Source organism: Ambystoma mexicanum, chromosome 4p, assembly GCF_040938575.1.
Source record: "Ambystoma mexicanum isolate Mex_15411 chromosome 4p, UKY_AmexF1_1, whole genome shotgun sequence".
Taxonomy (NCBI): Eukaryota; Metazoa; Chordata; class Amphibia; order Caudata; family Ambystomatidae; genus Ambystoma; species Ambystoma mexicanum.
This window is the reverse complement of record NC_090927.1, coordinates 837150307-837222395: the sequence shown is the minus strand read 5'-3', so window position 1 is coordinate 837222395 and position 72089 is coordinate 837150307.

Genomic DNA, 72089 nt, shown 5'->3' with positions numbered 1-72089 from the left:
ATAATCAAACAAAGAGCATCCATAAAGAATCTGGCCAACCAGCATGATCCGAGGGGTCTTAACCATAGTTCAGGAAAGAGACATCACAAAACACTAGGCCAAATTAACCCTCAAGCATCTTGCCTTCAACTGAAACATGTAGAGATTTCATAGTTCCGGCCAGGTGAACAGCATCATCATTATAACTGATAGCTGGCAGTCTCCTGGCCCCACATCGAGGATCACCTGAATTCAAAGATTCCAACTGAGATGCCAAAGAATACACATCAAGGTTAAACAGAATAGGTGCCAAAAAACACAGCCTCCACAGACACCCTTATTGGCTCTGATTGACTAACTTATTTCCTCATCACGGTCATGCTGGACATACACCCCTCAGTTAATATGCAAAGTTTCCAACATTCATATTAAGGGTTTAGAGAGCCCCATCAAATCAAGTTTTGCCCAGAGAAGTTGCCTGTCTACGTGGTCAAAAGCGGAGCTGAGATCCATAAATGCCACATTGACAGGAAACATCAAAACCAATGCATAGTTCGCTAAAATCAAATATAGATTGAGACACTGATCTGTCCCCCTGTTAAAATCCAGCTCGGCATCACAAAGAATATTATTGTCCTCCACCCATTCCACCAAACATTTCAGGATACGACATAAAAAATCCTCTGAGGTCCCATTCAACAAAGTTATAGGGTGAAAGGAGGTTGGAGAGGACTTGCAACCCTTTTTGTAAACTGGAACAGCCAGACCCATTTTCCAGCTAGACAGAATGTTAAAATTGGAAAGAATTGCATAAAGAAACTGTAATAAGAATGGACCCTATAGCTCACCAAAGGAATCAATAGGGTCAATGGAAACACCATCTAGGCCAGGAGCCTTGCAAGGTTTCTGACTAGTTAGAATAGCTGCCATCTCTTCCAGCAAAATAGGAGAAAGGCTTGCTCCCTCATCCACATAGGGGATATACAGCCCTCTGCAGTTAAGCAATCATTAGAATTATATAAGACCTCAAAGTGATTAACTGTCATGCTCTCATCCGAGTCACGGTTCCGGAGTTGGCTTACCCACTTATATGCCGCAACTTGCCAACTCCATGCTCATGTTGGCCCCACTCCCTTCCCCTCCGCCATGACGATTCCTTCCAAGTACCAGAGACCGTCGCGCTTGCGGTTCAAGCCGCGTTTTCAATGGAGGTTGCCCTGGTGACTGCAGGACGCTTGGAGAGCGCCTGCTTTCATGCTCAGAGAATGTGGGATGTCATGTGAGCCATAACCCCAGTAACCAGTATAAATATGCTCACAGTGCATTACACACTGCTTTACAGCTGTGCTTTTTCCCGCCGTGTGGCGTACTGGTTCCCTCGTTTTGCTGCCTTTTGGAATTTCTGTTTTTTGGACCCTTGGACCATTGGCTCTGCACCTGGATCACATTTTTCAGACGTTCCCATGGACTTGGTTTCTTGGATTGACCTCCTGTTGATGACTTAGGACTGCTCAATGGACTGCTATCGAACTATGCAACTATCTACAGTAACTGGAACTGCTACATCCTTGAGGGACTAGTTTCCTCGATTTGCTGGGGGGGTTGCCCTTCGGCCTCCACCTGAGTGGGCCCACTAGCCGCTGGAACCTTCCTTCTTCCCTGCACCACCTTGGGTGGGTTATGGACTCCTGCACTGCGGGTACCTTGGTTTCTCCTCCCACCTCAGCGCCAACCACAGTCTCTCCTTAGGTAGGTGGCCATTGATAACTTGTATTGTATGACTTGCCACGTCTGTTCACATACTCACTGGTGTTGTTTCCTTTTCAGCCTTGGAGACTCGGTGCCATTGTTCCAGCGACCTGTGGCCCCAAAGATCGGTTACTGAGTGCTTTCACTCTCCCTGACTGGTACTTGGGAACAGAGGTATTCATACTCCACGCAACAGTCACACCTTATCATGAACCCAGACTTCCTCTGAGATATAGGCTACAAAGGCATGCTCAGACCCGGTGTATAAGCCTGCACTATATCCTAGACACAAAATTCCAAAAGGTTCAGGAATCTGATAGAGCTACGTCTTCACATAGAGTATACCAATTCTTATTGGCAAGCTTCATTCTCCTAACAGACAGAGCCATTTTGAAGTTAAGACACCTCATCTGAATGTTGTCCAAAACCACCACAGACATTTTAATGACTCAAAGAGACGTTTTCCCTTTGCCTTACAATTGGCAGATAACCAAGACAGGGGCTTCTGATGGTTCATACTTACCAAAGGCAGAGCAAGTCTAAAAATATGTTTGCAGATTGTTGAAAATTCCTCAAAAATAGATACACTAGTCAAAGAATATGTCTCTGGATCCAAGCTGGTCAGCAGTTTATGAAGCGTGGCCACTACCACCTTGGCGTTGAGAACACTGCGATTGCAGGAGTTCCAGCAGAGCAGTCTCTCACGTGAACCTCTAATTGAAGGTATAGAATAGGCAGTAAAAGTCTTACCTATATAAGAAGAAGCCGAAAAAGCGATAGAGGATTATGGTTGCTTTCAGCCCTCCTTACTTCAAAGCCTAAAATAGAGCTGCAACATCTCATTGCTACTAACACATAATCAATGATGCTTTGTAAACTTACCAACTGTGCCAGAGCCAAGACACTCATTAACTGTTCTATACCCTGTTTCCTTAAGTAGCAGCCACGGAAGTAAAGCTATCAGAAGTATTCAGATCTGCCATCAAAGACTGAGAGACAGAGAAGGCATCTTCTTCGTCCAAAATGAAGAACAACTATTCCTCAGACCCTAGGCGGGTATTAAAATCCCCGCAAAAACAACTCAAAACTTTCCCATGACTACCCTCCATCAGAATCTCCTTTAGTATATTTTACCAAGTTCATTGAGTTACTGCAAATTATTGCAACGGTTAATCAACCCAAGGCATCCGGTCCCCCCACCCATTAACTGCAAATTCCCATTAGATATATTGGAAAGTTTAGCATGTCAGGGAAAATTAACTGAGATGAAAATCGAAAGCCCTCCAAGGGAACGGCCCCTAGAGCAGTTTTTACCCACCACTTTAAAGTCGAGACAATATCCATGTATGTGAACTGGGTTCAGTGTCCATGTTTCCAGAAAATAAAACTGAAAATCTGTAATATATGACACCCATTCCTTCTTCAGAAGCTTGGTTATGTTCCCCCCCTCACTCCATACAAGGATGCTTAGGGTATGGCCAGAGATACAAATATAGATCTGATTAGACGAGCCCCTTCGCAAACTAGCATATTCCGGCTTCACAGGTTCTCTATCGCGTTGAACCACAGGGAATGGCGAAAAGTTGTCTTGCTGCAATTGAGGCCTAACGGTTAGGATGGATCCACTAACTGTCTCAAAGGTCCGACCCCTATATGTAACTACCCCCTCTGTAAGTCAATTGGTCCCTTCGAGGGATTCCAGACATGAAAAATGATTCATAAGAGGCAGGTTGGGATTCGAAACCAGCCTCAAAAAGGAGCTTCCTCCATGCCCCTCATGAGTATTTGAGACCTCCTACCGCATGGGTAGGCGGACAGTCTGATTCGGCAAAGACCAGGAGATGGCATCTGAGTCTAAAAGGAAATAAACAATTGTAGAAAGTGGAGCACTCCCTTGTGAGCCACCCCAGAAAATATCTAACACCTTGCCAGGATCATTTAAAGTATTTGTGACATAATCACCCTGATAATATTTGGGGCCATAGCCAACTCACGATGAACATTTGGCCATCAATAAGTCTCAACCTCTTATTAGAGTAGTGTTACAGGGATGCTCATGAAAGTTGATAACCTTATTCAGGAGACTCACTGTGTCCTCAGTTGGATGAGAGTTAAAGACAGGTGCATTAGTTAAGACTAGCACCACGGGAGCAGCCTGTGGAGGGAGATCTTAACCTAACACCAGAAGTAAAGACCTCCAAAATACTCTTCTCTGATCTAAAGGAGGAGTAAAGGGATTAAGTAAAGATACCCTCGCCCTCTCACGATCGCCTGAGCTAGATAAGTCTGTAAGATCCTTTTGCTTAGTAACCTCTACATGGTCCTTACTTTTAGAGGGTTCCTCCAAACTTGGATTGTTTGTATGATAGTCAATAGGTTTAGACATAATAGATTATAATTGACTGGGCATTCCATGACGATTTATTACAGGAACAGTTCTCACCACTGATGGCTACCTTAGCTAACGGGGCTTTCAGAACCCCAAATAATTGACAAATGCCTTTCCCATAGTCCTTAAAAGCCACTACTTTGTAAGTGCAAACACGTGTTGGGTTAATGATAAAACTGCGCAAGGAAGATATTGATGCATCTAATGTTTGTCTTACACACAAGGGTAATACGAATTGATACATAGATTCATCCAGAAGGTAGACCCACACCAATATTGTTGTACTACATTAAGCCTGTCGGGTGCTCAGGGTTTGTAATTTGTTTTCGCAAAAAAGCACAGAGACACAACTTTCTAGATAGCCTTGCTTCGGGTACAGCACTATTCTCTGCCACAAAATGTGCCTCAGCACCAGATGGGCATTTAAACAGCCTTTGGAGTGGAGGATAGGCTCTGGCATCATGCAGTTTATGATGTACATTATGACAATCTGACTCTATATGAAGCAGTTTCCTTAGCTTTGGGGATCCTTTTGGAGCATCATTTTGCCAAGGAGCTCATTAGGTTTGTGAGTACCTATGTCACCATGGGCAAAGCCCAAACATCATTTTCAGATGGTGTTTCCATCCTAGATTTTGGGCAGTTGGCCCAGGCAGGGATCAAGCATGCATCAGCTTTGTTAATAACTTCACACGTCCCCAAGAAAGTGGTCAGTCAGGATTCTGGGAGTCGGTGGCAACCATGGCTGTAGAGTGATGAACTTACATTAAGCAGTGATTTCTACAAGTAAGCGTTTCACTAATCATTTAAGGCTGTTAGGGGTTGTACGGCAGAGTGTGTAGCTCATATCAGATGATGCCTGGGTTTTTTCAAATTGTTCAAGGTTTTCATTTAGAGCTATTCAATTTCCCAATAAAGGTGAAATCCCTGGTCCCATTAATTTCTCAAAAGAGAATATTCTCATGGATCTCACCCACAAGACTCACATTCTGCAGATCATCCCCCATTCCAGACACTTCCTTAGAAACCTATTTTTAGAGTATCATCTTTTAAAGAAGGAAGCTTGCCTCGCTTGACTGATGGTGGCAATTATCTGCCGACATAGACTTTATCGTGCATTCAAGTGAAAAAAAAAACAGGTTACCAACCTTACCATTCGGACAGTCTCCAGGTTCATGGTGCTTCATAAAACTGATGTGGCCAGTAGCAGTCAGATTCCCAACTTGGAGAGTATGGTTAACCATTAATCTGCCTGCCATGATTCCCAAGTTTCAGGATCAAACACAGTTGCAAGCTTCCTACATAGCTTTTTTCCTAATAATTTGGAAAAAAGTATATCTGATTCCAATACTATCTCTAGAATTACTCAGTTTCCAAGCAGATTCCACACTGGCTATGGTGTGGCTCCCATGCAGGAAGCTACATGACATAAACATGGAACTGCGTGCTATCATCACCACCTGTGAGGTGTCCCTCAGAGTGCTAGCCATTTTGGTAGGCCAATTGGTTACCTCTTTCCAAGAAAATGTTCCATGTCACCTGCATAACAGGGCCCTAAAGAGACTGAAAATAAGGCATCTCCACAAGGTGTGCTCATCCGCCCACCTAGTGCCCGTAGAACAGGAAGTTCTTTGAGAATGGTATTGGTAGCTGGAAGTGTGCAACTGTCATGCTCACTTTCGTTCATCTCGAGACCTGATTATCGAATCAGAGGACAGCAGACTGTCCTGCGATATCTATAGAAGAAAAGTGGTCCCTGTACCGAAGGATGGAAGGTACATAAAGGACGCTGTAAGACGAAACAGTGAATCAGCCAGTGCAGTGTAATTAATTACAAGTTCGAGAAGTGTGCCCTTAGATTCAGAGGAGAAGCTGTAGTCTACAGCCCAGCTAGAGGCAGGGAATAACACCCGGTCTGGGAACTGCTAAAAGACAATAAAGTACTGCTGCTGATCATCCAAAACAGATGAGTCAGTAACGACATAGAGATTTGCGCCCTCTAATTTAGAGGAAGAATTACAGTTTATAGCCCTGCGAAACGAAGGGGAGATCACCCAGTCTTGGAACAGTCCAAAGACGCCCCCAGAAGACTGGGAAAGGTGTAATAACTGGAAGAAGAGGAGAGCTCCTGAGAATGAATAATTTGAGAAAGTAGTAAAGCTGCAACCACGCGACTGAAATTTGGACATCTGGATATCCATTCGGTGTCTTAGCTTGAAGATAGGAACAAAAGAAGGGACTAGGTGTGGATCCCTCGATGGTTCCAAGAAGACAACAGACTATTGTATATCACAAATTAATGTGGTTTTTACCCCTGATGAATTTCTGATAAAAAATTATTAACAGTCAAAGGAAAGAAACATGTTGGGATTATGGTTGAATGTAGTGTGAATGATTGGAATGAGTGGAGTAAGCACTGATAAGTTCTAAGCTGTATGGACTAAGGTGGGCCGTCTCATTTAGAGGGGGGTTCTAATCTTTGATCCGTGTTGTGAATTCATTTAATAAGAGAATTGAAACATTGATGAATTAAGATACCACATAAAATTGTGATAGTACAGTGCTTAAATGCGGAAAGTATAATGTCTGTTTTAGATTGTTGTATACACATTCAGAGAGAAATTAGGAGTGTATATACTTTTTTATGATTCTATGGTTTAGAGAGAAACAAATAAAAAGATATTTTTGATACATAAAAAAAAGTATGTGATGATTTAATGTAAAATATACACATGCAAGCGAATAGACACGAATGGTTCAGGGGAAACAAGTGACCCTGTGAATATAATGTATTGTACCAAAGTGTAGAGGGCTGTTCACACGTGGTCTAGAGAAACATTTCCTCTAGTCTTTCGGATGTTGTAAGCCCTGGGACAAGTAAAATCCACATCAGGTGCCTGAAACCATGGTGGGGTTGTTTGCAAAGTGAGTGAAGACAAGAAAATGCTTGCATTCTACTTAGGATGAACAATGTATCTGCAGTGCTTTAAATCAACCCTCTTTGTGAAATGAGGTTCAGTTTGTTGGCTGAGCTTTTTGGCTAAGTAACCATATATTTGGAGCAGCTGCCTAAAAGAATTACTGGTGATGACTGTGGTGTGCCTGCCTGGTCTTTTCAATGCTGTGGGAGGCTTGAGCTCTCAGACACTTGTGGATCTCAGTGACTCAAAACTGGAGCAATTGGGGTTTCAGGTATTTTAGGAGTCCTTCGGGTCCCTTTAATTCTGTCATTTTCACCTCTAGGCTCAGTGTGCAACTACCCTGCTTATTCAGCTGGTAGACATACTTCTCAGCATTGACCTCAAATGCCTTCCAGCACTGAGTGCACCTTTGTCCTGTGTTAGGGAGAATTCTCTGTTTAGGCTGAATTTCCTAACCTAGTGAGTCCCCCAGCAGCATTGCTGGATTTCTGGAGTTTGTTTTTGTCCATCCTGCCAAGAGTGAGACTCTTTTTCTCCCACTCTTGGACATGAATGTGGTTAATTCCTGTGAATGTCAATGTGTTCTATGGGCTATGGGGTCTTTTACTCCATAGGGTCTCATGTATTTTACTATGTGTGTTACACAGCACCCTCCGTGCCGTAACACTGGGGCGTCCTAGAGGATCCCCACCATAGACTCCATACCCTGGGACTGACTACTGTCTCCCAGGGCATGTAAAGTCACCATTGGCTTTACTAGACCTAAATTTACTAACAGAACTAGTACAAACCATCCTATTGTGGACGTACTAGTAGGGGTAATTCGATTACCCCTGGGTCTGTTATTCGAGGGGGCACTGTCCCGTCCCCCCTCGTCGAGTTTTGGCTGGTGGCAGTGGAAACTACTTGTTATATTCGACCCCGAATATAACTCTATGGGATTCTTCCCATTGTTGGAGGCTAATACTTTTCTCCGTTAGTCGCTAACATACCGCCGGTTTATTTGTCTTAAATAAATCTACCGGTCGGTATTTTCTGCCAGAACTCAGTTTTTAAAATGGCGTCTGTGTTCACCTCTGTAACTCCGAACCAAAGGTTGAGCCCTTTGTTCCACTTTTGGCGGGCTTCTGCACAGAAGCTCTCCAAAGTGGTGCTATTCTGTCTGGGTACCACAGGGGGTGTGGGAGGGGGTTTAGGCACCCTGGACTGAGTTGCCTTGCCAACTCAAGTTGCACTCTGGTGTGATTGGCCCAAGTGGTGAGCCACCCCGCTCACCACTTAGTGTGTTTTGATTGACAGCTAGGCTGAATGAATGGGGTTTCCTGCATAAAAGCAGGGCTTTTGGGACTGGATCTTCAGAAGTCGCCACAGGACCTAAGAATCCGACGAGGGTAAAGCTTAGCCGACCTGCAACGATGACACCTCCGGTGGAGCCCTGCTGAACCGACTCACCACTTCCCAACGACAGAGGAGATCTCCCCGCCGGTTAGTTTTCTTCCCCTGACTGGTGGGCACAACCAGTCCCCTTTGCTTTTTCTCCGTTCCAGGGCGTAGTGGTCGAATTGCTCATGCTGAGCACCCCGGCAACCGGATAGCCACTAGCCCGTACCACGACCAAAAGGTGGTGCCTTGTGATGGAGCACTCCGCGGCTGGTCTCTTCCCTGGTGGTGCAACGATCTTCAACTTTCCTTCGACGACGAGATCATCTCATCTCTTGGCAAAGCTCCGACTTGCATCCACCATCAGGAACAACTGCCCCCGCCAGAGCTGTCTCTCCACATACAAGGTACCGTGTCCGCCTGGCTTCCCTTGTGACGGTTAGTGTGAGGTGTCTTAATTCTTGCCTCTCCATCGGGTAGCCTCCAGACCTTCTTAACTTTTTGTTCTAAACTGGTCCAACCTTTCTGTGACAATTTGCTACCAAAACTCGAAGTGCATTTCCACTGTGATACTTTTTGGGACATATCGCCTTGCCTCTCTCCGAGTGGGCCTGGCCTCTGAACTTTGTGATCCACAGTAGACCCTGCCTTACTTGCCTTGCATTTGCTTCGTAACAGAGTTGGTACCGAGTTGGTTTCATACCCTGCCTGTTCTCTCCCGTTCTAACGAATATTAGAGTGCCATCTAGGTTAAAGCATTCACCTCTGTCTGCAAATAAGTGGTGCCGTTGAACCTAGACTTGTCGAACTATTATTAGAGGAGTGAGATACTTATAGTGATTGTAATTGAAGTTGTTTGCCCTATTAGTGCCAGTGTGTTTTTCATAGATGTGTTTTTATAAATAAATAACTATATATCTTTACACCCAAGCTCTGTTCCGTGTCTGCTTGTTCTACTGTGTAAATTGCCCTATTTTGTATACGCCACATACTGCCTAACTCTTCCTGAGGGAAGTCTGACTGCTCAGCCACAGCTACCAAGTGAACCTGTGTGGTACAGACTGCTACCAAGTGGGTTTACTGCCAAATACCTGTAGGCCTAAATCTTTTGCAGTGGTCCCAGAGGGAACTGCACATGTTTCCGCTTAACATCCTGCTAGAACATGCTCTCGTCAAGATGAGGAGGGAGGGTCTGAAGTTACCTTTGGTGATGTCCTTTGTCTCAATGCCAGTAAAACTGAGATTGTTTGCATTGGGACACCTGCTCCCGCTTTCCCCCTCTGACTCTGGCCGGCCTCCCTTTCGCCATGCGCCTACTCCCACCTGTGAGGCCAAAAACCTTGGGGTCATTTTGGACTCCACTCTCTCCTTCTCCTCTCACATTTCTGACATTTCAAACAAGTCTAACTATCAACTACACCTCCTTAGAGGCACTCTACCTTTTCTCACTTTCCCTCAGTGGCTCACTGTCTCCAGAGCCCTAGTGCTCTCCAGGCTGGACTACTGCAACATCCTCTTCCTCAACCTCCCTGCGCCCACTCTGCACCCTCTGCAACTCATCCAGAACAGAACCGCAAGACTTATCCTTGGCACCAATCCCATGGACTTTGCAGCGCTGAAATCCCTTCACTGGCTCCCTGTGGCTGTAAGGATCAAATTCATAACCCTCTGCATTGTCCACAAGGCTTTCTGGGGCCTGGGAAAACTTACCTTCATCGTTGCTTTCCAAAATACTGTCCCTCTTGAGCTGTCACAGATTTAAAAATACGGCACACTCCAGACCAGGACCCTTTCCACTGGCCCAATTCAAATGACATCAAACATATTCAAGATGCTGTTATGTTATGTTATAACATTTAAATAGCACCAAAGCCCTCAGGCATTCAGGTGCTCACTCACAAGCAGAAAAGAGGACAGTGAGGATGGCCGATGATTAAGTAAATAGTGTCGTTTTCAAGGACTTTCTAAAAGCCAAGTGATTAGTTTCTTCTCTAAGCACTAGAGGTAAATAGTTCCATTCATTCGCCACAAGCACTGGAAGGGAGCGTCCATTTCCACGTGCTCTTTTGGTCCTCACAACTTTTAGGAGCTGGGCAGAGGTTGATCTAAAATTTCTAGAGACTCTTTCCTTTAAATAACTGGGTGCACATATGACAGAGAGTCAATATTTTGAAAGAGATCCTGGCTGATATATGCAGCCAGTGCTACTCCTTACTGGCAAGAGTGGTCGGTCCATACCGTTTCATACCATAAACATTGTGAATAGACACATTTTGGATTTTTTGCAGTCTGAAAATATCTTCCCTGCTGGCACCCCCCTATAAGGCATTGCAATAATCCAAACGTGAAAGAATAACGGCCCTCACTAGTTTGGCTCAGTTATTTTTGGAGACTAGCAGAGCCATCTGTCTCAGTACGGTCAGATAATATTGAGCATTTTTTTCGATGGCATCTACTTGGGCCCCTGCATCCAGGGAGGCTTCCAAATATGCACGCAGGGTCTTTACCTCATTTAACAATGCTATCTGGCTGTCCTCCACCAAAAAACTGGAGAAGGTGGGAGCTAAGGTCTCGCTAGACTTCTTACACCCATACATCATGAGTTCCGTTTTGCTGGCATTTAGGCACAACCAGTTTTTGGTCATCCAATTTTATAACTCGGTAGACCTCATTTAATTTGTTCTGATCTTCCTGGTAGTCTCCTGGAAGCTCCATTGACAATTGGAAGTCGTCGGCACAATTTGTGAAGAAAAAGCCCAGTGTTTCCAGTTCTCTGCATAGGGGTACTATGTAAATGTTAAAAAATAAGGGGGATAAGCATGCCCCCTGGGGGACACCACAAGCAATGGTCTGCACCTCGGAGGATGAGTCTCCCCAATATACCCTGGATCTTCTACCTTCCAGAAAGGTTCTGACCCAATTTACCCTCTCGGCAGCAAGTCCACCCGTGTCTTGCAGCCACTTCAGTAAGATCTCATGGTCTAGCAGATTAAAAGCTGTGCTTAAATCCAGCAATATCAGCAGCCGTGTTCTGCTTTTCTCCACTAATGTCAACATGTAAGTCTGAAGGTCCACCAAGGCACTTTACGTGCCATGAAAGTGGTGAAAACCTGATTGTCTTTCATGTAACCGACTAGAGTTTTTGATATAAAGTTGAAGATGGACTGTAGCCACCTTGTCAACCTACTTGAGGAAGAACAAGGTGTTCGTGATGGGCCGAAAGTGTGCAGCATCCTTAGGATCTAAACCTGCCTTCTTTAGTAAAGGTGTAACTAGCACTGCTTTAATAGCTTGTGGAACAGTACTATTCTTGAATGAGGCATTGACAAATCTGCATAAAAATGGTGCAAAGATGTCCAGATGGTCCAATATTATCTTAGATAGAATAAGATCCCCTGGGCAGCTAGTCAGATTCATAGCTCTCATAATACCTGAAATTTTCAGAGACTGATATCTCTGGAAATTTAAATCCTGTAGCGGTTGATTCATGGTTTAAATCTTTATTCCTTGATGACGTATGATTAGTCGTATGACTAATTTCAGCACTCTCAGAGGTGGAAGGGTCTATGTTTAAATTTTGACACTGTAGTTCTTTTCGGATTTTATTTTGGGCACATAACAATTTATTTGAGAAGGCCTTCTGTGCTCTACTACAGTCCTCTTCAGTGGGCGTAATAGTATGATTTAATACTTCTGGTTTCTCTCATGACCTGTAGAGACGGAAGAGTTCCTTCATTTCATTTCCTGCGATTTCTATCTGGTAATTATAGTAAGTGCGCTTGGATTCTGTGATTATTTTCTTTGTACGGGCATCAATCACCAGTGTGGTGATAATTACACAGTAAAATGATAGGCTACACTTAATTTAACTTTTCTAACATCAATGCAAAAATAAAGGAAAGCAAGATCACATTATGGTAATACTTTTACAGGGTAATTCATAGAATTTTGCACAAAAGTGGCACAAGCGGCTGGCGCACAGTGTCCATGTGCGATACACTGCGCCAGCCGCGTGCGAAAAAATCCATTTCATCGCACAGCGTATTCATGGATTTAAGCCTCCAAAACCAGCCGTGGCGCAGAGTGGCGCAGCGACCCTGCAGCAGCGCCAGTTACGCCCCCAAGAACGCCCTGCGCAAGGAAAAGCCATCAAAATTCCCAATTCATCACAAATGTCTGCGCTAACCCTGGACCAGTCCACAGGGCAGCCAAACAGCAAACGCCAAGCGGGGAACGGGTATTTCAGTGGTTCTCGGGAAGTTTCACACGCGAATGTCCTGGATACGTGTACATCAGGGGTGCGCGTGAAGTAATATACGCGAATCCATCAGGGCACGTGTATTCCAGGGGTGCGCAGTAAGTATCACACGCGAATTCAGCAGGGTATGTGTATTTCCGGGGTGCGCGGGAAGTATCACACGCGATTCCATCAGTGCACGTGTATTTCAGGGGTGCGCGGGGAGTACTACACGTGAATTGTCCGTGTGGGTCCTCCCAGGTGTTCCCTCTACACCCTCCACGGCCCTTGCAGGCAGCCCACACCACAGGGGACTACCCTGCACCCCTGCTCATGTCCCGCAGGCAGCCCATCCACCATGGGCATGCCCCCCAGCCAACCCACAAGTCACCTTGCACCACTGATCAACAACGCATGTCTCCCAGCACCCTCACCCCCCAGCACTGTGGGGTACCCTCCACCAGACACCCACTCCTCTCTCCCTGCACCCCCACCCCCCTGCATCCAGGGGCACCCTCCACCAGGCCCCCACTCATGTCTCCCAGCACCCCCACACCCCCTGCAGTGCAGGGCACCCTCCACCAGGCCCCACTCATATCCAACTCATGTCCCCCTGCACCTCCACCTCCCCCCAGCATCCAGGGGCACCCTCCACCAGGCACCCACTCCTGTCTCCCTGCACCCCCACCCCCCAGCATCCAGGGGCACCCTCCACCAGGCCCTCACTCCTGTCTACCACCCCCCCACCCCCCAGCAGTGTGATCCGCCTGGGCACGTGTATTTCAGGGGTGCGCATGTAGTCTGACACGCAAATTCATCAGGGTACGTATATTATGGTTCCGCGTGAACTTCCACACGCGATATCAGCAGGGTACGTGTATTGCGGGGTTCGTGTGAAGTTCCACACGCGATTGCCCTGGGTACGTGTATTCCGGGGTGCGCGGGAAGTTCCACACGTGATTGCCCTGGTTACGTGTATTTCGGGGTGCGCGGGAAGTTCCACACACAACTGCCCTGGTTACGTGTATTTCGGGGTGCGCGGGAAGTTCCACACACGATTGCCCTGTGTACGTGTATTTCGGGGTGCACGGGAAGTTCCACATGCGATTTCAGCAAGGTACGTGTATTCCAAGGTGCGCGGGAAATTCCACACGCGATTGTCCGTGGTGCGTGTATTTCTGGTTGCGCGTGAAGTTTCACACGCGATTTCAGCAGGGTACGTGTATTCCAAGGTGCGCGGGAAATGACACACGCGAATCCAGCAGCTTACGTGTATTCCGGGGGTGCCGTGGAGTCCTACACGTGAATCGGCCGTGTGGGTCCTCCCAGCTGTTCACTCTACACGCTCCACGGCCCCTGCAGGCAGCCCACACCACAGGGGACTACCCTGCACATGTCCCGCAGGCAGCCCATCCACCATGGCCATGCCCCCCAGCCAACCCACATGTCACCTTGCACCACTGCCCACCAACGCAAGTCTCCCAGCACCCCCACCCCCCCACTGTGGGGCACCCTCCACCAGGCCCCCACTCCTGTCTCCCTGCACCCCCACCCCCCACCAGTCAGGGGTACCTGCCAGCAGGCCCCCACTCAGGTCCAACTCATGTTTCCCTGCACACCCACCCCCCAGCAGTGCAGGGCACCCTCCACCAGGCCCCACTCATGTCCAACTCATGTCCCCCTGCACCCCCACCCCCCAGCACTGTGGGACACCCTCCACCAGGCCCCCACTCCTGTCCCCCTGCACCCCCACCCCCCTGCATCCAGGGGCACCCTCCACCAGGCCCCCACTCCTGTCTCCCTGCACCCCCACCCCCCAGCAGTGCAGGGCACCCTCCACCATGCCCCACTCATTTCCAAATCATGTCACCCTGCACCCCCACCCCCTAGCACTGTGGGGCACCCTCCACAGGCCCCCACTCATGTCCAACTCCTGTCTCCCTGCACCCCCACCCCCCAGCAGTGCAGGGCACCCTCCACCAGGCCCCACTCATGTCCAACTCATGTCCCCCTGCACCCCCACCCCCCAGCACTGTGGGGCCCCCTCCACCAGGCCCCCACTCATGTCCAACTCATGTCTCCCAGCACCCCCACCCCCCACCAGTCAGGGGCACCTGCCAGCAAGCCCCCACTCCTGTCTCCCTGCACCCCCACCCCCAGCAGTGCAGGGCACCCTCCACCAGGCCCCCACTCCTGTCTCCCTGCACCCCTAACCCCCAGCAGTGCAGGACACCCTCCACCAGGCCCCCACTCCTGTCTCCCTGCAGCCCCACCCCCCACCAGTCAGGGGCACTTGCCAGCAGGCCCCCACTCAGGTCCAACTCATGTCCCCGTGCACCCCCACCCGCAGCACTGTGGGGCACCCTCCACCAGTCCCCCACTCATGTCCAACTCATGTCCCCCTGCACCCCCACCCCCAGCACTGTGGGGCACCCTCCACCAGGCCCCCACTCCTGTCCCCCTGCACCCCCACCCCCTGCATCCAGGGGAACCCTCCACCAGGCCCCACTCAGGTCCAACTCATGCCCCCCTGCACCCCCACCCCCCAGCACTGTGGGGCACCCTCCACCAGGCCCCCACTCATGTCCAACTCATGTCTCCCAGCACCCCCACCCCCCACCAGTCAGGGGCACCTGCCAGCAGGCCCCTACTCCTGTCTCCCTGCACCACCACCCCCCAGCAGTGCAGGGCACCCTCCACCAGGCCCCCACTCCTGTCTCCCTGCACCACCACCCCCAACCAGTCGGGGCACCTGCCAGAAGGCCCCTACTCCTGTCTCCCTGCACCCCACCCCCCAGCAGTGCAGGGCACCCTCCACCAGGCCCCCACTCCTGTCTCCCTGCACCCCCACCCCCCACCAGTCAGGGGCACCTGCCAGCAGGCCCCCAATCAGGTCCAACTCATGTCCCCCTGCACCCCCACCCCCAGCACTGTGGGGCACCCTCCACCAGGCCCCCACTCATGTCCAACCCATGTCCTCCTGCACCCCCACCCCCCAGCACTGTGGTGCACCCTCCACCAGGACCCCACTCCTGTCCCCCTGCACCACCACCCCCCTGCATCCAGGGGCACCCTCCACCAAACCCCCATTCCTGTCTCCCTGCACCCCCACCCCCACCCCCCAGCAGTGCAGGGCACCCTCCACCAGGTCCCCACTCCTGTCTCCCTGCACCCCCACACCCCACCAGTCAGGGGCACCTGCCAGCAGGCCCCCACTCCTGTCTCCCTGCACCCCCACCCCCCAGCACTGTGGGGCACCCTCCACCAGGCCCCACTCATGTCCAACTCATGTCTCCCAGCACCCCCACCCCCCAGCAGTCAGGGGCACCTGCCAGCAGGCCCCCACACATGTCCCCCAGCCAACACGTCATCACAATCTAGATCCCTGGTCCTTATGGGCAGCCTCCACATGCCAAACACCCACCCAAGTATTGCATCCACCCACTTAGAAATGCCAATTACGTGATACAACCCCAATGGCAAGTATGTAAATGAACACATCTCCCTCACATACACACAATGGGTGTCAGGGAATGTAAAAACCCATATCATGACATGCATGAAACCAATGAGACGATACTACACATTGAAGTATGATGAAAAAATATGTATTAAAAGCAACATAAATGGAATCAAAAAGAAACAAACGAAAATGTGAATTAAAAACAAAAAGAAGCATGTCCGTAAAATAATGTAAAACCACAAATCATAATCCAAAGGAAAGGTGTCCAAAGTCACAGTTCACAAAAGTAGATCCAATGGAAAATTAAAACCAAACACCATTGCTCCATGGGTAAAATCAAAATGAAAAAAAAAAAATCCCAACAGTCAACTATATACAGATAAACAATCCAGGGTCCATGATCCCAACAGAAGAAATGAAACGTATCTAATAAGACTACCTAATAAGAAATAAATATATACAAAAATGTGGCCCATTGTCCAAAAGGTCCAAAAAATATAAAAAAGCAAAGGAAACCTAACACTAACTACAGAACTATTTACAAGGGCAGCGGGCTAGTCCGACGGCTCACTTCGGGATGTTCCGGGCCAGGGCATCATCAAACTCCTGCTCAATGTCCCAGAGGCGGTCCTCCTCCATGGCCCCGAGGGTCCGGAGGGCCGACGACATGTTCACCTCCAACTCCCTGCAGATTGCCTCGAGGCACTCGGCACGCCTCAGGGCCCTCCGCATGGAGTTCTCCACCCTGACCATCGTGAGCCGTGCCTCTTCCGCCCGCTGCCGCTCCGATGTCGAAGGCCCCGAGCCATCATGGCTCCCACCTCGTTGCTGCTGCTGCTGTGCCTCTGCCCGTGCCCTGGATCCTGCTGCCTGCACATCCTCCACCGGCTGGGGTGCAGTCGTTGATATGGCCACCCCTGCTGGACGTCCGACTCCCGACTGTGGCAGGGATGCCTCCTCCATCAGCCTGGCCGCATCGTCAGAGGCAGCTCCACAGGGCACCCAGGTGACAAATGGGTGGGAAGATGGCACGGAGGACAACTGGCGCATAGGGTGTTCAGTTGAGGAGGGGGTCGGAGCAAGCTGCAACAAACGGAGGAATCCGGCCTGGGTGACCTGTCCCAGTAGGCCGACGCGGTCAACGAGCCATTCGAGATGACGTGCAGTCTCCTCATGAAAAGACTGCAGGTCACCTCGCATGGCCCGTTGACGCAACCCACACCAGTCAGGACAGGCTCAACCCGTACCTGGATAGCCACGTCCGCAGGCAGAGGAAGGCCAGTTGTTGTGAGCTCATCCCCTGCCTGAAAACGGGTCTGGACGTAGGCATCCCTGCTGGTGCAAGATGATGCAGTGACAGGATCAGGGACAGGATTGCACACAGGCACCTCCGCGGCGGCCTGTGCTGCCTCCTGTCCCTGGTCCTGCACTGCACCACTAGCACCAGTGGAATCCCCACCTCCAGACCCCGTCTCTGTCACTTGCACGGCCTCCTCCTCCACCAAACCCCCCACCAACCTGGATGACTCTGTGCCATCTTCCCCTGTTGGGCCCAGTGGGGTCCCAGCTGCCCCTTCTGCTGCCGAGGAGTTCAACTCCGACCTGCGCCTCTTGGACCTCCCCCCGGCAGCTGCGGCCTGGGACGCGGCACCGGACTCCTCACTCCCCAACGAGATCACAACCTGGGAGGGGAGCCAGGCCTTGCGTCTCCGGCTGGCGGTGCGATCCCCGCCGCTGTGCTCCACAGTACCTTCTCCGCCCTCTTCATCAGTTGACGCTGCCGACAGGGAGAAATAAAACACAGGCATCAGGGCACTGTACAATGGACACATACACACATGACAGTTGTACATGAGTGGCATTGGCAAACCTCAGACATGGCATCACAATCGCCAACACACATGTCATTTCAACTCTCACACATGAGCCATACCACAGCCATATCGCAACAGCCAGCACCATCCATACACATACAACAGCATGAGCAGGCAAAGGTGAGCCAGACATCACATGCAACACAGGGAGTGCACTACACATGCACACACCACCACACTTGCATGCATGTGTACACCTCTGCCAACTGTGGCAGTGTGCAGATTGGCATCCATGTCACATCTGCCAATCAGGCTTCCACATCCCGCTGTCACATGCATCCATGTTGCATCACTGCTGCACCCTTGTCAAATACACACACATGCACATGTACACTGTGCTGATACATGCAGCTGAAAACAACATCCATGTGTGACATCACGAACATGCCTACTTACATACACATTCATCCAAACATGTGTGCTCACACAACTGCATTTGGCATGCAAGCCTACACACATAAGCACCATCCATGTCTCACACATGACTGCCCTTGCATGTGTTAGCCTCACAGCCCTGTACACCCCCCCATACTTGGCCCCATAAAAACACATGTGCAACCTGCACACTAGTGGCACATCACCAAACGCACAGCACACAATCATGAATGATGCATGTACACTTACCGCTCGACTCCAGACGGGTCTGCCTCTCAAGGACCTGGACGTGGAGTGCTGGGGATATGCGTTGCAGGACCCTCATCTGATCGTCCGACAAGTGGCCCCGGCGCCCCTTAGCATCCGCTGCCTTCAAGAGGCGCCAGGCCTTGTTGAGGCGCTTGGACCTGAAGTCCTCCCAGCGCTTCTTGACATGATGGAATAGTCGGACTGCCACCTCCTCCGTGTTGATGGCAGTCACGATGTCCGTCCAGATCCGAGTCCGTCCTTCCTTGTCGGCGCGCAAACTTACGAAGAGGGCATCATACTGCCCCAGGACTTGCTCCACCAGGACACCAACTTCGGTGGCAGTGAAGCTGGTGCCCCTCTGCCTCTCTGGCCGGGGGTTGTCAGTGGTGCCAGATGTTGCAGTGCCCGACATGACAACCCCAGAGGCAGGAGTGGGTGGGCAACTAGGTCCTGGGGCTGGTCTGTGGAGCGATGGAATCCCAGTCGGGAGTCTTCGGTTCCAGCAGGGGTGGTCACAGCAACAGCACCCCTGGCTGATGTGCAGGCAGCAAATGGCAGGGCACGTGGGCAGCAGGCAATCAGGCAGCAGCAGATGGCAGGTGGGAGCATGCTCGGGGCACTGGGTGGCAGTAATTCGGCCTTCTGGGCAGGAGCGTGGTCTTCCGTGTGCTTACGCGTGGCCAGCTTGATACAGAGTGATTTGGCACGTGAAAATCCAGCACGTCTGCGTGTAATTCGAGGAAAGGGCCTTAGCGCGTAAGCGCGTCAGCACACGTACGCGAATTCATTGGCCCAAAGGCCACCAGCGCGTATGCGCGTTTGTGACGTGCATGCGCGGGCGTTTCCCTGTACACGGGTGCATGTTACACGTCCAATGACTGCACGTCAGAGTGTCAGCTCATGTAATTGGAGGATGGGGCCTTAGCGCGTACATGCGGAAGTGATGCTGGATGTGTGGGCATCTTTAAAAGGTACGTGTAGAATGCCATTTCCTTGTACGTACTTTTCGTGGAGATCGAGTGGGTGAAATCTGTACTTCTTGTCGGTTCACACGCGATTTACTTCACGGCGTTCCAAGTTCGTATACTCCCTGTTACCTCTGACAGCTTTTTCTCTTCTTGTCTTTTTCCTGGGCCTGTTTCCTCAAACAGCGTTCACTTCTCCTGTTGTCCTGTCTCCTCAGACAGCGTACAATTCTTCTTTTGGCCGGGGCGTATTTTTCACGCGATATTTCCTGGCAGACGGTGAGTCGCGCACGTATTTGACATCTGTGCTTGCCCCGTGTGTTGCCTACCCGGTCAGTCTAGGCTGTGTGTGACACGCATACATTCATTTTTGTGTTTCTGGGTGCCACAGCGTAGTGCAGGTTTTTTTTTCCACGCACGTGGTCTAGGAGGGTTTGCGTGCACATTATCTCCCTTTTTCGGGGTGCCTGTGCATTGTGTGACCCGTCATCTTTCCCCAGGGGTCACATACAGCCTTGCTAGGGCACTAGGGTACGAATTCCATCTAGTACCCTACCCCTTTGACCCCCAATTGCCCAGGACAATAGTTTACTGCAACTCCCATACGCACAACAACATCAGTGCCATGGTTGGGAGGTGAGCACACAGTAAGGGTGGCAAAGGTGGGCGAGCCACAAGAGGTGGCCGTGGTGGATACGGTAGGGGACGTGGCCAGAACTTGCAGGGTGCCCCTAGCCCCCCATGTGTGGGTGACCAGTCAGGGACACCCAGCCCCCCCCCTGGTTGAGGGTAACCTGGCTGACACCATCCCTGCTCAGCCCTTGTTGGACCAGCCCATTGTGGCACCAGACCTGGCACAGGGTGACTCCATGGATGACTTCCAGGTCAGCAGGTCTAGGCCACGTGTGGCGGTGCACGGTGGTGTCACCAGCCCACGTGGATCAGGGGCAGCTATGTCATCTGCTGCCCCGAGTAGGCAGGGTGGCGAGGCTGCAGGGCCAGCTGCGGCTCCATCCACCCCAGCTCTGAATCTCCCAGCCAGGACAGTGTCGGTCCTAGTCCATCCTGCTGACCTTCCCCCTGACTACATCACACTTCAGCTAATGCCTGCACCAAGTCCCATGGTGAGTGTTCATTCCCACACTCCTAGTCCACAGTCCACCGGGGCTCCTGCCCCTAGTGTCCAGAGCGGCGTAGGACAGAAAGTATCACCACCACCTTCCAAGCGGAAGAGGAAGAGTGCTCGTCCAGTACAGGCTGATGCCCCAGACACGGCTACACAGTCCGGCCCAAAAAGGAAGCCCAGCTTCAATCAGGCCGAACTTGATGCGCTTGTGGAGTATGTGTCCGCACATGACAGCGAAATGGTGATTACTGCAGGATGCAAGACCACACCTGCACAACGTCAGGCACACTGGCAAACCATTGCGGAACTCATAAGTGCCTTTGGATTCGTGAGGCACACAGCTAATGATTGCTACAAGCGCTGGAATGACCTTAAGCGCAGGGCAAAGAAAAAGCTGGCCTCAAGTCATGCTGCAACTCTAGTGACTGGAGGTGGGTCTCCGGCAGAGGACAGAGAACTCACTCCACATGAGTATGTTGCTGGGACCTACGTCACGGAGGAACAGATCCAAGGCGTGGGAGACCTGCCAGATTACAAGGCATTGTCCGGTGAGTGCACATGCATGTGTGTGTCATCCATGTGTATGGTGTGTGTGTGAGTGCTTCTGATTGAGTGCCAGGTGAGGGGGTGTGCGCCTGAGTGGTTTGGGTCACCCATGTGCTTCATCCAATACATTCTGCGCACCAGGATTTGGGTGTTGCAGTATCCCTTCTGGCAACAGTAGACATTCAGCCCAACCTCACGCCAGTTGCCCTTGAAGTGTCATCTTGCCACAACATAGTTGCATGTTATTCTGTGTTCATTCAGGCTGATTGTCTGCATTCCACCACTTTCACTAGGCATTTCTCAGTCCTATTGTCACATGTGTGACGTGGCTAGGGTACATGCCATCTGTGTGATGGCATGTGTCATGTATGTGTATTGGACATGCCAATCACAGGCCAATGTGTGATGGCACTGCTAGGCAGCATGCTGCAAATTTGTTGGTCTTCCATCTTGGTGTCATCAATGTGTGCCATTTGCCTCCCCTTCATACACAGTGACAGTGCATGCATGGGAGGGTTATAGTCATGTGGGACATGTTTCAATGAAGTACTGTTTCTGTTGCTTCTCAGCCCTAATTGTGTTCCATGGTGCTAATGCCTGTTCCCATTTCTTTTCTTTCATGTCTTTGCAGGGGATGACGCACTTGATACTGCTGGGGTTGTGGAGATGGTGCAGACCCAGGAGGGGTCTCAGGCCTGACCGGGCACCAGTGAGTGACGTGGTGTGGTGGTGGGTGAGAACCCGCACTTGCTGCAGACCGTCATCTCAAGGGGTGTCTCTGGGTGCACCTCCCCCGAGCTCTATTCAGGTGTCGATTCGGATGATGAGACCTATGTGCCGTCGCAGGTAAGTGTTTCTGGGAGCGATTCTTTACTGTCCAAACCACCTGCACCAGGGGTAGAACCCTCAATGGGGATGTCAGTGTTGGTAGGTCCGCCTTTGGTGGTTACGGATGCAGGGTCACACTCCGGTACATCTGATCCTGTTCCGGGGCCAGCAGATCATAGGGGGGATGCAGTCCTGTAGCCTCAGGCAGTGCCGGCAATGCAAGGCGCAGTTCGCCTTGCCCCAGACAGGTGTGGTGCCCGCCGACGCGGTGGACGTACGCCACCTGGCAATACCGCATGGGAGCAATCCATATACGGTATGGCAAACCAACAGGCAGCATCAACTGAGATGATGGCTCAGGCCATGGATAGGGTGGCCACTTCCATTGTCCCCCAAGAAAGGCTAATTGAACAACTACAGCAGGCAACAGACTCCATTAGCCAGTCACACTGGGAGGACATGTTGGCGTCCAACAGGGACAGGCGGGCGGCACTGGAGACTCTGCGGGAAGCCATTTCAATTGAGTCCCAGGGCCACAGGGAAGGCCTGAGGGTGGAACTCCGTCAGCTCAGGGCAACTCTGGTTGAGCTTGAGGCTTCAGCTAACACGAGGACAGAACAGCAGCTGGAGCGGCTCACACCTACGCTCTCAGCTGAGATGCAGGCAACTAGGGAGGAGGTCCGGACATCCCGTGAGTTGTTGGATGGGGACCTCCGCACAATTATCCTCCAGAACCAGACCTTCCACACCCGCATGCTTGCTGCCATGGAGGACCAGACTAGGGCTTTGCGTGGGCTGCCTCCCATAGTGCCACCACCTCCTGATGCAGCTGCAGAGGGTGAGGAGAGTGACAGCAGCGATTCTCCCACAATAGGGTAGACGTGCAGGCCATGAGCCCATGGAGGTGTTTTTTTTTCGCAAGATCCACACAGGTGGGTTTTGGTGTGCACCCTGTCTTCGGACCTCCTGGGTGGCCTCCCCCACCCCTCCTGGGCCCATTCATGGCCATTTTTGATTTTTGATTTTTTTGTTGTTTTTTTTGTTTTGATTTTTGATTCTTGATTTTTTGGACAGTGTGTTGCCCTGTGTGGCTCCCCTGGGCATATGCTGTATTGTGGCTGGGCACATGCAGGCTTGTCCTGAATTTGGGTCAGATGCTTGGGTTTGTGTGACACACACCCCTCCTGCTTCCCGTTTCCATGGGCTTGCAAAGGGTGTGCCCAAGTGACATTGACTTACACGGTGACGTTGGACTCCCATTTGATGTGTGGGCAGTCTGTAGTCAATACTGTGTATACATTCCTAGTGCATATTGTTGTTGTATTGTACACTGCATGGTGTATTGATATGTGCCTCTGCATCCATCTCATCCTCCTAATTTGCAGGTCCATTTCTCATGTCTTCACAAGGCGGTCTACTTTGGAACTGGAGTCCATGTTGTAAGCAGTGCACCTACACTTTTGCGTGGCGCTAACACTGTATAGTTGGAAGTGTTCGAAGTGCTGGCATTATCAGGTAGTGAAGCTACCAATTTTTTAAGTCTGTACTGTCATGTTTATGGTAGGTTGGAGGTTGTGTAGGTGATTGGTATTATTGGTAAGTATTTGGTAATGTGTGTTGTTGGTCCTGCATTATTGTGAGCATTTCATGTGTGGCCAGTTTCCATTAGGGACACTGTAGTTGGTGACACTTGGGTCATGTTGTGGGGATTAATTTGTTTGCTCTCACATTGCATGACATGCCATGGTGTGTTGTGTGGCCGTGCTGGGGAGGGGTTGGGTGACATGGCACTGTTCTCATGTTGTATTTTGCAAGTGGGTATTCATTTTTGCTGCATGGAAGAGTGTCTTTTGATGACACTGCATTGGTGGTGTTTGTGTAGGTAGGGATGCACACATTGTGACACTTCCAGATGAACAATCTCAGGCTGCTATGGTTCTGACAGTTGACTGTCCCTTAATTCATCAGAATTGTCAGATTGAGTCATCATTGATTGTCAGATGGTATGTGCCAGGGCTGTGTGCACTCCACAGGGGTGTGCTTTCTATGTGAAGTAATTATCCACCAGCTGCGTACGGGCTGCCTCACCCCGTGCCCTTTCCCCGCCCATGCGCAGCAGGCGTGCATGTGGTTGGGGATACCACCATGTCCACAGCCAGGCCCCGGCGTGTTGCAACATTGTGCAGGACACATGCTGCCACTATGATCCTGCACACTACTGGGGGAGCGTATAACAGCTGCCCACCAGAACGGTCAAGGGAGCGAAAGCGTGACTTGAGCACTCCGAATGTGCGCTCCACTATGCCCCGTGTTGCAATATGGGCTGTGTTGTACCTTACCTCGGGAGGCGTGATGGGGTTCCGAATTGGCGTCATCATGTGTGTGCTCAGAGGGTAGGCACTGTCCCCTGGGGAGGTGGTGATGGGGATCATTAGTGGGGTATTGGCATTACTCTGTATCTGTCATGCATGCGTGTGCTGTGGCATTTCTACTCACCAAGCAGCCATGCATCGCCATGCCGCCTAGCTTCCATGTCCCGGTTTAGTGTTGACATCCTGTAAATGAAGCTGTCATGGGGATAGTTGGCATATACTGAGGTGATGATTCCCTTGGCATCACATACTACCTGGACGTTGATGGAATGCCAGTGCTTGCGGTTTCTATAGATGTACTCAGATGCCCTGGGGGGACGTAGAGTCACATGGGTGCAATTAATGGCACCTAGCACTTTGGGGAATTGTGCCACCCTGTAGAAATCCTGGCTGACAGACTGCCTTTCTGCAGGTGTTCTGGGCAGGTATATGTGCCTGAGGACTGATGGGCGTGCAGTGATGATGGCCAACACCTGGTATAGGCACCGTGACTGCGTGGCCTGTGACACAGCCCCCACTATGGCACTTGTCCGCTGAAATGATCCGGTAGCCAAGAAGTGCAGTACATTGAGGACCTTCTCCAGGGGGCTGAGTGCTTGGGAGCACAGGGTGGGTGATGTGAGGTCATCCTCCCACTCACTGACCAGGTCGAGTATTATGTGTGGTGGAAACCTGTACCTCCCATACACATGGTCATCAGGCATACCAAATAGGTTGGTTCTGGGTGTGAAGATTCTGGCCCTGACTATCATTGTCCTCCTCCTGCGGTATCCCATGGCCACTGCTGCTAGGAACGGTATATTCATCCTGGCGTCTGAGCTTGTTTGTTGTTTGCGCACTCTTTTATGCTGTGCGGGACGTGCGCCTGCTTCATGCTGGCGTACGTGTTTCAGGGTTGGACCTTTTATTTTTTGGCGCATTGTAGGCACCGTGTAAATCTTCCCGCCCACCCCAGGGATACACGTAACACGCTCTCCCAGGCCCAGTCGCGAGTAAATATTCCCGCCCACCCCTGGAATACACGTACACCACTCTCACAGGCCCATTCGCGTGTGGAACTTCACACGCACACCGAAATACACGTACCCTGCAAATTCGCGTGTGAAACTTCCCGCACACCCCGAAATACACATACCCTGATGAAATTGCGTGTGAGACTACCCGTGCACCCCTGGAATACACGTACCCAGGGAAATCGCACGGCTGGGGGGTGGGGGTGCTGGGAGACAGGAGTGGGGGCCTGGTGGAGGGTGCCCTACAGTGCTGGGGGGTGGGGGTGCAGGGGGACATGAGTGGGGGCCTGGTGGAGGGTGCCCCTGGATGCAGGGGGGTGGGGGTGCAGGGGGACATGAGTGGGGGCCTGGTGGAGGGTGCCCCTGGATGCAGGGGGGTGGGGGTGCAGGGGGACATGAGTGGGGGCCTGGTGGAGGGTGCCCTGCACTGCTGGGGGGTGGGGGTGCAGGGGGACAGGAGTGGGGGCCTGGTGGAGGGTGTCCTACAGTGCTGGGGGGTGGGGGGTGCTGGGAGACAGGAGTGGGGGCCTGGTGGAGGGTGCCCCTGGATGCAGGGGGGTGGGGGTGCAGGGGGCAAGGAGTGGGGGCCTGGTGGAGGGTGCCCTACAGTGCTGGGGGTGGAGGTGCTGGGAGACAGGAGTGGGGGCCTGGTGGAGGGTGCCCCTGGATGCAGGGGGGTGGGGTGCAGGGGGACAGGAGTGGGGGCCTGGTGGAGGGTTCCCTACAGTGCTGGGTGGTGGGGGTGCAGGGAGACATGAGTGGGGGCCTGGTGGAGGGTGCCCTACAGTGCTGGGGGGTGGGGGTGCAGGGAGACAGGAGTGGGGGCCTGGTGGAGGGTGCCCTACAGTGCTGGGGGGTGGGCGTGCAGGGAGACAGGAGTAGGGGCCTGTTGGAGGGTGCCCCTGGATGCACGGGGGTGGGAGTGCAGGGGGACATGAGTGGGGCCTGGTGGAGGGTGCCCCTGGATGCAGGGGGGGGGTGCAGGGGGACATGAGTGGGGGCCTGGTGGAGGGTGCCCCTGGATACAGGGGGGTGGGGGTGCAGGGGGACATGAGTGGGGGCCTGGTGGAAGGTGCCTCTGGATGCAGGGGGGTGGGGGTGCAGGGGGACATGAGTGGGGGCCTGGTGGAGGGTGCCCCTGGATGCAGGGGGGTGGGGGTGCAGGGGGACATGCGTGGGGGCCTGGTAGAGGGTGCCCTGCACTGCTGGGGGGTGGGGGTGCAGGGGGACAGGAGTGGGGGCCTGGTGGAGGGTGCCCTACAGTGCTGGGGGGTGGGGGTGCTGGGAGACATGAGTGGGGGCCTGGTGGAGGGTGCCCCTGGATGCAGGGGGGTGGGTGTGCAGGGGGACATGATTGGGGGCCTGGTGGAGGGTGCCCTACAGTGCTGGGGGGCGGGGGTGCTGGGAGACATGAGTGGGGGCCTGGTGGTGGGTGCCCTACAGTGCTGGGGGGCGGGGGTGCAGGGAGACATGAGTGCGGGCCTGGTGGAGGGTGCCCCTGGATGCAGGGGGGTGGGGGTGCAGGGAGACAGGAGTGGGGGCCTGGTGGAGGGTGCCCTACAGTGCTGGGGGGCGGGGGTGCAGGGAGACATGAGTGCGGGCCTGGTGGAGGGTGCCCCTGGATGCAGGGGGGTGGGGGTGCAGGGAGACAGGAGTGCGGGCCTGGTGGAGGGTGCCCCTGGATGCAGGGGGGTGGGGGTGCAGGGAGACAGGAGTGGGGGCCTGGTGGAGGGTGCCCCTGCACTGCTGGGATGTGGGGGTGCAGGGGGACATGAGTTGGGGCCTGGTGGAGGGTGCCCCTGGATACAGGGGGGTGGGGGTGCAGGGGGACATGAGTGGGGGCCTGGTGGAAGGTGCCCCTGGATGCAGGGGGGTGGGGGTGCAGGGGGACATGAGTGGGGGCCTGGTGGAGGGTGCCCCTGGATGCAGGGGGGTGGGGGTGCAGGGGGACATGCGTGGGGGCCTGGTAGAGGGTGCCCTGCACTGCTGGGGGGTGGGGGTGCAGGGGGACAGGAGTGGGGGCCTGGTGGAGGGTGCCCTACAGTGCTGGGGTGTGGGGGTGCTGGGAGACATGAGTGGGGGCCTGGTGGAGGGTGCCCCTGGATGCAGGGGGGTGGGGGTGCAGGGGGACATGATTGGGGGCCTGGTGGAGGGTGCCCTACAGTGCTGGGGGGTGGGGGTGCTGGGAGACATGAGTGGGGGCCTGGTGGTGGGTGCCCTACAGTGCTGGGGGGCGGGGGTGCAGGGAGACATGAGTGGGGGCCTGGTGGAGGGTGCCCCTGGATGCAGGGGGGTGGGGGTGCAGGGAGACAGGAGTGGGGGCCTGGTGGAGGGTGCCCTACAGTGCTGGGGGGGTGGGGTTGCTGGGAGACAGGAGTGGGGGCCTGGTGGAGGGTGCTCCTGGATGCAGGGGGGGTGGGGGTGCAGGGGGACATGAGTGGGGGCCTGGTGGAGGGTGCCCCTGGATGCAGGGGGGTGGGGGTGCAGGGGGACATGAGTGGGGGCCTGGTGGATGGTGCCCTGCACTGCTGGGGGGTGGGGGTGCAGGGGGACAGGAGTGGGGGCCCCTGGATGCAGGGGGGTGGGGGTGCAGGGGGACATGAGTGGGGGGCTGGTGGACGGTGCCCCTGGATGCAGGGGGGTGGGGGTGCAGGGGGACTCGAGTGGGGGCCTGGTGGAGGGTGCCCTGCACTGCTGGGATGTGGGGGAGCAGGGGGACAGGAGTGGGGGCCTGGTGGAGGGTGCCCTACAGTGCTGGGGGGTGGGGGTGCAGGGAGACAGGAGTTGGGGCCTGGTGGAGGGTGCCCTACAGTGCTGGGGGGTGGGGGTGCTGGGAGACAAGAGTGGGGGCCTGGTGGAGAGTGCCCTACAGTGCTGGGGGTGGGGGTGCAGGGAGACATGAGTGGGGGCCTGGCAGCGGGTGCCCCTGGATGCTGGGGGTGGGAACGCTGGGAGACATGCGTTGGTGGGCAGTAGTGCAAGGTGACATGTGGGTTGGCTGGGGGCATGGCCATGGTGGATGGGCTGCCTGCGGGACATGTGCAGGGGTGCAGGGTAGTCCCCTGAGTTGTGTGCCGCCTGCAGGGGCCGTGGAGGGTGTAGAGGGAACAGCTGTGAGGACCCACACGGCCAATTCACGTGTGGGACTCCCCGGCATCCCCGAAATACACGTAGGCTGCTGGATTCGCATGTGGAATTTGCTGCGCACCCGGAGTACACGTACCCTGCTGAAATTGCGTGTGGAACTTCACGCGCACACCGAAATACACGTAACCTGCTAAATCATGTGGGAAACTTCACGCGCACCCCGGAATACACGTGCCCAGGCCAATCGAGTGTGGAACTTCCCGCGAACCCCGTAATACACGCACACGCTATTTTTCACACAGCGGGTGTCCGTGTTTGTCGGTACCCCTTTGCACCTCATTTGTCCTAGAGGGCCACTGTATGGATCATTCATCATAGCTGTATATGGGTGCTTTTTGTTAGCGCACATTTTGGCGCACATTTATTTCAGGCGCAGGGACACTACCGCCTGCTTTCTTGTGGCGTACTTGTTTGGCCCTGTGCGCGTCTTTGACCGTGCGCTGGTTTGCCCTATTCGATTCCATGAATACGAGTTGTAGGCGAGCATGTGGGCGTTCCGCACACTTGCCTCCTGTACTTTCCCCGTGACGCCCATATTTTCACGCGTTGTTCCCCATTCCGAGTGTTACGCCCCGTGTTCCGCCTACTTTTGTAATGTGCGCCGTGCTATGTGCGATTTTGCAGCGGCCGTGGTGCACGCCGTTAAGCGCACTTTTTCAGCACACATCCAATGTTTTTCTCATGCACGGACTTCCATGAATCGATGTGCGCTGGTTTCCCTGCGATTTTCGCTGTTGCACTGTGATTTTCTCACTTTTACTGCAAATCGCACGTTTTGGCACCTTTGCGCCGGAATTTTCGGCGCACGTTAATTCCATGAATCGGCCTATTAGATGGCACAACTGTTATGCATCCCCCCGCAACACTCCACCAAACCCCTGTGAACCAAGTTTTGTGTGGGTGGAGAGGAGTATAAAGAAGTCAGGCATAATAGGCAAAAATCAGATTGGAAATCCGACCTACCACCCCTGAATGGGAGGCCAAAATCAGATTGAAAACACTTGAAAATGAGCAAAATGGCACTCGGAATTCACTGAATAGTTATTTTACATGTGTGTGGCTGTACTAAAGAAGCAAGAAAACTTACAAGAGACATGGCAAGGTGCTAAACAACATGCATACACTTGAGAAAATTGACTTTGGGAAGGAAAACAGTGCAGCAAAAATCACAAGTGGCAGAATTGGAATTTCTTAGTTTTCATGGGTTTAAATCAAGCAAACAGTTTAAGAAATGAGCTAAACAGTCGAAATCAGAAATCGGTTTTACTGATGAGGTACAAAGTAACATAACAGGTATGAGATTGGAGTGAAAGGATGACTCTTTATGGGTGACAGTATGGCATTCTTCGTAGGAAAGGAAATTTGGATTTTAAAGGGGAAACAATTTCACGGGCAAACTCGGTTTTGTTAGCAAAATGATTTGTTGTACTGCACTATATTTTAGTGGCTATATTATTAAAGAAAGACACAGTATGCAAGGAGGTTAATTTTCAAGATTAACCTATTCACGCCATGTTCATCCATATGGGAAATTAATTAATTTATTCAAAATAGTACTAAGGATTTACAGAAAGTACTGAAATTATTTTTGAAGGAATTACGCTAACACATGGAGACTAGCACGGATTCTTCTAAGGACAGGATACACAGAGGGTTCTGACAATTTGAGAATTCACTAGGGTCCTTATAGCATTTTTATAGGGTTTTGACAAAAGTGCAAGGGAACAGCAGTGTATGCAGCTTTTAGGTTACTGGAGGCGGTGATACTTACAAAATGCACTTGAATTGGGTAGTTTGGACAGCTAACCGGGTCTGTGGACAGTGGGACAAGGATCTGGTCACTGCACAGAGGCTGGGCTATCCTTTAAGGGACCAGCGGGGCAACCAGGGTCTGGTCACAGTGGACAGCGGGGTGCATCAGCTGGGCAGAGACAGGTCTGGTCACTGGATTCTTCCAAAGGGGGCCGCAGCCTTTCCTCCTTTCTCCCTAAATTATTGGACTTTTTGTAGGGTTTAGGTCTGGTTAGTGGTTATGCCTGGATAGGAGGTTCTGTCTGGATCTGGATCAGCTACCTCTGGCCTGGTTCTGAAGTATGGAATCTTGCAGGGTGAATGTTGAATGTCTGGATCTCTGGATTTTGAATGTGGGATTTTTGAAAATCTGAATCTTGAATGTCTTGAATGTCTATATGCTTCCTCCTTTTATAGGCAGAAAGACATCAGAGGATTTATACTATGTGGGCGGCAGTAACCTGGAAATGCCTCTAAGATGGGATAGGTCAGGCTGTGGATGTCGCCACCTCCCTGCAAGTGGATTGGATCCAGAGAAGTGACATCAGTTTGAGGGTGGGTGTTTTATGAGCTGCTTTGTTTCACCTAAGTTACTTTTGCCAAAATTAGTTATGAAACAAAATGCTTATATTTACAATTGTTATCCTCATGAAAATCAGACAGGCAGATGCCATATTTTACCAGGAATATGCCATTTCAAACTCCAAGTCTCTGCAATGTTGCTTTGCCTTTGTGGCACTCTTTTGCAATTTCTATGGAAAACATTTCACCTAAAATTCTACAAATGGCTACACATAAGCCTAACATGTACGCTTTCCCCAGAAATGCCCCTTTAATGCCGTTCACGTCCCCCACATGCTAGGAAGACCCACATCGTCTCATCTGGCTGATACAAAAATAAAATTTAAAACCATTATAATTTCACATTACTGCTTATTCAGTTTACTGAAATAAATGTCTTAATGTAAAAAGTCTTTTAATTCAAATGGTCTGGCTTTGTTCCCAAATGTGGGCGTATTTCCAACCCCCCAGCCAAATGTCTTTCCCTGGTCAGCTTACACTTGAGTTGTCATGACTCCTCCTCTGAATTCCTTCAGTTTGAACGCAGAGGATTTCACACTTCTGAGGCAAACACATGGGTTGGAATCCCCTTTTGTTCTTGGGAGCATCTCTGCCATGCAGTCTAAGGCACCCTGTAATTATCACACTTGTCAGCCCAAAGAACAGGGTCTCTGCCCTGGCAGTATCAAATCAAGGGGATGGTGCGACATTTGGCCTTTAAGCCAAATTGGTCTAATAGGAATGCCTGAGCTCCAACCAGGCTGTTGAAGTTCTTTTTGTGAGGAAAAATAAAATATGCAGAGTAAAATATACCTATATTTTTGCAGCTTTTCTTCCCAAAATATACAGTTGTGTCTCTGTGCAATTATCATTTCACTGCTCTGCAAAGCAGAATAACATGGGTTCATTTTATTTTTCATGTTCATTTAAAAAATGCAGTTTTCCTCGCATTTGCATTCTGAAGGTTTTCCTAGCTTTAGTCAATTTCTATACACAGGGATTTGCTTGAGAAATGGGTTCTTTAAAACTGACACCAGGCAAAGAAAGAAAGAGCTTCTTTGAAGTGCTTTGCATGTGTTCATTTGTTTCCAAAGTGAATGTTAGCAGTGCACACTGAAATGACTGACTGCTTTTTACAGACTGTATTTGACACAATAATGCCGTTCAGGGAGGGATCACCCTCATTTGATGATGTTCCACCTGAATATAGATGGACATGTCTGCGTTTTACTAAAATGAAGCTGGGTGATGTTTAAAGATGAAAATAGCACCAGTGCAAGGTCGTTTTAAACACAGAATATTTTCGTTTGCAGTTTTTTGCACATCACAGCACAGCAGCAGCACTGAGCCACTCTGCCTTGCAATTCTTCTCTTTGGGTTCACATAAAAAAAAGAATGCAGCCATTATCAGGGTGTCTATGTTCCATCTCGCCCAAAATGTACTCAGCAGACACAGTGCAGATATTATTTCTATAACTGCTAAAATACAGTTTGTGATGCAAGGGAATATGTGCTCAGCAGATGCAGCGCAGCCATTATTTTTGTAACTGCTAAAACGCAGTTTTGTGATGCAGTGGATTTCTGATGGGCTAGTAAATGTACCCCACAGAATCCTCCCCCCCCGGTTTTCCCGGGACTTCTTGTTGAGGGAGAGTAAGGCAAAGTGGGGTTCATCTGGTGGAGTTCTTCTTTCATCAGAGAGCGGTACGCCAAGATCTCCTTCCGTCTTTCGTTGGAGAGTGTGGAGCGACACCCCCTTTCCTTCCTTCCCATTCCAGGTCCCCGGGGAAGTCCTTATCAGTCAAAGAGGGAATGGAATAAGTAATCTAATAGGAGATCGATGAAAACAGGTTTTAGGCTCTTTCACTGACAGTCTTCCCGGAAGGTTGACATCAGTAGAGCAAAGCATACATTTACAGTTATCAAGGGTCTTTGAACAATATCAGAAAACAAATGACTTAACAAGGCAAAGACATGAGTGAACTTTTACACCATGGTTTTGGTATGCATTTTTGCAATAACAATGAAGAAAAGTACTCCCTGTTAGATAGATATACCTAGGGCCTTCATATTCCCTTAAACTTTTTCGTTTTCTTTTTCTTTCTTCTCATTCTCCACATGTCTCCTCTATTTGATTTTCTTTTGGCTCCTCAATCAGCTGCAAAGTGTGTCTGATGTGACAACTTTTTAACTGATTAATGTGGACCCATTTCTCATCTGATAGCTCTCCTTTGGGGATGCGGATTTTGTAGGTGACAGGCTGGGATGTTGACCTCCTCTACACTTTTGAACCTCAACTGCATACGGTAGCAATGGGGCTGACCGGAAGGCTTTTTCAGAATCATCAAAGCCCATTGGATTGCCACCCAGTCAAAAACAGGCCCTGTAATTTATAAGGTCCAAATTAATTGCAAACCGATGGATAATGTCACTGCCTAGATAGAATGCAGCAGGAACATCTTGCACGACCCAACAATTATGCTCTATGCTTTTTTCACCTATGGAAATTTTGAGCATACACCTGGTAGGCAAGAGATGTTTGGAAATGGGAGTTTCCAGGCCCATTTCCCACTTGTCAATCGAATTTAAAGGTGCAAATGGTTGGATCTTTTGGGAGTTTCCTGAACAGTGCTTTGCTGATGAAGCTTTTTTCGTTGTTCAGGCACACTCTGGCTGGAACCGGCTCCATCCCCTCATTTAACTGAATAGAGAGGAACAGCTGCTCTCTTATTTTCTGAATGTCAGCTAAGCTTTGAGCTGGTTTTTCATCAATTTTGACTACAGGATTTGGATTTTCAGATTGGGAATTTGTATAAAATGTCAAAGTATGTCCTTCCAGTGTGGAATGCCACTTGAAACTGGAAGGAAGGTTGATTTTTAAGAATGGAGAGGAGTTCCCGTTACCAGTTTGTTGTCCTACAGCAATTACTGTAATGTCAGGTGTTTGATTATTTTGGAAATTAAACTCAATTTGATCAGATTTTTGTTCAACCATATGGCATGTGCCATTTAAACTGACATAGTTGCTGCTTTGTTTTAATTTTATTGGCCGGTTAGCCTGAATCCAGAGGACCTTGTTCACAAACCTGCAAAGGATGTAATTCCCTAATAGACAGACGGTCCACTCTGGAGTCACGACTACAACCGGGGGCTTCACCTGGTGTTGCCCAGTTTTAATTTTCAGATCTGCAGTCCCCTCGACAGAAATGTCATTCCCATCGAAGTTCTGGAGTTGTTCAGGAAGATGGGTGAGGGGGATCTGGTATCTCTCCCAGTTCCTGAATTTAGCTGCTCAAATGTCTTTTTTAGAAAGAAGAGTGGCTTGGGATCGGGTGTCCACCAGTGCTAAAAATGCATATTGCCCTTGCACTCGGATGAGAGCGTAGAATCTACCTTCTTTCTCCTCCAATGGGCAAAGGTAATGGCCATTTTCGGCAAGCTGGGCGGTTAACTTCTTTATTTTGGCTTCCGACACTGTGGGATTATGGACAGTATTCTGTGTCGTAGTTTGGGAATTTGAAAACAAAATTCGGCATTCTGATATTTGGGGAATTTCAGGCTCCCTTTTCTCTCTTGATTCTGTCCTGTCCCCCCCTTCTTGGAGAGAGTCACTAGAATTAATTTGGGGAATTTGAGAATCCCCTTTTTCCTCTGGTTCTGTGCTGTTCCCCCCTTCTTGGAGACAGTCACCAGAATTGGTTTGGTGAGTCTGGTACCCCTAATGTTTGGATTCTGGGCTGTCCCCCCGCCTTGGAGGCAGTCACCAGAGTTGGTTTGTGAAACTTGGGAATCCCCTTTTTCCTCTAATCCTGGGCCGTACAGCCCCCCTTCTTGGAGGCAGTCACCAGAATTGGTTTGTGAGGGGTATCCCTCATGTTCTGTTACATTCACCTGATGACATTTCTGGGGTTCAGGGTTGGGCAATTCTGAATAAGTCCCCACACCTACCCAGTCTGAGTTCTAGTCTCTTTGGACCCATTTTTCCTTGGGAGGAATTCCCCCATCCCTCAAGGAGAAGATTTTCTTCCCAGAATCCTCCAAAGATTCTTCCCCTTCAAACTGGAGGACACTGACTTCCTCCACAAAATGGGCATTTTTGGTTTCTTTGTTTCTCCTACCCACCCTCTGTTCCCTGGGTTGAAGATTTTCGGGGGCAAGAGATTTTAGTTCTGGTTCCGGGGTGTCTAGGGGCTTTTTATGGGTGAGGAAGGAAGCTTCCTCTAGGGCTTTGCACTCCCTTCCTCCTGTGCCTCCTCCTCTGGAACCGGTGGGTGGTAGGGGTTCTCTCCCCGTCATTGTTCCGGGGTGCCAGACCCTTGGTTTGAGGTGTTCTGAGCCACCATTTTCATCTGAGGGTTCTGCTGAGCCCTCAACATGCGACTCAGATCCTGAGTGAGGTCCTGGACCTGGCGCTCCAGTTGGGACACCTGCTCCGGCTGGTACGGGGGTCTGTGATCAAATCTAGGTTTTCTCAGGAAGGGTAGCTATACTTTCTCCCGGAGTAACTTGGGTAGTGGGGACTCCGTTGGTAACCCTCCACACTAGGCCTCCCCTCTCCCTGATTGGGTGGCCTGGACTCATGAAAGCAGGGAGAGAAAGGAAGGTTGTCCTGCAGGTTGGGGTTTGGAAGGTACCGGGGGAATAATCTTAACCCAGGATTTGGAGGATTACTGCCCTCCTCAGGGAAGTTAGGAGGGAAGTTTCGTGGCGCAGCAATCAACTGATTGGATCCCACTCCTTGGCATGGGGGATTCAACACATACCCGAAGATAGGTATGTTGCCCTTATACCTGGGACTGATATACTTAGCAGAGTTAGAGGTCACATTGGTGGGGTTTCCTACCTGATTACCAGCTGCTGCTGATTGATCAGAAGATCTTCTTTGCCTCTGATTTGGCTGGTTCTGGGAAGGTGCATTTTTAGGCCCCCGCATTTCTAGGTCCAAAATGGGGGCAACCTTCACCTATGCCACCTTAGCTGCAGTGGGGGTGTTAGTTGGTTTGGGGTTTTTGGTTTGGTTTTTGCTTTCTACAGGTTTTTGAACCTCATAGATCTGGGTAGCCTGCTCTATTACCCAGTCCATATTCCTGTTGTCATGAAAATCTCTTACCAACTGTGTCATTATATATTTTGGGAGCGCATGAAAATAGGTGGTTATAAATTCCCTACTATTCATGCACACCCGCCTGGTGGTTTGCGCAAAGGCGCATTTATCTCCTGCACAAATTCTCTTGGGGCCTGATCCTCTCCACATTGCAGATTGTAGGCTGCCTTGTGGGCCTCCTGAGGGTTTCTGTCTGTGGAAAAGTGCTTCAAGATGGCCGCCTTATAGGTGGACCACCTTGAATGGTTCTGGTCTTCCAGCCCAGCAAAGAAGCTGGAGTACTCTGGAGAGAACGTCCATTTGGCATAATCTATGGAATTCTGGTTATTTTTGATGTTAAAAGAGTTCATCATCTGTTCATATAGCTCCAGATGCTCTCAGACAGAATATTTGGCATTTCTGTGATATACGGTCATAACATTTCTAATACCCTTAATCTGCTTAATTGGGTATTTCACCAGAATTCTCTTTAGTTTGTTTATTAGCCTCTTTTGCAGCTTCACCTGAGTCCATTCGCCTTCAGACTCAGAGCTGCTACTGTTTGAGGTCCCCTCATTATCTTCTAGGCGCTCCTTGATTCTTTGAGCTTGTGCGTTGCTCTTAGAATGATGGGGCCTAGTTCCTTTGCCCCTGTTGTATCTTGGGCTCTCTGGGTCACTCCCCTCAGTCTCCCTCCTTCGCATAGGACCGTGGTCTTCGGACTCCTCCCTGCTTCCCGGGTTGGTGAAGGATCCTCCCACGGTCCTGACTGGGTGGAGGTCTTCAGAATGGTCTTTTGAGGCCTCAATTTGCACTCTTTTTGTTCTGCAAAGCAAACGAAATGGTCCCTTTGGAGATGATGGTTATGTAGGTCTAGCTCCCTGAGTTTCTCCTCATAGGAGTCTTCCTGATCAGATATATCGGCCATGACATTTGGGAATCTGTACTGGGATGCCCGCCCATTAATCTCTGATGGGTGGTGGCCTGCCTGTTCAATCCAACTGGGCCTACTAGGGTCTGGCTGCCTCATGATCCCCGGTTCTTGTGAACCAGTGGACATGAAGTTAGCTGTACCTGGTGTATACAAGGTGATAAATGGTTTTGAGGCCCTTGGTACAGAGAGCATCACACTGGGATCAGGGGTGGGCCTGTCCCTCTCTACTTGTTTGGGGTCCCTCAAGTTTGGATTCAGCCTGGCATACTCTTTCTCTCACGGCTCAGGTTTTTCTCTCTCAGCCGATATTTCCTGACAATTTGCTAAGGCCTGAGCCTTTTGCTCTGCCATCAGGGTTTGACTTACCTCTATTACCTGCTCTTGAGCTGCCACCTGGCTCTGGAGTCCATTGTTCTCATCACGGAGGGCCTCATTGTCTTTTTGTGCCGCCTGTATGGCCTGGGAACACTGAGACCATTTTTGTTGCACAAGATTTATCTCCTGATTTTGTGCATTTTTAGCTTGGGTGTTCACTTCTAGAGCACCTTCTACTCGTCTTGTGTGCCCCAATAATTTTTCATGTTCTACTTTTAGTTCATTCAGTTCCTGGAGGTCTAACTCTCTTTTCTGTAAGTTTGTTTTTAATTTTCCCACTTCCTGGCATTGGGCATCTTTTTCCTGATAAAGGGTGCCCCTCTGTTCAGCCAGCTGATCCCGCTGTTGTTTGATAGTACTTAATGTCTGACGTTCTTGGTCAAGTTCTGTTTGAGAGCGGAGTTCTTTAATGATTAATTAAATATTCTCCTCTTCCAACTTTTTGATCTGATTTTGTAACATGGTTATTTGTTTTGAGCAGGCCCTGTTATATTTGAGTTGTTGATTTAGTTTCTGAGTCAATCTTTTCCTGACACTCCACTTTTAATGCATCTAATAGGGCCTCTTGCTCTAAATTATTTGGTTGTTGTATCACCAAGTCCTCTTTTAACTGTTTGATGTAGTTTTACAATTCTACCTCAGAATCTTGGCACTTCTGCAATTTCTCTTCCACTCATTTTAATTCAGTCTGGATTTGGATTAAGAGCTCAGACTGGTTTTGTGCAAGGGTTCTATTTTCTTCATATTTTTCCTCCCATGTGGCGATATATGTAGGCTGTTTTAATCTGTTCCTCTTTAATACTATGAGCCATGTACAACTCGCTCAGGGCTTGATGTAACAGGACACCGTCCTGCCACACATCCATGTTCATTGAGGTGACCTATTGTATCATTTCTACTAGCCAGGCCTCTTGGTCTTGCTCTGCACACTCTCCTTTACCAAATAGTTTATGCAGAAGGTGCTGCCTAGCCATGTTTATCTCCACTATGGTCATTATGAAGAGTGTCCTTCCTTTATTAAATTATTTATATAAGGGTAAGCCTGTACTCTGTTGCTTTTTGTCTAGTCCAGGATTAATTTGACTTTATTTCTACACACAGGCCTGATACCTAGGGCCTAAGTTTTGGGATGGCGCTTGTACAGTGTAACACAGTTTTCTAACCCCAAAAAGTATCACTACCTTTAAGTGTTAAGATGTCACGGATGGAAAGACTTATCTTAATCCTGGGAAAACGAGCCCCCACTGTGTCACGGATTTAAGGATACGGCACAATCCAGACCAGGACTCTTTCCACTGTCCCATGATGTGGCGCATAATAAAAATGCTTTCAAGTTTATTAATTTCAGATTCTGCTTTGAGAAGGTAGCCAAACCGTCTCACCCCCCCCCATGACATACACCGCGTTTCGCAATGGACCATGAACCAGGCCTGTGTGTAAAAATGTAATATTTCTTTATTTTTAATTCAAGTGAAATCAAACAGATTCAAGATAGGGCAGCAATCACCAGTGGGGTGATACTTACACAGTAAAATGATAGGCTACACTTAATTTAACTTTTCTAACATCAGAAACATCAATGCAAAAATTAATGAAAGCAAGATTCCTTTTCGATGGCACAACTGTCATGCATTCCCCCTGCAACACTCCCCACGCCCCTGTGAACCAAGGTTTGTGTGGGTGGAGAGGAGTGTCAAGGAAGGAGTCAGGTATAATAGACAAAAATCAGATCGGAAATCTGACCTACCACCCCTGAATGGGAGGCCAAAATCGGATTGAAAACCCTTGAAAATTAGTAAAATGGCACTCAGAATTCACTGAATAGTTATTTTACATGTGCGGTTGAATGGATAAGACAGGAATGTGTGTGACTGTAATAAAGTAGCTAGAAAACCTACAAGCAACAAGGCAAGGTGCAAAACAGCATGCATAAAGGTGAGAACCCCTACTTTGGGAAGGAAAACAGTGCAGCAAAAATTATATGTGGCAGAATTGCAATTTCTTAGTTTTCACAGGTTTAAAACAAGCAAACAGTTTAAGAAATGAGCTAAACAGTCGAAATTGGAAATCAATTTTACTGATGAGGTACAAAGGCACATAACATGTATGAGATTGGAGTGAAAAGTTGACTCTTTATGGGTAATAATATGGGATTCTTTGTAGGAAAGGAAAATTGGATTTTAAAAGGGAAACAATTTCATGGGCAAACTCGGTTTTGTTAGCAAAATGATTTGTTTTACTGCAACTATATTTTAGTGGCTATATCACTAAAGAAAGACACGGTACACAAGGAGGTTAACTTGCCAGGTTCACGCTGCGTTCATCCCTATGGGAAATTAATTAATTTATTCAAAATAGTACTAAGGACTTACACAAAGGACTGAAATTATTTTTTATAGAATTGCGCTAACACATGGAGACTAGAACAGATTCTTCTAAGGACAGGATCCACAGAGCGTTCTGACAATTTGAGAATTTACTAGGGTCTTTATAGGATTTTTGTAGGGTTTTGACAGAAGTGAAAGGGAACAGAGCGGTGTATGCAGCTTTTAGGTTATTGAGGAGGCTGATACTTACAGAATTCACTTGAATTGGGTAGTTTGGACAACTAACCGGGTCTCTGAACAGCGGGACAAGGATCTAGTCACTGCGCAACAGCTGGGCTCTCCTTTAAGTGAACAGCATAGAAACCGGGGTCTGGTCACAGTGGACAGCGGGGTGCATCAGCTGCGCAAAGACAGGTCTGGTCACTGGATTCTCCCAAAAGAGGTCTGCAGCCTTTCCTCCTTTCTCCCTGTATTATTGGGATTTTTTTAGGGTCTAGGTCTGGATAGTGGTTCTGCCTGGATAGGAGGTTCTTTCTGGGTCTGGGTCAGCTAGCTCTGGCCTGGACCTGGAGACTGGAGTCTTGCAGGGTGAATGTTGAATGTCTGGATCTCTGGATTTTTAATGTGGGATTTTTGAAAGTCTGAATCTTGAATGTCTTGACTCTCTTTATTTTTCCTCCTCTTATAAGAAGGATGACATCAGAGGATTTTTTTTACTATGTGGGCAGCAGTAACCTGGACATACCCCTAAGATGGGATAGGTCAGGCTGTGGATGTTGCCACCTCCCTGCAAGCGGATTGGATCCAGGGAAGTGACATCAGTTCTAGTGTGGGTGTTTCATGATGTGCTTTTTTCACCACAGTTACTTTTGGCAGAATTAGTTATGAAACAATACGCTTATATTTACAATTGTTACCCTCATGAAAATCAGATAGGCAGATCCCATATTTTACAAGGAATATGCCATTTCAAACCCCAAGTCTGTGCGATGTTGCTTGGCCCTTCCGGAACTCTTTCACAATTTCTATGGAAAACATTTCACCGAAAATTCTACAAATGGCTACACATAAGCCTAACAGTATCGGGCATATTTCCATCAAATTTTACATCTGTGTACGCTTTCCCCAGAAATGCCCCTTTAATGCCATTCACGTCCCCCACATGCAAGGAAGACCCACATCGTCTTATCTTGCTGATGCAAAACTTACATTGAAAACCATCATAATTTCACATTACTGCTTATTCACATTACTGAAATAAATGTCTTAATGTAAAAACTTTTTTAATTCAAATGTGCTGGCTTTGTTCCCAAATGTGGGCAATATTTCCAACCACCTAGCCAAATGTCTTTCACCCTGGCCAGCTTGCTCAGAGGTTGCCATGGCTTCTCTTTTGAAGTCCTTCAGTTTGAATGCAGGAGATTTCACACTTCTGAGGCAAACACATCGTTGGAATCCGCCTTTGTTCTTGGCAGCATCTCTGTCATGCAGTCTGCGGCACCCTGTAATTATCACACTTTTCAGCCCACACAACAGGGCCCCTGCCCTGGCAGTATCAAATCCCAGGGCGGTGTGACATTTGGCCTTTAAGCCAAACTGGACTAACAGGAATGCCAGGATGTTGAAGTTCTTTTTGTGAGGAAAAATAAAATACACAGAGTACAATATACCTATATTTTTGCAGCTTTTCTTCCCAAAATATACAGTTGTGTCTCTCTGCATTTTACAGTATTATTCCACTGAGCTTTCACATTGCCATTTCACTGCTCTGCAAAGCAGAATAACACGGGTTCATTTTATTTTTCATGTTCATTTAACAAATTCGGTTTTCCTCACATTTTAATTCTGAAGGTTTTCGTAGCTTTAGTCAATTTCTATACACAGGGATATGCGTGAGAAATGGGTTCTTTGAAACTGACATCAGCCAAAGGAGAGAAAGAGCTTCATTGAAGTGTTTTGCGTGTGTTCATTTGTTTCCAAATGAATGTTAGCCGTGTAGACTGAAATGACTGCCTGCTTTTCACAGACTTTATTTGACACAATAATGCAGTTCACAGAGGGATGGCCCGTCATTTGATGATGTTCCACCTAAATATAGATGGACATGGCTGTGTTTTACTAAAACCAAGCTCAGTGACATTTAAAGATGAAACTGGCACCAGTGCAAGGTCATTTTAAACACAAAACCTTTTTTTGCAGTTTTAAGTTTTTGCAAATCACTGCACAGCAGCGCTGAGCCACTCTGCCTTGGAATTCGTCTCTTTGGGTTCACATGAAGAAAAGAATGCTGCCATTTTCGGGGTGTCTAAGTTCCATCTCACCCAATATGTACTCAGCAGACACAGTGCAGCCATTATTTCTGTAACTGCTAAAATGCAGTTTTGTGATGCAGTGGATTTCTGCTGGGCTGGTAAATGACCTCACAGAGCCCTCTGCTCATCTACCTCCAACCTTCTGCAGGTGAGCCGTTTCTCCAAGCAGAGATTTGGAGGGAGATCCCTTTCCTCAGCAGGTGCCTCCCTCTTAACAGCCTCCCTGCCACCCTCCGTCTTGAGCCTGAAATTCTCAGGTTCTGGAAACTCCTCAAGACCTTCCTCTCTTCCTTTTCCTTCTCTCTCACCCTACCCTGCTAACCTAGCTCTCTGCTCTTCCTTCTCTCCCTCTTTCCGCACAGCTTATTGAATGGCCGCATGGTGTACCTCAGACTCTCACAGGTACCGGTCACCCCTGCCAAACCTTCTGCACTTGCCGCACCCACTGCACTTGTAATAAAATCTTGAGAGCTTCTCTCTCGGCATTTCAGCAGTCTCTACTGATTGGGCGCACTTAGTGCCCTGCCCCTCTCTTGCCCTCCCGCACTTACACAATCTGTATACAGTCCTGCCTGAAGATCATTCTGTCTGTTCTCCCTTGTCTGCCCGTCTTAATGTGCACTTGGAAAAAAAGCAGCAGAATCGCTGGCAGCCCTATTTGCTGTATCCAAACTGTTAAATGTATAATATTCACTTAATCGCCTGTGCAGACCGTTATCGTCTCAGAAATTCAAGGGCTCTGAGTGACTGTTGCTTTTCCCTGTGTTCCTTCCCTCCTTGAGCATTTTGAAACACTTGCCTGTGTATAGGCGCTATATAAATAAACAATACCATACCATGTGATACAGGCTTGGTTTCCTATACTTGTGCAATTTTCCTCAGCTTCTCCAATCCCACTTCCCTAGAATCAGCGTCTCCTGTCGAGTATGACATGGGCTATCCACCCCTTGATCGTGGAAGAGTTGCAGTAACTGATCATCTGGAAAGTACTGGCGCATGATGGACTATTCCAGGTCTTTCACAATCAACTAGGTCTCTCATCAAGTACTCATGGGATCCTTTCTTGGAAATGAACTTTGAACGTGATGACATTGATTTGTATGCGTTAGTCACATGCTCATTTTCTGACCTACTTGCTCGGTATTACAGCAACCGCTGACATGCATTTTTTAGCACATCACTTGCTCCCTTTTTGTGAGTAGGAGATGTTGCTCCTATATGTACATTTTGCATAGCCCCTCCCCGCTTGCACACATTATTTGTCTGATTTGATAACTCGTGGGTAGCCATGGCAATCGAACCGATTTGTTGCTGATGATAAAACATTGATGAGAATGGATTTGAAATGTGACATTTGCACCTCGGGCGATGTGTTACTGATGATCAGGTCTTCATATGTCTATCCGCTACTTACTTTTATTACCCTACTGAACCGAAAATATAAAAATACAGCTCCTTGATACTGAGGAGAAAACATTCGATGAAAGTCTGCTATATCAGGTTGGGAGGGGGGAGCCTAATATCACCGCTTTCCTGAATTTTGGAATTAATTCTTTGTTGAATTTTTCTCGACAGTTGGTTTGGCATACGCTCTGTTTTGTTCCATACAGTTGCAATATGAGGCGCGTTGACTTGTCTTCCCATGGCTTGCACCTACTGAGTGTGTTCGTTTTTGTTTTCCCCTCTGCCTCCTGCGCAGTTTGTTTTCCTTCATCACTGTAGGTTGGTTAGCGGCACGCGCGCAGACTTTATCTTCGGGAAGTGAAAGAGGTAATTACTGTTTATCAAATATTATGATGGCTGTAACTCGGTGGCGGCGTGAAGTGCTGTGTGTCGGCTGCGAGGCATGAGGAGACAGTGACACAGCTCATTTCGCCGGCTGAGCCCTCGCTCGCTGCCTGGCGCAGGGCTTATTCCAGAGCACGCCGCAGCACTGGGCTGTCATGATCCCCATTAATAGAAAGCCATTGACCTCTGCTCCGGCTGGTGCTAGTAAATTACATTCTGCTGCTCAGCGGCAGCCGCCGCCACAGGTGGGGCCGGCTCTCTCTCTCAGTTGTGGCCCGGTGCCTTGATGTCAGTGCCTCCCTTTCCTCCTTCCACGAGGTTTAGCTGGCGAGTGATGAGATGGCGCAGCTACCACTTCCTGGACGGTCACTATCTAAATAAAGGCATCCTCTGGAATCATGTGGAGAAATATCATAATGTTGCAGGTGCTTCACATCAATGGGGAATCTAATGACTTAATTGTTTTAATCCGTTTCAGTTTTATAACCGGAAATCGTGGCCTTTTGCACAGCATTGTGGAGTTTTTGAAATATTTCGCCTTCTTGTCTTCCATTATTTCCTATGCTTTCATCATCCTATTTATAACATGTTTTACCTATATCATTAGCAGTACTGCAGCAATATTTCTGTCTCCAATGTTCCTTCACAAAAAAAGCAGGTTCTATTAAATGGTTACAAAGGACATACATACACAAACGGAGGGATTTTGTAAAGATGGAAATTGACAAAAACCAAAATCCCTTGATACAAGATTAAAAAATCACTAGATCGTACACCTTCTCAATGCAATCCACTGTCTCTTCATGAGCAACACGTAGATCGTAGGCTGTTGTGCACAGTGCCTGTCCTAGGGCCTGCGGGGCCCTGGTTGAAAAGTAAATGTGGGGCTGTTATGTCCCCAGTAGGGGATCTGTGGGTGCACGGGCCTATGCGTGCCAGTGAAATAACAACACAGCCACACAGGAGTCAAGTAAATCAGTTTTATTGGCGCGCCTTGTGCACCCACATTAGCTTTGGTCATATGACCAGAGTTTGTGCGCCACCGCGTGGCACCTTGTCAGGTGACCACGCGCGATGCTAGACCTCCCCCTAAAATAATATCTTCCTACACCATTTCTTCAATCCATTGTCTTGGCTTTCGGATAGTGCGGCAGGGTCTGTTTTCTGCTCGAGGTTGCGTGTCTTGCTCAATTTGTCCTCCTTTGAGAGGAGCTTGTCCCTCTGTATCTGATTCCTCTTCATCACCCGAGTATCCAGATATCTCCCTCCCTTCCAGGTTGATCGATCTGGGGCGAGCTGTAGCATGTCTTCCTGAAGAATGAGCTATTCCTTGTCACTGTCCAACCGGCTCTCTCAACCGTGACCACATATCCTTCATGCTGGTAATGGTTAGGGGCATGGGATCAAATGGTGGTGTGTCCTTGTGGGTCTGAGTCTGCCGCATCAGGACATCATTGCTGACCTTTAAGTTAGCTTCCCGAGCTGTGTTCCTGTGGTCTGTGTACGCCTTCATCTTGTCTTTGGCCTTGTCATCCATGCTTCTCATCTCCCGTTCTTGTGAGTTCCCTTCCTTATGCTGGGACTCGTAGGGCAGCCTTGAGCGCACAGGGCGACCAAACATCAGTTCTGCCGGACATACTCCCATGGAGTCACGGGGCGTGCTCGGTAGTCTTGCAGGAGCTGGTACAGTGATTGTTCAATGAGCATATGGGTGATGTTGCCTATCCTGATGGCCCTCTTGACATTTGCCATGAATTGTTCGACTGTCCCATTCGCTTCGGGCCACAGTGGTGTAATTTTCCTGTGACGGAATCCCTTATAATTGGCAAAGTTGTGGAAGTCTTTACTGGTGAACGGGGGTCAGTTATCAGACTTGACCACTTTGGGGACCCCGTCTGCAGAGAATATCCAGTCCAAAGCAGGAATCACGGCTGTGGCAGCTGTCGATGGCACTATCTCTGTTTCGGGATATCTTGAGTGTTCATCCAGTACTACTACTACATATTTAAAAAAGGTAGCAGGCGCTCCTCTCCAGAAAGAACATGGCATGATAACCTGTTCTGAGATGAGATTTTGCAGCACACGCTTTTTGCTCACTGTACCTTTCACAGATGGGAAATGCCATTTGCATATCAGTCTTTGTCCCGTCCACATGGGCAGTCCAGCACCAAAATGCTATGGCAATTCCTCTCTGAACAAGAGTACCACCAGCAACCCCATACACGTGTTTCAGCCTTGTTGGGCCTCATCAGTGAGGTGAAGCTGTGCCTCTCTGAGCACAGTGAGCAGGGAGTCCACGTCTGGTTGCCCCTAGGTAATTCAGGGTGACCAACCCCAAGTTCCTTGCAAATATTTTTAAAAAGGTAGCAGGCGCTCCTCTCCAGAAAGAACATGGCATGATAACCTGTTCTGAGATGAGAGTTTGCAGCACACGCTTTTTGCTCACTGTACCTTTCACAGATGGGAAATTACCATTTGCATATCAGTCTTTGTTCCGCCCACATGGACAGTCCAGCACCAAAATGCTATGGCAATTCCTCTCTGAACAAGAGTACCACCAGCAACCCCATACACAGTTTCAGCCTTGTTGGGCCTTATCAGTCAGGTGAAGCTGTGCCTCTCTGAGCACAGTGAGCAGGGAGTCCACGTCTGGTTTCCCCCAGGTAACTCAGGGTGACCAACCCCAAGTTCCTTGCAAATATTTTAAAAAAGGTAGCAGGCGCTCCTCTCCAGAAAGAACATGGCATGATAACCTGTTCTGAGATGAGAGTTTGCAGCACACGCTTTTTGCTCACTGTACCTTTCACAGATGGGAAATAACCATTTGCATATCAGTCTTTGTCCCGCCCACATGGGCAGTCCAGCACAAAAATGCTATGGCAATTCCTCTCTGAACAAGAGTACCACCAGCAACCCCATACACGTGTTTCAGCCATGTTGGGCCTTATCAGTGAGGTAAAGCTGTGCCTCTCTGAGCACAGTGAGCAGGGAGTCCACATCTGGTTGCCCCCAGGTAACTCAGGGTGACCAACCCCAAGTTCCTTGCAAATATTTTAAAAAAAGGTAGCAGGCGCTCCTCTCCAGAAAGAACATGGCATGATAACCTGTTCTGAGATTAGACTACTACATATTCTCCAGACTTCAGTGGGACATAAAAGTTAATCGCAACCTCTTCCCACACTTCCTCCGGATGGTTGTCATGTTTACCAATGATGGAGGTTTCAGGCTAAGGCATATATGGCATGACTTTAGTGTTGTTTCGATCATTTTGTCCATGCCAGGGAACCACACTTTAGTCTGGAGCATGCGCTTCGTTGATACAATGCCTCTGTGGTTTTCATGTGCAATGTGAATAGATGGTTGGTGGAGAGATGCTGGCAGCACAATCCAGTCCCCCTTGAGTATCATTGAAGAATGAGACAGTGACAGTTTGTCCTTAGATCCTGGAGGGATTTGAACAGCGATCCTTCTAGTTTCTGGTTGTTCTGTATCGAAGCCTCTGCCGAGTTCCATTGGCCGATCAGGATGCATGAGGTAGCGAGTGCTAAGGACGCATCTTCCCTGGTGCACCTTGTAAATTATGCCATAGCAATGGCGTGTGGCACTGTGTGGTGAATAACATTGTCAAGGGTTTTGACCCATGTTGAATCAATAAACTGGGTAGATGTGGGGATGAGCTGTCGCCGCCCATTATTCTATCCCAGAACAAACTAAATCAATAGGCTGGGTGGATGTGGGGATGAGCTGTCGCCGCCCACATTCACGCCAGAATCCAGGAGAACTGCGCAGTTGGCACAAGACCACTCCAAAGATACAACCTTCTTGTGGGGGGTTCCACATCACCAGTCTACTGTAAGGATGCCATCAAAACAATGTTAAGCAAGGGTCCTATACTATCAAGCAAAAGACCACTCTATTGAAATGCAGTAATTCAAGACAACTCAAAAATGGATACAGTACCGACAAATTCCCCAAGGCGGCGCTAGCGGTCTAAACTCTGACAGGGAAACTGGATTTAGGAGTTGCAAGAGGGGCAGGGACTTCAAAGCTTGTTGGTTAATTGAACATCTTAGCCACCTGCTGTTCCCAGAGGCCAAGAGGCTGGGAAACCTTAACACCTCAGAGATTCCCACACCAGGAGGCAGGATATCACATGACCCTGTTGATTGATTGAGGAGAGACTTGCAGGCAGCCTGCTGGAGCCCACACAAAAGGCTCTTTCTGTTGAATGGGGTATGTTAATTTTGAGTGTTTCCTGTCAACAGCCCTCTGCCAGCAAGGAGAGACATGTGATCACTGACCCACCCAGACGTCTGGAGGCGGATCCAAACACTTTGGGGAGTTGAATTGCAACAAATATATATTTTATAGAAACAGTGATAACTTATTGTAACCAAATGACAGGAATGTAAAACTTTGAGAGTCTTAGTTTGAAAAATGCCCTCACGATTTGAGTCCAAACTCCAATTTGTACCATGTTCTGGGGCAAAACCCTGCTAATTATGAATATTGTAGACAATGTAGTTAAGCTAGAGACATGGAAAGCTACTGGGATATATGTGGAAGGGAAATGTACCTTTGTATAATTTTTGATGAAAATCCCATATTGCACAACCCACTAAAATCGAAAATAAGTTGCCATTTTTGAATGCAAGCTCCTAGAAACGCCAGAGGCGGAACAGAGACTACCTTAAGCAAGGTGTAATATGTACATGTAATGTCAACCACTTGTGTACCTGGGAAATATGTATTTGAATCAAATATAGATTTGTGGGCAAATTGACCAGGGGAGGATCCTCTGACCCATAAACAGACCTCATCACTCTGACTCACAACCCAATTCCCCCAATCATGGGAGAGGGGAGAATTGGGCCAATGACAAGTAGAGAGGGGCAGGGTCAGTTATGCCACGCACACACCCACTTCCAAAACACATAAAAAGAGACTGCTGGGACAGGTAGAGACATTCAATTCCATTTTCTGCGGGACGCTCTGCTGGGAGACTCCAGACTTCACATCCATCAATCTCCAAAGACCAGAACTTTACTTCGGAACTTAAAGCAAGGGCCTAAACCCACAAACTGAGAACTCTTCTCAGCAGGCCTCAGCATCCTTAAAATCATCTGCAAACTATTCCACAGCCGGGCAAGCTGTTTGAATTCTGTGCCAAGAACTTTTGCCGGAACCGCAGACCAGACCCAGACCGCTGTGAGCAGAACCAGAGATCCGGATCGCTGTGAGCAGAACCGGTACCTGATTGACTCGCCGAGCAGAGAGAACCGCCGCTGGACGTGTTGACCAGATCCGTGACGAGGCCTATTTCAAATTTATATTGTGAGTACCTAGCAGAACTGTGCAGAACCAATCTCTTAGTTAAAATAATCTAATCCAAACTATTTTAACCTAAGTAGAACTGCCTCCTAGTAATCCTGTCATCTGTCATTCTAAAGCTGCAAGCTGTCACCTGTCATTTTGAGTTTTACTTTAAATCCGAAAATCTACCTTCATTAAATCGTCCGTATCTCTGGAACCGTTTGTCCTAGGAACGAAATTTTCATTTTAAAGCTGTGATTCTAGGCTTTCCAACGAACCTAGAACTGACTTCCTAGTCCCTATACTTATTCCGCAATCGCGATTTACGCACTTGCGAAATTTACCGCGATTTGCGATTTTGGCTCAATTTCTCCACTTGTCAAAATAGCAGCTCCATTCTTTCCTTTGTTAAAATCCGTTTGCAACCTGGTAATAACTCATAGAGCATTGCTAAAGTGAGCCTGAACTAATACCAACAAGCATCTCTCACTCACCCTGAATCTCTAGAGGGAATTAAAATCAGTTAGCACATTTTCCCATCCATTGCCATCACATTTAAAAGCATTTTGGGCCTGTGTTTCAAACCTCTACCTGTTTTCCTCTAAGCTTGCTGGGGGGAACTGCATTTCGTATTGCATTTTGTTGGGATTCTTGAAGACTGTGTGCTCTCCTTCCATTTCTTACATTGCATAGGGGGGAGTGAATTGTCAAGGAAAAGTGATTACATTGTCTTTTGTTGAAGCCATATCAAGTTATCTTCTGTACTGCATTTCATTCATCATTGCGTTTCCTTGAACCATATAAAGCATTCTTTCCCACCTTATTCTTCTGTTCCTATTCATAAGTTACCTCTTGCTGATTACTGCTCATATTCACAAGTGTAATATCCATTATCAATTTATTTATAGAAGTGTGATATATATATATTGTTTATATTTTCAAATAAACCTTTTAATTTGCAAAACAAACCTACTTCTTGGCTCAGTGCGGTCAGGGGGATTCTAAGAGGGGGGTGTTATACAAGGGTTGTCATCCAGAGTACTGAACTGGACATAAAAATACATCAATAAGGGTTTTCCTCAGCATCCCAGACTAGGCATTGACTTAGCTGTAGTGTTGATTGAATATCGCTTTACAAAGTGGGGGCTCAGAGCCGGGATATTCTGGGTTAGAATGACCACTTGTGTAGATTAATACAGTGTGCCAACTGACCAGATACACATATACGGTTAGATCACCATGCTGTTTTACACTGTGAAAGCATCCCTCAAAGGAACGCTCTAAGGAAACGGTCTGTTTTGCAAAATAAAATACAACTTCTGTAAGCCAGGAAGGAACTCAAATTCCAGAATGACGACCTTGGTAGATATGAAAATAGCCAGAGAGCACTTCTTACATAAGCTATTTGTGAGAGGTGAGTGGACTCATCAGGACCAAACGGTCTGGTTGCAGGCAATCGCGCAACAGGTCACTGAAACAGGGTCAGATATATGGAGAGATCAGGGTCCATTACATGTGGCCCTGAATGAATTATATATGGCTTCTAAGGCCAAAGATGAACACAATAAGATTGCCAGGATAGCGGCATATTTGTATCTACATATGGGAGCCATGCAGGACAAATGTGCTGAAGGCCAAGATCTGGCAAACAGGCAACAGATGGCGTTAGAAAAGGCCCAATCTGACCTGGTCTCTTCTGAGCAGAGGCTGCAGAGGAGCCAGGAGCCAGAAAATGATAGTAGGCAGTATATCATTAAAATAAAAGAGGACATGGATATACTGCAACAGGAAAAGACAGACCAGGATACCAGAATTCTGGCTTTGCAGAAGGAGCACCAAGACAGTTTGGACTCCTTACTGCAGAGCCAGAAAAAGCTGGAGCAACAGATCAATTTCAACAGGGCATGCAAGAGCAGGTAGCCACCCTGCAAATCCAACTAGACAGAGAGAAAGAGGAAAGCAATAAATTGATTTTGAAAGACCTGAATACCCAGGCAGAGTTTGATGAAGAACGCCAGAAAGCTGGTGCCTTTCAAATGCAGAGGGACGACCTGGCGTTACAAATGCAGGCTCTTGGTCAGGAAAGGGATACCTTAGGCCAGGAAGTCTGCCATTTAAAAAGAAAAATTGAAGAAAATCGCTTGGCCCTCCAGGAGCTGGGTGACCTCCAAAAAGAGCATCAGGGCTTGCTAGATCACACCAGGAGGGTGGAGGAGGCTCTGGCAAGAAAGGAGCAGGCCAGTAGGGATGGGACTGAGGAGGTAACCCTCCTGCAGCAGAGACTGGCCCAGTACTCCAGGACCAATCAGGAGGCACAGAGAGAAAATGAGGCTCTCTGTCAGCACAATGATAGGCTCCAGCAACAGGTAGACACGCAGGAGAGACTGATAGAGTCTAGTAAGGCTTTAACTGAGGAACTGAAAGCGCAGGCTCTTGCATTGCAACAGGGAGCAGGGGCGGATAGAGATGAGGTTTGCTGGGAAAGAGAAACTCATGAGCATAACCTCAGGAGCCCTAGTGCCAGAGGCCTTCACCTCTACCAGTCCCTGGACTCTGCCACCCCCATGTTCCCTGGCACACAGGAGCACGGGGCCACAGGGATGGCAGATTACTATCCAGCTAAAAGTATGGGGCTCATAGGCCAGTACCACCCAGGAATGGAGGGGCGGGCATCCGGGTATGGGCACCCAAGCACAGTGCAATTTAGTGGGGAACCCCAGGAGAGTAGGCCCACTAAGGGCATCCTGAAAACCTCTGCCCAGTTAGGTCAGTGGGGGGGATACCCAGCAAATCCTGGTAGCAAGGAGGGATCTGAAGACTCCTCTCAGCGTCACAGGACACAGGAGACCAGGTCCCCACATTCTGCCAGCCATTCCCAGGCTCACAGAATCTGGGAAAACCTGGAAGATCAGACGGGCACCTCTGGGAGCATCGCTTCTGAGTCGGAGGATGAATGGATCAGGGTTACCCGAACCAAAAAGGCCAACAAGGCAAAAAGGGCCTTGCTTAAGGACCCATTGAAACACATAAAGGCAATAAGGAGTGTCATCACGCCTTATCATAAGAACGCCAAGTATTCTGTTTGGGAACACTTGGAGCTCTATGACCAAATGATGGAGACTTTCCATTTGAAGGACAGCCAAAGCTGTGTTCAATATGTAAAGTGGACCTTCTCACCAGAATACTCCAGTTTCTTTGCGGGGCTGGAGGATCAAAACCATTCAAGGTGGTCCACATACAGGGCGGCCATCTTGAAACATTTTTCTGTGCACAGAAATCCTCAAGAGGCTCGCAAGGCAGCCTACAATTTGCAATGTGGGGAGGATCAGGCCCCACAAGAGTTTGTGCAAGAATTAAAGCGTGCTTTTGCGCAGACCACAAGAAGGGTGCGCACGGATAGCAGAGAATTTATCAATACGTTTTTCCATGCCTTACCCAAATACATAATGACCCAGCTCGTGAGAGATTTTCATGAGAAAAGATCTTTAGACTGGGTCATTGAACAGGCTACCCGGATCTATGAGGTGCAGAAGCCCATCGAAAATAAAAATAATGCACCGAAAAACCCCAAAACCAACAGCACCCCTGCTGCTGCCAAGGTGGCAGAGGTAAAGGTTGCCCCCGTCTTAGATTTGGAGAAGGGGGGGCCTAAAAACCTGCCTGCACCAAATAATTCACAGCCCAGAAGGCCCTCGGGCCAGTCACAGACAGGGAGTCGAGGAGGTAGTCCCACAAATGGGGTCCCCCGCTCCCCTGACTATGTAAGTCCCCGCTACAAGGGAAACCGACCAATCCTGGGTTATGTGTGGACTCCTCCAGCCCAAGGGGGGGGATCCAGCCAAGCACCTGACCCTGGGAACTTCCCTCGTCACTTCCCCCAGGAGGGCAGAAATTCACCAAATCCTGGGCAGAACTTTTTCCCCAGGTATCCACCCAATTTCCAGCCCCAAAATCATCCATCCTTCTTTCCCCAATTCCCTGAGCCCAGACAACCTAATCCGGGAGAGGGGAGGCCAAGGGTGGATGGGTACCAAAATCTTCCCAACCAGGGGTACTACCAGAGAAGGGATAGCTACCCTTCCCGGGATTAGCCCAGGGGAGAAAATAGAGCCCCATATCAGCCTGAGCGGGTTTCACAACTTGAGCGCCAGGTCCAAAATATGGCACGGGATCTGGGTCACATACGGAGGGCTCAACAGAACCCTCAGATGAGCATGCCACCGCAGAATGCCCCAAACTCTGGACCTGGTGCTCCAGAACAATGGCGGGGGCAGCACCTCGATAACCCACCGGTTCCCAGGGAGGAGGCACAAGGGGAAGGGGGGTGTAAAGCCTTGGAGGAAGCTTCCTTCCCAAATTGTAAACAGCCCCTGGAAAACCAGGAACCGGAAACAAAATCTCCTACCCCTGAAAGCCTGCCTCCCAAGGAGCAGAGGGGGGTAGGAGAAACAAAGGACCCAAACAGACCCACTTTGTGGAGGAGGTACAGGTCTTCCAATTTGAGGGAGAGGGATACTCAGAAGATCCTGGCAAAAGGATCTTCTCCTTCAGAGATGGGGGAACTCCTCCCAAAGAAAAATGGGTCCCAAGGGATGCCAATTCAGACTGGGGAGATGTGGAGACTGAGCTACCGCCACCCATCATCTTATCCCAGAACCGACAATACCAAAATCCCATGGGTCAAACCCATCCTGATGACTGCCTCCAAAAAGGGGGGGGCGGCCCAGAACCCGAAACCATTTCCAGTTGCCAACTTTTTCTTTCAGATTCCCAAGGCTCTTCACATAATTCTGCCCAAATCTTTGCGCTAGCAATGTCCAAAACCAGGAAATTAGCCCACCAGTTGTCCAAAAATGTGCATTATCTGTGCCCCCTTGAGGAGAAGGAGGGAAGATACTATGCCCCGGTACAAGTACAGGGGCAGGGTACAATTTTGGCACTGGTGGACACTGGATCCCAAGCTACCCTTCTGTCCAAAAGGTCCTTTGATTAACTAAATGCAGGAAGGGGGGAGAATTACCGTATTCCTCTCACCTCTCTTCCTGGACAACTGCAGAACTTTGACGGGAAGGAAATTCCTGTGGAGGGGACTGCACATTTGGACATCAAAATTGGGCGACACAAGGTGAAACACCCGGTCACAGTAGTGACTCCAGAGGGCACCCCTTGTTTACTAGGGAATGGCCTCCTGAGAAGGTTGTCACCCCTAATAGATTGTGTAAGCAAGGTCCTCTAGATCCAGACTAGCCGACCAATAAAATTAAAACAGAGTGTCAACCATGTTAGTTTAAACGGCACCTGCCACATGGTTGAACAAAAATCTGACCAAGTAGAATTTCACTTCCAGAACAACCAAATTCCAGACGTGACAGTAATAGCAGTAGGACAACAGACTGGTGATGGGGGGTCCTCTCTATTTCTGAAAATCAACCTTCCTTCCAGTTTAAGGTGGTATTCCACACTGGAAGGAAACACTCTGAAATTCTTTACTAATCCACAATCAGAAACTCCCACTCTTATAGTCCAGAAAGATGTGAAATCAGCTCAGAGCCTGGCTGATATTCAGCAAATTGGAGAGCAGTTGTTCATCCCTGTTCAGTTAAATGAGGGGACGAACTCTGTTCTCGCCCGTGTGTGTGTGAACAAAGGTAAGAGCTTCATCAGCAAAGCCATGTTTCGCCAACTCCCAAAAGATCCAGCCATTCCAACATTCAAACTGATAGACAAATGGGAAATGGACCTGGAAGCACCCAATTTAAAACATCTCCTGCCAAGCAGGTGTATGCTCAAAATCTCCATTGGCAACAAGAGCATAGTCCATAATTGTTGGGTCGTGCGAGACGTCACTGCCGCCTTTTACTTAGGCAGTGACATTTTCAATCGCTTTGCCATTAGTTTGTACCTAATGAACTTCAAAGCTTGGTCCCGATTAGCGGATAATCCCATGGGCTTTGATGATCCAGAAAAAGCATTTAGGTCAGCTCAATTGCTACCCTATGCAGTTGAAATTCAGATTAAAGAGGAAGTCACCATCCCAGAAAGGACCCGACAATTCTCCCTGGAAGTGAAAGTTAAAAGAGGACAAAAATTGAAAAACCCTGATGCTTACATACATCTAAATGCTTCTCTCCAACAGCAAGGGTTCGGGGTAAACCCAACAACATTAGTCAACATAGAACATGACACCATTCCAATAGGGGTGGATAACAGCGACTTCAAGAGTATTACTCTAGCAGCAGGCACCATTATTGGAATGGCGGTTGATGACCGACATTTTTCCATTGATCTAGGAAATTAACTGTTAGGACCGATCCCCAAGGACTGTTTTGACAGTGACAGTGAGGACAATACAACACCAGACAGGATTTTCACCCGGCATGGGGGGAACTTCCTGGTGTACACTTCTTGCCCTTATGGTAAGAAAGATGTGACTTGTGACTTCAGGAGGGATGAGGTGATGTTCCAGGTCCATGAGGGCTGCCTTTCCCACCTGAAGCCTCCAGTCCAAATCAGCACTCTGACCAGGGACTTCTCCACCCAGCTGGAGGAGGCCGCTGAGATAGCCAAACCAGAAGTCTTTCCAGGCTTCAGGCAGATGGTGGAAGAGAGAGTCAACCTAGCTGACGCCTGCGTGACTCTGGAACAGAAGCAAAAGTTGAAACAAGTTTTCTTGGATTTCCAAGATCTCTTTACGGTAGACTCATATGACTGTGGTCGCACCGACTTCCACATCACAACAATTCCCACGGACCCTGGAATGACTCCAGTGTTTGTGAAGCAATATCGTTTGCCTCTCGCATCCATGGAGTCCCTTACTGAAATAATTAAGAACCTTGAGTCCCAGGGAATAATCCGTCCAGTACACAGCACCTTCAATAATCCGGTTCTGGGAATATTGAAGCCAAACGGCCAGTGGAGACTCTGCGCTGACCTCAGGGAGCTCAACAAACGGGTCCATACTTCCCGATGGCCTCTGCCCTACATTGACCAAGGGCTGGCCCAGATTCAGGGGTCACAGGTATTCACAGCAATAGACCTGACCAATGGATACTGGACCGTGCCTGTCAGTAGGGAGGACCAATACAAACTGGCTTTTACCTTTGGGGGCCAGCAGTACACATGGACCCGGACTCCCTTCGGATACCTCAACTCCGGCAATTAATTAAACATTTTCCTACATAAGGCCATGCCCGACCTGGGTGCGAGGGGTAACCTGGCTTATGTAGATGATGTCCTCATCAAAAGTTCATCTGTGGAGGAACAAATAGCAGAGATCCGTTATGTTCTGACACAGTTGAGGGCCGCCGGAGCAAAACTTTCCTTTCAGAAAGCACAGTGGTGTAGAACCCGTGTCAATTTCTTAGGGCATGAGATTACTCCTCAGGGTCTCTGTCCCCAGGAAAAGAAAGTGGAAGCACCCCAGAAACTGAAAGACCCCACAACTCTGCGGGAACTAAGGAGCCTCCTTGGACTGACTAATTACAGCAGAAAGTTCATTGAGGGCTACGCAGAGATCACTAGAACCCTGATTCATCTCCTGAAGAGGGGGGTCAAGTGGGAATGGTGTCCAGAACAATCCGAGGCAGGAAGACAACTCAAGAGAAGCCTCTCACAAGTGCCTTGCCTAGCTTACCCTGTCAGAAACAAGGAGTTCTTCCTGGAGACAGGGTTCTCTAATACGTGCTTGACGGCAGTATTATACCAAAAGCATGACAAGGTAATAAAGTAATCTCCTATGCGAGCAAAACTTTATCCTCTGTGGAGGAAAAATTCAACGATTGTGAGAAGACACTCCTGGCAACGGTGTGGGCATTGAAGAATTACCGCCCGTTTATCCAGGGGGAACACATCATAGTGGAGACTCCACACCAGCCTCTGCAATATCTCCAGAGTGACAGAATCCGGGCCGGAAATGTGAGTAATTCCCGAATTACTTCCTGGATTCTGTCAATGCAAGGCTTTCCTGTGGAGGTCAGATATGGCCAAAACAAGAAGAGTCCCCTCGCGCAAGGTCTGGCTGACTTGCATGATTGTGCCAGAGAAAACTGTCTTGAGGACGGAAGTCTAAAAATCAAGGACAGCATGGAGGCATACCTTAATTCCCCACACAAAGTCTTTGAAGAAGACAAGTGTGAGGGAATACCCACTGTCTATGTGGATGGATGCTCGTACCATGTTGACAACAACGGGGAGAAAGAACTGGTGGCCGGCGTAGGGAATGCATGGGTGAATGAGTCCCCAGAACCCTCCACTGGATACAAAATTGGTCCCCGAAGTAGTCAGGTGGCAGAATTGATGGCTGTGCATCAAGCCATCCTCACTGCCGTCCAACATCAACTCCATGAACTGGTCATAATCACAGATTCGGATTATGTACGGAACGGGTTCGTGGAGCACCTGGTTAATTAGAAAACCAGAGGCATGTTATGTGCTAATAACAAACACTTGAAACATGGGAAGTTAATCCAAAACATTGATGATCCTGTCACCTCGAATGGGATGACCATCTACTGGAAAAAGATCAAGGGTCATTCCAAAGTAGAGGGACCAGACAAAACTGGAAATTACTTAGCTGATCAGCTGGCCAAAACCGGGGCCATCCAAGGGGATCTAATAGAGATTGAGTCCCTGTTGGGGGAAATCCAGGTCACTGCTATCACTAGGTCCCAGACAAACGCTCACAATGATCTTTCAACTGCACAATGGAGTAAGGAGACCCCTGATGCTGATTTAATCACAGCTCAGAAGGGGGATCCAATAATTGGTAAGTTTTACCAACACATTGAGGACCCTGAGAACTTTCCCCTGACGGATACCGATTACATTGGGAAAGAGGACCTAAGAGTGTTGATGAAATGTCCAAAAAGGTTCCGAATCCAAGACGGTTTGTTGGTAAGGAAATCCCAAGCTGGCCATGATCAGTGGGTGGTCCCTACCTCATTCCGAAGCCTGATGTTAAGTCACTCCCATGATGCGGCCACCGCCGGTCATGAGGGGTTTCACACAACAATGGAAATCTTAATGAGAGGTTGCATACTGGCCACACATGGGGCAGGTCCCCGACCAATACTTGAAGGGGTGTCTTGTGTGTGCACAATTTCAGCCATCATCCCTCACACACCGTGCGCCTCTCCAAAAGAGGGGGATGACACTGCCATGGTCAGATTTGCAAATCGACTTTGTAGGCCCTGTAATTCGCTCGTCTAGAGGAAACAAGTACATGTTGACCGTTACATGCTTGTTTACCAAGTGGGTGGAATGTCTCCCAGCCCCAAACTGCAAGGCAGAAACAGCAGCTGCCCTGATGATTAACCACATCTTTTCCCGTTTTGGTCTACTTCAAAGGATTGAGTCAGACAGAGGTAGCCACTTCACCAGCGAAGTAATGACAAAGATGTGGGAGATACTGGGGGTTAAAAGGAAGCTACACATTGCTTACAGGCCAGCTTCTTCTGGAGCAGTGGAGAGATACAACCGAACCATTGTGAGCATATTAAAAAAGTTTGTGGCAGATTCTGGGCCAAGTTGGGATATCCGATTACCTCTGGTCCTAATGGCCATCAGATCTACCCCTTCATCTGCAACTAAAATGTCACCATTTGAGTTGATGACCGGACGCAAGATGGTGCTTCCCCAGCATCTGCTCTACAGGACCCAAGAGCAGACACTGATAAATGCCTCCACAACTCATGAGTATGTGGAGAATTTAAGGAAACACCTCCAACATGCTTTTGCCTATGCTCAGCGGAATCTAGAAAGATCAGCTGAGAGTATGAAAACGCACTATGATTTGAAAACCACCAGGAAGGAATATGATGTGGGAGACCCGGTCTATCTATACAATTTCCAAAGGAACCAGGCCAAACAGCTGTGATTCTAGGCTTTCCAAGGAACCTAGAACCGACTTCCTACTCCCTATACTTTTTCCGCAATCGCGATTTACGCACTTGCGAAATTTACCGCGATTTGCGATTTTGGCTCAATTTCTCCACTTGTCAAAATAGCAGCTCCATTCTTTCCTTTGTTAAAATCCGTTTGCAACCTGGTAATAACTCATAGAGCATTGCTAAAGTGAGCCTGAACTAATACCAACAAGCATCTCTCACTCACCCAGAATCTCTAGAGGGAATTAAAATCAGTTAGCACATTTTCCCATCCATTGCCATCACATTTAAAAGCATTTTGGGCCTGTGTTTCAAACCTCTACCTGTTTTTCTCTAAGCTTGCTGGGGGGGAACTGCATTTCATATTGCATTTTGTTGGGATTCTTGAAGACTGTGTGCTCTCCTTCCATTTCTTACATTGCATAGTGGGGGAGTGAATTGTCAAGGAAAAGTGATTACATTGTCTTTTGTTGAAGCCATATCAAGTTATCTTCTGTACTGCATTTCATTCATCATTGCGTTTCCTTGAACCATATAAAGCATTCTTTCCCACCTTATTCTTCTGTTCCTACTCATAAGTTACCTCTTGCTGATTACTGCTCATATTCACAAGTGTAATATCCATTATTAATTTATTTATAGAAGTGTGATATATATATATATTGTTTAAATTTTCAAATAAACCTTTTAATTTGCAAAACAAACCTACTTCTTGGCTCAGTGGGGTCAGGGGGATTCTAAGAGGGGGGTGTTATACAAGGGTTGCCACCAAAGTACTGAACTGGACATAAAAATACATCGATAAGGGTTTTCCTCAGCATCCCAGACTAGGCATTGACTTAGCTGTAGTGTTGATTGAATATCGCTTTACAACGTAGTTGATGTATCCGTCCGCCAGGTTGCTCAATGCCTGGTGTCCGGCAAGCGGGTGACAGGAAAGGAAGTCTGCAGGCTTTTCATCTTTGCCAGACTTGTGAATGATGATGTATTAGTACTTCTGCAGGTGGAGTCCCCATCTTGCTATCCTGGGCGCATCTTGGCAGTCGGCTTCCCATAAATGATGATGAGGGCCCAGTGATCCTTGATGATAGTGGAGGGTTTGCCGTACAGAAACAAGTGGAAATTTTCACAACCCCAGACTACCGCTAGGGCTTCCTTCTCGGCCTGTGAGTATTGCTGTTTTGCCTCGCTGAGACTCTTGCTGGTGTACAAAAGTATTCTTCTCTGTGCATGGTCACTGCCCGAGTGCTGGGCAAGAATGGCTCTGAGACCCACAGGGCACGCATCCACTGTCACTTTGGTGTGCATGCTAGGGTCGAAGTAGGACATGCAGATGGCCACCGCGATGTCCCTCCAGATCTTCTCAAAGGCCTTCTGTTGTGCCGGCCCCCACTTGAAAAGGTGGTCTTGTGTAGTTAGGGAGCGCAAAGGGGCACTCGTGGAGGCAATGTCTGACAGATAGCGGGTGCAGTAGCTTGCAAGGCCCAGGTAGGTTCTTACTTGTGCAACATTCATCGGGCGAGGGGCCTCTGTTAGTGCTTGGATCTTGTCTGGGTCTGGCTGGATACCTTTTTCAAAAAAGATACGTCCAACACATTTGAGTGTGGCCTTGTTGAAGGCGCTCTTGTCCTCATTAATTATCAGATTTACATCATTGAGGGCTGATCAGACTATCATTAGTGCTGCGTTGTGCGCCTCCTGGGAATGTCCGAAGATCAGAATATTGTTGCTCTAATTTATACAGTGCGGTATGTGGCAAATGATTTTGTAGATCTCCTCTTGGAATATATCCGTGGCTGAAGATATCTCAAAGTTCAAGCGTTTATAACGGAACTATTCCAAATGGTTGGTGAAGGTTGTGATGTACAACGATTCTTCATAGAGTTCTATTTGGTGATATAATTTGTTCATATCTAAACGGGAGAAGACTTTAGCCCTGTTGAGCAAATGCAGCATGTCAGTGATGCGTGGGGATTCATGGTGCTCTCTGAATATAGCCTGGTTTGGTGCACGCATTTCTACCCAAGTCTTATTTGTCTTTCTGGTCCCTTCTCCGGCACTGGTACCACTGGGGAGACCCATGGGGTCTGGCCTGATGCTTGTTCTATTATGTCAGCTTCGATGAGGGCGAGTAGTTATTTTTCAACCGGGTGTTGGATGTTGAATGGGATGCCGTAAATGTATTGTGCTATCGGCTTCACCATTTTGTCTATGTGTAGCTGGATTTTTCACCCCTTTAGTTATGCAACCACATTGAAGAGTCTGGGGAATCTTGCCACTATCCTGGCGGACGTCGACATGTATTTGTCTGCCATTTTATGATATAATATGTGGATGAGTCCCATCTGGATGGCTGATTTAAAGCTCAGTACGCACCCACTGGCAACCTTAGCAGTGAGGATGTGGCTGAGTATGCATTCCTGCTTGTCCTTGTGTCAACACAAGGTTGTGAAGGCCCCAAGACATGGAAGAGGTTCCTTCAACCCATATGTGTAGATGGCTACACGTGTTTTCTTCAGTTTGGGACTTTTTGCGAGCTTGCAGTATTCGCATCCCGGCATTGCGTTAATTGTGGCCCCTGAGTCGACGAGGAAATCAAAGTCTGTGCCTTGGATTGTCAACACTAGTGTGGAGCTATGCTGTGCTGGACTGGGATTCGGAATTTGCTTGTGGACGGCATGTTTGTGTGTTGGTGGTGAATCCGCCACCTTCCCTAGCGCCGGGTGTCAGTTGACAGAATGTTTTATGTCCGGGTATGGTGCCTCTCTTTGTTGTATCGTCTCTCAGAGAATCTGGGTCTTTCAACTCTATATTTGCGGGGTGGTGACTTCGGTCAGTGTGGTTTTTGATCGATTGGGCTCGGTCTGCAGCCCTTGGGTTTTCGGCACATCGCTCGGAAGTGATCTTCTCCCTCACAGGCTGAGCATATTTGGCTGATGGCTGGACATGTCCATCATGTGGCAGGTTGTAGCCACATCGAAAACTTTGTCATTTCTCCAATCGGGTATCTTGGGAGGAGTGTTGATGTACCGTGAACTTATTTATGGCTTCTTATTTAATTGTAGGAGCTGCAGAGATGTGGGCTTTGCTCAGGGTGGACATTTGAATGTCTAATGCTGATGTTGTCCTTGCTAGCATGAGGATTTCCACTAGCGTGTGTTGCACTTGTAACAGTTTCTTCTTCAGGGGTATTGATTCAAACCCGTTATAACTTGTGACTTGATGGCCTGTTCGTTGGTGTATAAATGAAATTCATAATGCTTGACCTTGGACTTGAGGCGTGTTACGAACTTGTCCATGCTCTCACCGGTGAGTTCCATCATGGTATGGAACACTTGTCTCTCATAATCTACATTCCTATGTATTGCAAAATGTTAATTTATTATGCACTTGAGGTCTTCGTACTTGTATTCGACATATTCTGGCAGCTCATAAATTCCAGGCCAGCCATGAGGGTAAGTAGCCCTATGATGCATTTGTCATCCTGCGCTGTCGAGGGCATCGAGATAAGCATCAAATTCCTATATCCACCTATTCCATTTTGATCCTAGGCTGATGGTGTCAGTAGTGTCAAATGGGAGCAGGGATGGCAATGGAAACACATCCCTCCCTTGAGGCATAGGCACAGCAGGGCCTTGGCCTTGTGCAGGGTCAGACATGTTGCAGGCGGCAGGTTGGGGTATTCCACCCTCTTCTGGTCACTTGGGGCGACGTGAGCACATGTCTATTCTTGCTGGGCACACTCCCCAGGGTCGCAGTTGGTTGGCAATGGGCTAAAAGTTATCCCCCCCGTAGCTTTCTACCTCCTTTTGGGCCTGCTTGGAGAACCCAGTGACTGGGGTCACCTCTGGGCATGTGTGAGGCCTGCTGCCTTTGCTTATTGCTGTACCTGTTTTGCCACGCGTGTATTGCCCTCTCCTGGTCAGCTGGGCCAGGCCCACTTCTCTGGAAATGCTGCCCTGCATTCCTATGTGTGGCTCCGTAAACTGGCTCCTCTGCTGCCAGCTGGTGTGGGGCAGTCATTTGGGGAGTGTTGCTCAAATGATCCTGTGTAGAGCTGTCTAGGCGGGCCGATGCTCCATCTAAGGCCCCCCCCCCTCCCGGGCACTGTTTTTCCTACGGGCCGGTGAGGGACAAGGCTGCCTTATTGAGGGGCAGGCACGCCGTGTTGCCTCAGCGAGGTTCACAGGTGGCAGTTGGGGCTCACCACCTCGTTGCCAATGTCGGGTCCCCAATCGGGGATCTGTGGGAGAGCGGACCTACTTGCACCAGTAAAATAACAACACTGCCACACAGGAGTCAAGTAAATCAGAACTGTTTTATTGGTGCGCTTTGCATGCCCACATTAGCTTCGGTCAGGTGACCACGCGTGACACTACAGTGGAGCCCCTCCAATTTTCACATGTATTTATTTATTTATTTATTTATTTATTTATTACATTTGTAGAGCGCACTGCAGCCCATGGACATCGAGGTATGTAGTGATGTCATAGGAAGGGGCACAAAATGAATGCACTTTCATGCAAAGATTTTAATTTAAAACAATGCCCAAAACAGAATGTACACATAATTTCTCGGGCGTTCTGACTTTTCTGTGAATAGAGTACTAATGATATAGTTTTACAGTGGGCTTACCTTCTGAATTGATTGTTGACCGTGGACTGCTTGTGACTGCAGAGGCTTATGGTTGGTGCGTAACTACATGAATGGAGGGTGGCCGGGTGTGAGCACCAGAGAATATGGTTTCCTGCCCATGTATTGTTTCTTCCTGAATGTAGGGGGTTCTGATACACTCAGAGATGTGACAGCAGGGGCCTGTGCTCCTTTAGGAGATTTCCCAACACAGAGCATGTGATTAATTCAACTGTGAAACTGCACGGCCAGAGCCTGCCAAAAGTTGCTAATGAATTTGATTGCAAGATGCACACTAATTCTGCTCGTACTCCATGAGTCACATGCCTGCACCCCCCCCTGCTGCGGTGCTCTGTGCCACCACACAGACAGCCCATGCCTCGGGCTGGCTCTGCTTGCGCAAAAGATAGCAATTGGAACATGAAGCGGGGACAGCACAGACTACAGCATATGTGCATATGTTATTTACTAGTATTAAACTTCATACATAGGGGGTCATTACGAGTTTGGAGGTGGCCATGGTGAAAATAGCACCATGGCTGCCTCCAAACTCGTGTCCGGGTCCGTGGTGTCGGAATAGGGACTTGCCAGGACATTCTGACCTATATGGACCCGGTAAGTCCCCATTTCGAAAACCATTGCCCATTCCCATTTGAGCCCTCATAGGGGAAGGAGCTATTTGCGGGCCCGTTATTAGCTCCATGGTTCCTTAACGGGTCCCGCTAAGGAACCATGGAGCTAATAACGGCCCTAGTGGGACCCGCTAAGGGACCTCGGAATGCGGTAGTAGTGTGTTAACGGCACCAGCATCCTTACCAGTGCCGTTAACCCTCTATTACCGTACTCGGAATGACCCCCAGAGTCTACAGTTATTATGAATGTGTGAATCGTACAGTGAGAAGTTGGGCACTACGGAAGAGGGGTGCCCAACTTTACCAAATGGTTTCCCATTAAAATGTAGACATAATAGGATACCAGATTGGCCTGCTAGTGTGTAGGGCCACATACTGTGTCATTTGTGTGCATCTCCCCCACTCTGACCAGTGGCAGGTGGCATTTTAACACATACACAGCACAAAACAATAACAAAACTGTAGGAACATTATGCATGCAGGACATTGACCTGTTAGAGACCTCTCCACGCCCCGTGTGGTAAAAGGCATGCACACCTTCACATTTGCATATGTACTGACACCAACAGAAGTGTCTTCCTTGAAAAGAGCTTTGCTAATAGCATCATGTATCTGTGATACTTAGTAGCACCAGGCGTAGTGACATTGCAAGAAGTTGCAGTGGGTAAGCCGAGAGACTAATAACTTTGTGGGGTGAAATACGCAAATGGTCACTATTTTATTTATGAAGCAACTCTATAGTGAAGTAAACCATGAGTGAGGCTGTTTTATAATAACACACAAAACATTATAATATAGCAACATACGCTATTAACTGAATCACTTACAGGGACTCCACATAAGACACAGTGAGATTAAATCATTTGCGCAAGGTCACACACTTTGGGCAAGTGGTGAAACTGGGATGTAGGCAATTTAAGCACTTCACCACCTAGCTTCCCAGGTGTAGTTGAGATAAATATTTGATAAGGTTTTGGTTTGAGTTTTATGTTCTTAAATAATATTTTGTTTATAGCAATACCTTGAAAACAACACATATTACATAATAAACTAGCATTTCATTCGAAACTAACTTTACAGCATATACATCCCCATAGAAACATGTTGAGCAAGAAGAGTATGGCTTTGGCTTTATTTTCCCCATTCTGAATGGAATGTCACAGTAGCATCATGCAAAGTAATGTGAGCCTAATCAAATCTCTCTGGGGTTTTAAAAGAGTAGTAATTATTTCACACAGCATGCAGTGTCATGCACCCTTCCCATTTCTCATCACCCTCCAATCACATTTCTTAAGGCACATGAGTCCCTGCTAATAGTCCCCCTACCTCCCATCACTGCCTAATAGCTCTCATGACAATGCTCTGTTGACACAGAGCTACCTGTTAAGCTGTTCCACAAATGCATGGTAGAACCGCTATGCTTCCCTGAACTCCAACTTTCACAGGAAAGTGTAAGCAACAGCTGGGAAGGTATTGGCCAGGCCCAAAGCAAAGTCTGGACTTTTCCCCATTCCAGAGAGGGAGTGTGTGCAGGACATGTGACATAACCTATCAATTAGAGACAGTCCCTCAAAATACAGGACGGTTGGCCACCCTAATGTTGCCCATTTCATGGTTAGAAGGAGTCTTAAAGATATGAGGAAATGCAAGATTTTTGACATCCAGTGGTAGGGAGTTTCAGAGGTGTACAACAAGAAGGGTAAAGGAGCTTAAGTAGGAATCATCACCGGGACATGGGGTACTAAAAGGCAGAGCAGGGCTTGAGATCACAGGAGGCAAGGTAGGGAGTAACAGGACACAGAAGATGGACACATGTTTGCCTGGAGAGCCATTCTGGCAAACATTATGAACATTTAATAAGATTGCAGTAAGATCGCACAAAAGATGTATGCTATGTCAAAATGATTAATTCTATGGATTCAAGAAACGTTTTCCAGATAAAACCTAAAATATAATCTTTGTATTGAATGTTTGTGAAACAATAAAGAGAATGTGTGTGTGATAAAGGAAAATAGTTGAGGAGATGGACCCTGGCATTAGAAACCGGTGACACATGTTATTCTGCAAAATGTATAAATAAAGAATAAAAAAAATAAAAACAAGAAACCGGTGACAGATCATTCCATGAAAGCACAAAGAAGAGTCTGCCTTTCCCCCATTAATAAGAATATTTAGAGATAGATAGTTTGATAGTTGGCAGGGTTAATAGGGTCAGCAAAGTGTTTTCTGAAAAGCAGCACAACAGTAGATATTGTATAGCAAGCAGGCCTCGTCCTGGTTCATGAGAGAAGTTAAAAAAAAGGGAGAGGTAGGAGCATGTTAGGGTCCTAAGCCCTTGATGGACTGTGGCACAAAGGGGTCCTTAGGTGCCCATGCTGGATTGTCAGTCCAAAGGATGGGTGACACGTTGATACTAATAGTGGCAGATAAAGATATTGGAACACAGGTAATAGAGGAGAGCAACAAAGAAATAGGGGCATTCTTTGGTAGGCAGAGTGTCTTTGATTTTGGAGGTTTTTAGGGATAAGAACTGAGTCCCATTAACAAAATATCCAATCCAACAGCCCAACAGGAGAAAATTGAAAGAGAAGAGAAGATAGCGAGGTCCCTCACCCCTGTGAGAATCTGAATAATAGCTCAGACTCACAAGCTTTTGTTGAAGTCATTTAGAATATAAAAGAGGTGTTAGAGACAGCATGAGAAAAACATAGACAGCTTAGTAATTCAGATTCTTCATTATTACAACAGGCACACATGAAAAGAACGTTTAGTTAGCACTTAAGGAAGTTGTACTGTAGAAATTGAAAAAGATCAAGAGCGCTATTAAAAGTCCCCCATGATAAAATACCTGTAAGCAGACCACAGTTGCCTATGGGATGAAGAAGGAAGAAAAAAGGAAAGTTCCTACTGACCCCAAAAGGTCTCCTACAGAAACAGCATGCATGGCCAAAGATATTCCTTAACTTTCCTACAGAACAACGTCTATAAATAAGCCCTGTCCCCAAACAAAGGAAGGGGCAGAAACATTCTAGGTCAAATAATGAACTTGAGTAATCTCAATCACTACTGTTCATTTGACGCCCAGTTATGCTCCTAAACATGCAGGTTACAAGGGTTGTCACTACTGCTGATCATATTAGACAGTCACTGGATATTCAGACACGGAATGCATTAAGATTCATTTATAAATGTTCTGAAAGCTGTTATATCTTTCCTTATGCTGCTTGTTTTTCCATGCAGAGGGGACCTGGCCTAGCAGTTCCGGCTGGGGTGTGCCCATTGGTGACAGTACCTGACTGATTTGCACCTGGCTGGACCCATTTTGCAATTGTGCAGATGGGTTAAAAACAGTGGTGTGGAAGGTTGCCCAACAAGGACGAAACATGTCTGGGTTGCTTGTGTTTCTGTGCAGAGAGGACCTGGACTAGTATTTCAGACTGGGCTGCTCCCATTGATGGCAATACCTGACTGATTGCATATAGCTGAACCCCTTTTGCCATGGCGCAGATGGGCTAAAAATGGTGGTGTGGAAGGTTGCACAGAGCAGTGCCAGTGGTTCAGAAAAATTCAAAACTTTCCACCCATCACTTTTTTGGTTATAGTTTGTCCCCCTATGTGAGAGAGGGTTTGTCCAGAAATGGTTCCGTTGCTCGCTGCGCCATAGGGAACCAAGCTGCACCTCACTGATGAGGCCCAACAACGCCAACATATGTCTGGGGTTGCTTGTGTTTCTGTGCAGAGGGGACCTGCCCTAACAGTTTGGGCTAGGCCGCTCCCATTGGTGGCATTACCTGACTGATTTGCATAGGGCTGGACCCCTTTGGCAATGGGGAATATGGGCTAAAAAACAGTGGTGTGGAAGGTTGCCCAGAGCAGTGCCAGTGGTTCAGATTAATTCAAAACCTTCCACCCATCACTTTTTTGGTTATAGTAAAAGAGAACATGAACCTGATTATTCAGGAGGATCTGGTACATTTCCCGGATCCAAACTCACTGATACTGGTTTACCGTTCTTAGCAAATTTCTTTGTGGCATGGCCCCCCCTACCCTGCTTCTATCCTCCCCACCCCTTCCTCAAGCCCTAGTTACCTTAAAAATTAAAACACTATCTAGCCCAACCCCACACCCCCTAAAAATGACCACAACAAATTTGTTAACACACCGGGCCACAAAATGTGAAAAGAGTTCAGTATCCAAAGAGAATGACAATTACAAATAGTGCAGCTTACAAGAAACATGAATTGGCATTGAAAAATCGAACCTATGAATGGCTGTAGTGAAAAAGTATGCCTGTCACTTTTTTCAGAAAGGATATGAAGTACAGAAAAAGAATAAGAATAGAAAGAAGCCCTCAAATCTATCTCACTAAGATCACAAAAGGATCTGCATCATCTTGCATTATATGTACAAGGCAAATCTTTTGACCAGCGCAGAACAAGAGAAGAGATTGTACTTGTGTTAGCACAAAACAAAACGTTATACAGTGAAATTAACAAATAGGAAATAACTAATAACCTTTTCAATGAAACACAAATAACGAAAAAGTAAAGGTAAGTAAATATGGGGGGTGGGTTAAAACAGGTAGGGGGTGCTTGTTGTGGGGTAAGAATCATAGGGAAATGGGGGCTATTTTGTTATTTACTATTTCGTTAATAACACATGGAATTAAAAAAAACGACATTAACCCCATTTGAACAAGTCCCTTAGGCATAGGGCAGGAAACATAAGCAAAGGTAGGGCATTTACTTAAATTATGCAACCCAACCAAAGGAAAGGGTCCACATCAGATATCCAGTCTGTCGAGTAGCCTACCCAGAGCAAGTGTGGAAGCTTCCCATTGAGGAAATTCATAGCAGATAGGGAAAATGTACTGTTCAAAATTAAATGTGCTCAGCACTGCAAGTGCCCTGCAACTGTGGTTATACCTTGCCTAGAACACTTTGTGCAAATAAAAAGAAGCATGTCAGGGGAATAGTACTGAAGAATGTTGCAAATCCGCTAGTTCCCTGGCCCACGAGCATCATTTAAAACGACAACGTCTAACAGGTTTCAGAAAGGGGATGGCAACTTTCCTCAATGACCTTACTCTTTCACTAGTTTTAGCAAGAGAGAACATTGGCAGCAAGAAACATCTGTATTTGTCCAACCAGGACATGTCATCAGCATTTGATAGGGTGGGTAGACATGGATTATGGTCTAAATTGAGAAATTGGTGTATATGAGACAAACTACTAAATATACTCCTATTGAACCCGTCTAATAATAAACTGAAAGTAAGACTGAATTCAGAAGGTTTACTATCTTGGGACATAATGGTAGTATCCGTTTCAAGACAAGGATGCCTTCTGGCCCCTACTCCTTTTATATATATATATATATATATATATATATATATATATATATATATATATATATATATATATATATATATATATATATATATATATATTCAGTGAAAAAACTTTGTTAAAGGGATGTTATGTTTCCCAGTAAAACCGAAAAAACCCTGAAATTCGCCAGTTAAGATAAGCAACCATAACTGTAAAAGGGATTTTTATTGTAATGTTAATAAAAAAGTGTCAAGGATCATTGGAATAAATATCATGAGGTACGTAGTGCATTAAGTAATGCATTAATCCAATAGCATTGTACTATGAAGTTTTTTCCAATATACTAAGGTACACATGTAGTAACATAGGCATAGTGTGCAGCAGACATGATGGAGATGCAATATTAATAATCTTGTCATGTTAAATACTAAAATTATAAATGCTTTCTTATTAGAGTCTTGCATACTGTGAAACATTTAATAAGTACCTAATCAAACACACTTACTACATTATTGCATTACTGCACACAAAACACAAACAGACAACAACACATACAAATAGAGTATACAGAGGGAAAGTGAAGTAAACAAAAAAACAGCAGTATTACCCGACAATCTTCATAACGTAACTGATTATCTTCATGCACAGAAATGAGTGCTCTGTTTCAAAGCTACTACTTCCCTATGTATAACTATCATAACTATCACATATTGTGACTAGACCCTAAGGAAAGTAGTGTAAGTGCAATTTGTACAAATATGAGCATATACAGGGAAAGTAAGTAATAAAAAAACAAAACTATAAGACAGTGTTGACAACCTTACTAATCATCTTCATACATAGAACGCATTGCTGTCTTCCAAGTCTGTGTTTTCCCCTTTGTATATGTTTCATATGCTTTGAGTGGACCCTAAGTGAATTACTGTAAGAACATATTTGAAGTATACGTCTACAAATATAGTACTTTGTACTATAGTATAGTGAATTTCTAGTTCCTGACTGTTACTGGCCTAGATATATCAGTAAAGGAAAAAAGAGTGGGCCAGATATGTGATGTCATCAGTGATGTCAACAATGACATTTGTGATCTCATCTTTGATGTCCTGGGTGTTAGTCTTAGCAGTGCACGGTGGTGGCGCGAGTTATGGTTGCTTAGATTACCATAACTGGCGAATTTCAGGTTTTTTTTGGTTTTACTTGGAACCATAACGTCACTTTATCAATATTTTTTCACTGAATTTCATAGGTTTTTAGTAGCGCAACTTAACCATAATGTCCCTTTAACAAAGTTTTTTCATTGAATTTCATAGGTTTTTATTAGTGCAACTTAACCATAATGTCCCCTTAACAAAGTTTTTTCATTGAATTTCATAGGTTTTTATGAGTCCAACTTAACCATAACGTCCCTTTAACAAAGTTTTTTCAGTGAATTGCATAGGTTTTTATTAGTGCAACTTAACCATAATGTCTACGAACATCTGACTTCATTGCAGACCTTCCGGAGAGTGCCACATGACCATATGCTGGCGCGCGGCATGATAACGTGTCCGAGAACCCGTACGCACTTCACGATAAGATCTGTGCTTCGCGGACAGTTCGGAACTGCATTTTCTACTGATCTAGGAACTTTCAACTTCAAAATTTCCCTTGCACAGCTTCAACACCTATTCCTACTCATCCATGAACAATCTAGTACACAGTACATACTTTTAGCAAAACTGCTATTTATCTTAAAATAGAATCAGCTAAGGCCATCCCTCCTCCCCAAGAGACACCACCAATGCTGTAATCGAGGAGCATGAGAAACACTGCCCCCTACCTTAGAAATAACATACGCGCAACATTTTCCCCTGTCCATCTGCCCCTCCATATTAGTGTTTGGTGCCTCTTCCCTCATTTCCCTCCCCACCTTTCGTTCTAAGCTCTCCTGCCAAAAATAAAATGCATCCAAAAACAAAATAAATGTTCCATTAGGAACCACCTTTCACAGTTAAAAAATAGAGCTAAAAATGTATAGACTCCATCTACTTTATATTTCTCAGTAAAGTACATAGACTCAATGAGATTTTCCCACATTTCCATTTGCATTTTGTGTTATGCTAATGGGAATATTGTGGCATTCATTCTCTGTTCCAGGGACTGGAACAGTGGATACCGGCCCAGCCGCCCAAGTTATCAGCACAAGCGAAGCGAAGATGGATAATGAGGTCTCTGGCCCATTCTCCCCCATTCCAGCCCCTGAAATGGGAGTTGAAGGGCATTCGCAGCCTAGGATCCCAAAGCGGGAACCCGGGGTACTAAAAGAGAGGATTTTTCTTCCTACACCGGGACGCCTGTGGCATCCCGCTGTAGGAAGGAAAATCATTCTCCAAGATGGCCACCATGGAAAGGGAAGGTGGGGTTCCATACAGGGCCCCTCTTCACTTTCCATGGCAGCCTGCAGAAGGCAAAAAGGGAACCCTATGACCATATTACAACAAGCACATTTTTCTTCCCTTTCAAATCTATCCTAAT